The sequence below is a fragment of the Mirounga leonina genome, unplaced genomic scaffold (assembly GCF_011800145.1).
Source record: "Mirounga leonina isolate KUSES-001 unplaced genomic scaffold, KU_Mleo_1.0 Mir_197, whole genome shotgun sequence".
NCBI lineage: Eukaryota > Metazoa > Chordata > Mammalia > Carnivora > Phocidae > Mirounga > Mirounga leonina.
Window position 1 is genome coordinate 4530217 of NW_023270494.1, and position 70623 is coordinate 4600839.

The 70623-nt window shown below is 50.7% G+C and overlaps 1 protein-coding gene and 1 non-coding gene across 5 annotated transcripts; both read right to left on the bottom strand.

The window, feature by feature from the left end:
• Positions 1–6880: 6880 nt before the first annotated feature.
• LOC118024225 lies at positions 6881–28971 on the bottom strand. 4 transcript variants are annotated; one of them, XR_004683037.1, is made up of 4 exons: positions 28752–28960; positions 25445–26827; positions 7882–8116; positions 6881–7568 (listed from the first exon to the last, which is right to left on the bottom strand). XR_004683037.1 is itself a non-coding variant. In XM_035025917.1 (4 exons), exons 1-4 carry the CDS (start codon positions 12463–12465, stop codon positions 7547–7549), a joined length of 633 nt encoding a protein of 210 aa, XP_034881808.1. In that variant the 5' UTR covers positions 12466–12493; the 3' UTR covers positions 6881–7546. The 4 variants fall into 4 exon arrangements, 1 of the variants encoding a protein (XP_034881808.1); XM_035025917.1 differs by lacking the exons at positions 25445–26827; positions 28752–28960 and adding exons at positions 11932–12130; positions 12289–12493; XR_004683038.1 differs by lacking the exon at positions 25445–26827 and having other exon boundaries at positions 28752–28971.
• Positions 28529–28715, bottom strand: LOC118024469. The gene has a single exon (XR_004683118.1).
• Positions 28972–70623: the final 41652 nt, after the last annotated feature.

Sequence of the window (70623 nt, forward strand, 5' to 3'; positions counted from 1 at the left end):
GCTCTCTGCTCGGCCGGGAGCCTGCTTCTCCCTCTCCCACTCCCCCTGCTTGTGTCCCCTCTCTCACTGTGTCTCTGTCGGATAAATAAATAAAATCTTAAAAAAAAAAAAAAATGTTTGTGAAAACACTTTGTAAATGGTTAGGCTCTGTGTAAACGCTTCCCATAGCCAGGCATCCCACAGCTCTGCCTCCGGAACATTCTGTAACCATAGATTATTATTATCCTGCCTACCCCTTTGGTTGGTTAGTAGTATCATCCTCTATTTAGATAAGTCCTTCCCCATCTGAAATTTCCCCCAAACGGAAAAATAATACAAAGGGTGCTGATCAAAAGACCAGTCCTCACATGAACGACTGTAAGCACAGACCTTACCTCTTTCTTGGTAAACCACCTTCTATAATTTTTTTTACTTTTTTTTTTTTTAAGAGTATATTTTCTTTCTTTTTTTTTTTTTTTAGATTTTTATTTATTTATTTGAGAGAGAGAGAATGAGAGAGAGCAAGCACATGAGAGGGGGGAGGGTCAGAAGGAGAAGCAGACTCCCTGCAGAGCAGGGAGCTCGATGCGGGACTCGATCCAGGGACTCCAGGATCATGACCTGAGCCGAAGGCAGTCGCTTAACCAACTGAGCCACCCAGGCGCCCCTCTTTTTTTTTTTTTTTAAGATTTTATTTATTTGATAGAGAGAGACACAGTGAGAGAAGGAACACAAGCAGGGGGAGTGGGAGAGGGAGAAGCAGGCTTCCCGCCCAGCAGGGAGCCCGACGCGGGGCTCGATCCCAGGACTCCGGGATCATGACCTGAGCCGAAGGCAGACGCTTAACGACTGAGCCACCCAGGCGCCCCAAACCACCTTCTATAATTACAAGCTACATAGGACTTGAAGGTGTCAGGGAACACGGGCAGAGACAGTTGTCTTACTTAGCTGGGCACGAGAGCCCCTGCCACCCTCCAAGTTCAGAGAACCCACTCCACTCTAAAATGCTAACGTGTGAATGCATAACCGCCCCTAAAAGGGACCACGCCTCCCAGCCCTGCCTAGCGTGGTGGCCTCTGTCAGGGCACCATTGCTCTTGCCAAGGCATGATCTGTAGCTGCCTCCAGGACATTGGGGGCGGGGGTGGGTGTTCTACTGCTCCCCAGAAACCACGCTGGCGCAAAACCAAGAGCCCATGCAACCTTCCTCCATACCCCAGGGACACAGGGTACGCCCTTGAACTTTACACAGCAGGAGACTTTTTAACCACCAGGCTCAGGAAGCCCCTGCAGCCTGAGGACAAAGACGTCACTGTCCTTGTGACCAAGGCTGGCCTCTGTGTCCGGACTGGCCTTATTCAAAGGTTTGGCACGTGCACCTGTCACGGGCAGGCACGCAAAGGACTTCTCTGGGGACCAGCCTCTTGGCAGCTCAGGAGAGTCTTCCAGGAATCCCTGTGATGCTGGCAACCTGAGTTTATTCCATACTCAGGGAAACCGAGGCACAAGGAGGCCGGGTGGTTTAATCCCTACAGAGTATCCAGAACTTTGGAGCCAAGCGACTGTGCCTCTCCCCGCCCACGACATCTAAATATGGTGCCCTATTTAATTTAGTTAAATGAAGAGATCCAGCTGAAAACAAAAACAGCTCCTCTGCTGCCGACCAACTATACTGGGCTGGTGCTAGGCGCTTTCCACGCCTCATCACCGATCCTCAGAGGAGCCCATTTTACAGATGGGGCACCGAGGTACACCCAGGGTAAGTAACTTCCAGGGCAGAGAATCTGAACCCAACACTGACTCCAATGCTCCAATGGGGTATTTCCGTTGCATTAACTTCTCTCTGTTTCACTCAGTTTCTTTGCACTTTGGTCTTTCTTCCAGTTTCCCAGCTTCGAGCTGTGTATGCCCAGGTGTCATGGTGAAAAGCCCATCAGCCATAAGCACATAAGGCGTGGGGATGCCAGGTGCGCAAACACCTGATGGATGTGGGTGCCGGACGTCCTCGGACATTCTGCCAAGCAAGCGAACCAAGAACATCTCTGGCCTTCAAGACTTTCCATATGGGCCCTGAGTAGCAGTTCAAACTGTCTTGACTTAGAAATTCTTTAAATAACAAGTGGCAAGATCCTGTATGACTTTTTAATGTTCCATTTATTCTCCCAACCGTCTGTTGTTCTGAGATTTGTAATCGAGGGGCTCCTTGGGTGCCTAGCACATGACATGATGGAGGCAAGAAAAGCTCCACAGCTTTGCAAGCGAGGGATCATGCTGAGTTTTAGAATGCTGAGTGAAGTTAAAGGTACCCATAACTTGGCGAAAATAATAGGGAAGTTTCTTTCTTTTCCTTTTATCCCCCCCCCCTTTTTTTTTAGTAATCTCTACCCAGCGTGGGGCTCAAGCTCACAACCCTGAGATCAGAAGTCGCATGCTCTCCAAATTAAGTCAATCGGGCACCCCAAGAATAAGTGAATTTAAAGAAAAGGAAAAGCGGGGCGCCCGGCTGGCTCAGTCAGGAGAGCATGCGACTCTTGATCTCGGGGTTGTGAGTTCGAGGCCCATACTGGGTGTAGAGATTACTTTTAAAAATGTTTTTTTTTAACTTATAGAAAAATAAAAAAATAAGTCCACTTATTCTTATGTCCTAGAAGCAAAGACTTGGAGGACAATTCGAATCTCAATGTGGAGTAAAGCTTCTTGTCTGATGGAAGTCGTTGAACCCACTGGCTTAACTTATGCAATTCTCGCTTTAAACAGTTGAGCAACTCTGCAAGTTGAAAGGAAACAATGATTTCCCGGCAGTTGGTTCAGACTCAGTTGAAAACAAAAACAAAAACAAAAAAACAACGCTGAGGAAGTTTATGGACTCAGGAAAACCCGAGGGGCCTCCAAGTGGCTTCTGCTACCTCGACCCTCACGCTCAGATTTGCAACACTGGGACCTGGAGCACTTCCAAGACCCCTTCATTCATCTTGACCAAGCCTTTAACATTGAAGAAGCCTGCATCAAATAATGTTTTGTGAAAGCTTAGCAGTCTTCATGGCCAAGGACAAAACTTAATGTTGAGCCTTGACACCCTGAGTCAGGAACCTTCTTAGCCGAGCCTGGCAGCCCCCATCAGTGGTCTGGCTCACGTGACCCAAGTGACAGATGCACCTACAGCATTTCGGACCCCATGACTGCCAGGTGGGCCCTGTTCAGTTCCCGATGTTCCCAGAGATAAAACAATATCCTGGAGCAGAAACAGCACAGGGTTTTTGTTGCTGCTGAGGCCATGATTATCTTCCATTAGGAGCAGCCAGATTTCATAAACAGAGTAGATCCAGCAACACAGTTCCCACCAAAGCCCTCAACAGCAGGTCCAACCACACAAGGGTAATTTTAAATTTTTAAAAATTAATGTAATGTTTTAAATATTCAAATAAATATCTGCCCTAGGAGACTCTCCACATGGCACCCACATCCCCAAGTCTTCACTCCTAAAGGCCGCCTTTGTTCAGGCATTTGCTCTTGTCCATATTCTGGGGCTCCTGGGGAAGCTGGGTGCTGCCCCAGCTCCAGCAGGTGCACCAGGTGCGGCTAAGGCCTCCCTCCTGCCGGGGACTAATTTAGGAGTGAGCGTGTCACCCAGTTCTGACCAGTGACACCTGCAGGGGAGTCTGCCAGGAGGCTCTGGAAGGGTCCCAGCACTCTGAGAGAGGAGACACCTGAACAGAAATCCCCTATTTCTGTGTGCGGACACCGTTGTGCCAGGTCTCTCCTGGGACAGCTCCAGGGTACTGTGTGCAAGAGGGGAGCCAGCATTCGCTGGGGAGGATGCTGGGGCCACAGAGAAGAGAGGAGGAAGAAGCAGATGGAGTCTTTGGTGACATGCCCTTGTCACGCGTCTGCAAGACATCGAGGCCTGGGAACCCATCAGCGTCCTCATTGGGCAATCCAGTTTGACGAAGGGTTTTTTCTGTTCCTTGTGGCTAAAAGCAACCTGAGCACATCCTCATTTTAGAAATATGGTTAAATGCAGAAACACATAAAGAAGAAAATAAAAATCACCTATAATCCACCATGCCATAATAACCACAATTTATGTCTTGGTGCTTTTCCATCACTCTTCGGCAGTGCTAATTTTGATGTCTACATTACATAAGTAATACACTTGCTTCCTGTAAAAAAATTCCAACAGTGCAATTGTCTTATGCAGAAAGGAAAAAGCTGCTGGGGAACCCTCCCTGCCCCACCGTCACCTCAGTGATGGACCCTTTGCGGTGTTTTCTGAGGTATGCTCTGCTCCTGACTGATGAATGCCAGTACATACATAAACTGTAGTGTGCCTCAGATGGGGGTGGGAGAAGGGGAAGTCAAGAAGAGGAAACAGACAGGAGCTTCCACTCCCTTCTGCACGCAGGGCTGTCCTGGGCAGAGTAACAGAGTGGAGAGATCCTGGGCTTTGAGCAAAAGGATCTGGGTTCAATTTCCTGAGTCACAGTTGAAGGCTGTGTGGCCTTGGGCAGGTCCCTTAACCATTCTGAGACTATGTGCTCATCTGTAAAACAGGAATAATAATGCCTAACAGAGTTGTTGTAAAGGTTGGAGATAATGTGCAGGGTATGACCATTATTCAAAATACTTGTCAATTTCCTATATCTCTTTCTTGACTCTTCTACCATATGCTGAACATCCTTTTCCCTGCCCTCTACTGTCTTGCTCCCTCTGCATCAGCTGGGGGTTCTTAGTTGCAGACAACAGGATCTGCTATGGCTGATTCAAGCCTAAGGGATTTCTGAAGGGGTGGAAAGCTCACAGAACTGTTGAGACGGCCGGAGATGCAGGCACTGGGCAGGCTTCCAGGAACAACTGATGCCCCGAGTCACACCGAAGAACCAGCTCCCGGCTGCACCTCCCCGGGATTAGGAAACTGCCAAGTCAGGATGTTGCTGCCTTGGCTCCCGCCTCCAGAACCCGGCTGGCTCTGCCAACAATCCATGCCAACAAAACGATGCCCTGTCCCCTGCCTCCACACAAGCCGGTTCCGAATCAAAGTCTCCTGCCGGAGCACGTAATTAGTTGAATCTAAATCACACCTCTGAGCCCCAGCGGGGTTTACGTGTCTACCTTGGAAAGGGGATACCTACGATCTGGAAATCTGAGTACAGAGTGTGGAGAGAAGGTTCAAAACCCTTGGGGCAGCCTCAGAGTATGGCGGGGAGTAGATCAAGGATACACGCTTGGAAGTCTCGCACCTGTATCCTGGTCCATTGGAGATGGTATCAGGACGTGATCCAGTTCGACCCTAGCTGAGCTTGGATGCGAGAGGCAAAACAAGATCGATCAGGCCATTCCTAGGGGCACAGGTTTTGATGGGTCCTTCACCTTTCACACTTTTAAGAACATGCTCGGGATGGGGTTCAGGACATACTACCCCCAAATATGGCACCTTGGCACATTAAATAGTGCACACCGAAGGGATCTGAGAAAACAGCAGAAGCAGAAAGTCCACTCCCACCTTCCCTGGCTTCTCCCCTGATACAGGTCATAAAATTTTGCCATGAGAGGTGCCCTCCCTACACCCGGGGCAAAGGAGCATCCTTACCTCCAGTGACAGGGGGATGCCAGGAGGAATCCCAACCAACAGACCTTGCTGAGCTTACCCCAGTTTACCACCTCTTACCTCAGGTTCTTCGACCTATCACATTCCTCCACGACCGTCCACTCAGCATCAAACCCCATACAAAAATGTTTAGGTTTGCGGCGCCCGGCTGGCTCGATTGGTGGAGCGTGCAACTCTTGATCTGAGGGTCGTGAGTTCAAGCCCCACGTTGGGGATGGAGATTATTTAAAAATCAAATCTTAAAAAAACAACAACTCAGATCTAACTGTTTCTTCAACTCTTCACTTCCTTATGACAGCTCCCATGTCCCAGAAAATGTCTATTAAATAATCGTGTATGTTTTTCTCCTGTGACTGTCTTTGTCAGTTTCATTTTCAGACCTAGCCAGGGACCCTAAGGGAGTCCAGGGAGACTTCCCCCTCCCTGTGCTTGTCCATTCTAATCTCCAGTTGATGAACTCTCAGGCAGAGTAACAAATGAGCTGAAATTGTTTTTGGTGCAATAAAAGAAAATATTGTCAGTAAGGGGCAAATGTAGCCCGAGGGTCAGTGAGGCCTGGGAAAAGTCCCCACAGTCACGTTCCTGAAACTGTTCCTGTTTTTTCTAAGGCCTCTTCTCTGGCATGGGATCAGAACGTGTCTGTGCAGCCTCGAATTTGTCTAATAATCCTGCCTTTGCACCGGAGCAAGGGGGCCCAGCAGGTGTGAGCACAGTTGGCTGATGTCATCCAGGGATCACACACATAGCAGAAGGATGAACCACTACCGGGGAAGGGCCCCTCAGGACAAGCCAGACTGGCCCTCTTCTTACGGATGATGTCGTTAATGACCTGCACTTGTAGATGATATTCCAATCACTCAGCATGAATGATTTCATCAAATACTCCTTCATTCTGCAGGTGGATAAAAGAAGGGCTGCTTCCTGTCCTGCCAGGGAGCTGGCATCCCTGCCAACAGCCCAGTCTGCTCTCCCACAGGGTACGGGCTCTGTTGCGAGCTTTTCCTCCCGCTAATGCACTGACATGAGCCTCATCGTTTCACCTCCTGAAAGAAGCAGCTGTTTGGGGCGCCTAAGTGGCTCAGTCGGTTGAGCATCTGACTCTTGATTTCAGCTCAGGTCATGATCTTGGGGTTGTGAGATCGGGCTCCGCACTTGGCATAGAGTCTGCTTAAGATTCTCTCTCCCTCTGCCCCTCCCCGACTCTTGCACACACACACACACACACACACTCTCTCTCTCTCTCTCTCTCTCTCTCTCTCTCTCTCGATAAACAAATAATCTTAAAAAAACAACAACAAAAAAAGGAAGCTGTTTATTCCAGGGTAGGACAGAAGCCTGCAATTTACTCATAACCCCCAAGGAGAGGTGGCCAAGTGATCTTCTAGACTCTCTTTTCCTTCCTCCAACGCTGCAAGCAGAGGCTCATTTTCCTGCATGTTCATCTAGCTCTTGAGACTCCGCGGGGGAAGACGGCACTACCAGGGCTGCCTTCCTCTTATTGAAGGGGATGGGATGGTTACTGGAAGGTACTAGTTATTTCTTCCCTGTTCTAAACCGCCTGGGATTACCTTGCCCGTCAAAGCCTGTGTTCCCTGCGTGCTATGACAAAGGCAATGATGATGGCAGGAAGCAGGGACCGCGGCATCTAGACGCGCCGCCCCACGCGTGCCTGCACACACGTTAGAACAGTCAGGCTCCCGAGGCTGCACAAGTATAACCTTGACTTAGCAAAGATGACCTGCTCTGGCTGGGGCCAGGGCTCTCCTTAGGTTAAATGCCATTTCTGGAACAGCAGCTGGAAATACCCTGTCTTTTGTTACCTTTGGACCTAGTGGCACCTGGGATTGTCTTCCGTAACAGAGAAGTGTCCATTGTCACTTGGAATGTGTGGGGCTCAAAGGACAGCCTGACATGGGTGGAGACGAATGGGCCTCATTCACATTCCCTCCCTTCTTCTTCCCTTCTAATTAGGGTGATGGACGACCCTGTTGGAGACAATGTCCGTGTATGCCTGTTGACTCAAGGTAGTTATTCATAATGCCCCCTAGTCACTCTCAGAAGTGACCTGGTTGGACAGTAAATTTTAAAATCATTGATTTGTAATTGTCGTTGACAAAGAGGGAGACAAGACCTCTCTGTAGGGACGGACCCCCCTTGAGAGCCTGCCTGGGTCAGAGGCATTAGGTTGAAGAAAGGAGCAGCTTTTCCAAACCCTTCCAAAGAGCTGTCTGATGCGTCCACCCATTATGGTTCTAAGCAGCCACACACCCCAGCTCCCAAGGCACTGGGGAGCCCTACCTAAGCCAGGTGCCCTGTTGGCCTTCTCTGTACGCCCAGATTGGAAACATCGCATTGTCCCTGCCATCCAGTTGACCCTGCAGCTGACCAAGATGAAATGCTGGTCTTGCTCTTTGGCCTCCAAGCCTCAGGCCTTCTGGTCGTAGGTTCCAGAGAATGTCAGTGCCAGGCTGGTGCAGTGACTGGTCTTCTGGTCCTATCAAGGCCGATTCCACCATTCTATGTAGATTCTCACCTAGGGAGATAGGAATAAGAGGGAGGGGCTGGGCAGGGGTCTTCAGGGAGTCTCAAAGATCTGACACCCCCAAACTTAACCCTTTGCCTCCAGCTCCATGGTAATGAAGGCCTGTCTAACCCCTCAGCCCTACAATGTTTCTTCCCACAGGAGATGGCCTGGGCCAAACCCAGGGGATGGATTTTCCTGAGCAGTCACTGGGGACAGGCCAGCTCTATGGAGAACATTCTCATCTAGGGTTTGATCTGTGAAGTTACTCTACAATTCAGCAGCTCTGTCTAAAAGCTGTAGAACACATCGATCACCACTAGGCTGTCAAAACATTCATTCAGCTGATGAGAAGAGCTTATTAGGGCTTTTAAAAATACCAATCTTTTGCAAAGATGTTGCTGGTTTCTGCATACCCCCAAAAAATGTCTTTGCGCACAGATTAGTTCACTAGCATTTACTGCAAAGAAGAGAGAGAAGCTGGAAACAGAGGGGTAGGTGGTGCTCAACAGACCCAGAGATCGCCAATTATGGCATGAAAAGGATGCTGAACATTTAATTTTGTAAAGATGGGGTGTCAGCCTGAAATCACGGTCCCAAAACTCCCCCTACCCACAGCCTCACCCCCACTCACACCCACAATGTCCATGAAGAGGAGTGAATTCCTCAGTCGAAGACTGAGTATCCTGCCTGGTATCTCCTCAGAGGAACAAGAGGGGAGGTCTTGGAAAAGTCTGTGACATTCCACGGTTGTTCGAACATGCAGTCGCTGATAAAAATGTCTCTTTGAATTTCAAACAAAAAAACCCCTAACCTTGTAGCAAATTTATGTTCATGTTAGATCTCAGACTTGTAAAGCACAATACAGAAACAGCGATAAAAATACCAGATTTCGTTTACCTCTGCCCCAAGTGCCGAGGCCATCATGCTGCTTGCTGCTTGAGGACGCACCGCCCTGTGCCTCCCTCCCTGTTGCCCCCTCTGGAAATTTGAACCTCTCCCGCCTGGTAGGGCTTTTGTCCCCAGATCTGCTCTACGAAATCCCGCCCCGTCCCGCATGGCTCAGTTCCCCCACGAAACACCCAGACACAAAGGTCAGAATTCATTCCCCCTTCCTCCAGATTCTGGGTTGGGTTTTGCTCATACTATTACTCAAGTTCTCAGGAGATTCTGCCTTGGGGGGCAATCCCTCAAGCCCACCAATCCCCTCCAGCAGCACGCCCCCCCCCCCATGGGCTCTTTTGCATCTTTACAGCTCTGTGAATTTTTGTAGGGTTTATAAAGACTTAAGAGTCAAACTCTTTCATTTCTTTCTTTCAGTTTCCTTTCCAGCACAATGAACTGACTTCAAAACAGGCCCTGATGGAGAGGATTTTACATATAAGTGCTCCTGCTTTATTCTGCCAAGCACTCTCAGATACTTGGAAAACATCTCCCACGACCTCTCCCAGTGCTAATTTTGCTCCTTTTCATTTAGGAAACAGTGACTTGTTTTCTGGGTTTTGAAAAGCAAGAGAACACGCTGCTTTGGTGGCAACAACTCAGAGGGTAGTCAGAACTCACAACGTCCCTCTTTTGGGGAGGTGGGCAGCATCCCAGAAGGGCCGTAGCCACCGAGTGAAGACCCCAAGAACCGTTCCCACCCATACACCGTACACAGAGCAGAGAACGAGGGTCTGGTTCCCAAAAGGGTCTGAAACAGGTGGGGTCCTGGAAGAAACCTCCCCTGCCCAAACTTAGCTGCCAAAGGTGAACCCAGAGGGCTTGGGACTTTAGGCAGATAATACAACCACAGAAATGCTCTGCCCAACATTCCCCATGTGAAAAACCCACAATTGCATTTAGCAGTTTATTGGTAGCTGGTGGACATCAGACCCAGGAAAGAGCCAGAAGGGGATAGTTTTCTGGAGTGAACACTTACAGACAAAACAAGAAAACAACTCTGAAGTTAGGAACTGGGAAGAGCTTTGTTGCCGCGGTTTATGGCTGTGGGGCTCCAGAAAATGCGAGCCCACTGGGACTTACTTAATGGTTTGAATTTGTGCCTGACTCCTGAATCCGGAGGTGGGGTGGAGGGGAGCGGCTCCCAGGACCTCTACGATAATGTCATTTATCACAGACATCCAGGTGGGCCACACGGTTTTGTAAAGAAGGTCCCACATGGGACGCCTGGGCGGGTCAGTCCACTGGGCGTCTGCCTTCGGCTCAGATCATGGTCCCAGGGTCCTGGGATCGAGCCCCGCATCGGGTTCCCTGCTCAGTGGGGAGCCTGCTTCTCCCTCTCCCACTGCCTGCCACTCCCCCTGCTTGTGCGCTCTCTGTCAAACACATAAATAAAATCTCAAAAAAAAAAAAAAAGGTTCCACTTAAGGCAGGGATGGAACACAGACATTGGCACCTTCTTCCCACCCTGGGGAGTATTCCGGGCCTGTGCGTTAGGATAAGACGTTGTGTTCACAGCGCAGTCAGGAGCAGCTAAGGCATAAGGTGGGGACGGTAAGAACCACTGTCTCGTGCTGAACTGCGTCGCACTCACGGGAAGCACGGAGGCCTTCAGGATCTTCACTTTGGAACTGTGGTTTGTCCCCAAGACAGTGATACCCTCAGCCTGGCGGGATTCCAGGCAGGTGAGCAGAGAGACAGACTCCCCCTGGCTGGTATCTGCTCCTAACTATTTCTTTATCCTGTCTGTTGCTGCAGGTGCGTTTTGGGTGCGTTCAGCCTGTGACCCAGGAGGTACCCAAGAGCAGGTGTGTGGCAGGGAAGACAGGGGGTTGAGGCGGAAGAAACCCGTGGTCGCTGTGCACTCTGAGGTCCTGTGAGGAGGGGCAGCGCTGCCCCATCTCGGACACGCGGGAGAAGGAACATCTAGGGATTGTAATTTGTTTGTTTCACCTATTTAAAAAAAATCCATTGTGAAGCATCCTTTTATTTCAACGTTTGAACTTTAAAGTTGGATCAAGGGGCGCCTGGGTGGTTCAGTCGTTGGGCATCTGCCTCTGGCTCCGGTCATGGTCCCAGGGTCTGGGGATTGAGCCCTGCATCGGGCTCCCTGCTCAGGGGGGAGCCTGCTTCTCCCTCTCCCACTCCGCCTGCTTGTGTTCTCTCTCTCACTCTCTCTGTCAAATAAATAAATAAAATCTTCTGAAAAAAATAAAGTTGGATCAAAATTTTAAGCAGAAAAATCTGTTTTTCTGGATAAGAAGAAGATTGTTCTACAGGCCTGGAAAGAGCATGGGAGTTTCCAAGGGGAGTGACAACAGGTGGTGGTCCACTCAAGGCTTAAGTGGTTTTTATTTTTGTTTTTAAGATTTATTTATTTATTTGAGAGAAAGAGAGTGAGAGAGAGAGAGAGCATGGACAGGGGGAGGGGCAAAGGGAAAAGCAGACTCCCCTCTAAGCAGGGAGCCTGACCTGGGGTTCATTCCCAGGACCCTTAGATCATGACCTGAGCCCAAGGCAAACACCCAACCGACTGAGGCGCCCAGATGCCCCTTAAGTGCTTTTAATTATTCTTTTTGAACATTCACCATTAGGAGCTCAACACAGGGCTCAATCCCACAACCCTGAGATCATGACCTGAGCCAAAACCAAGAGTCTGAAGCTTAACCAACTAAGGTACCCAGGGGCCCCTGCACATATGTTTTCAATGGAGAAAACAGGACCATACTGTACATCATATTTTTAAGTAATCTTTTATTGAAGTATAGCATTCAAGCAAAATGACAGATCCTCAGCAAATGGGTGGATATCTCAAAGAGATGCACCTGTGTGACCACGGCCCCAGCCAAGAGCTCTCCCATGACCACCCCCCAGGGGCCCCTCACCCTCTTCCCGGTCGCCCACGTCCCAGAGGGAACCTCTTCTTCTACACCACAGCCTAGGGTTCCTGTCCATGACCTTCACAGATGAAATCACACCATTTGCACACAGTATGCTTCCTTTTCTACGGAGCGATCCTTCACACACAGCCAAGAGCCCAAACTCGAGGCGTGTTTTCACGTTTGCACACACTGATGAACTGTCCTGAGAAGGTAAAGATAAGGATCAGGTCCCGCAAGCGCCCTCCCTCCCCAGAATAACCGGTTTTCTGACCTCTTGTCACCGCAGAGTGACTTTTGTCTGATTTGGGACTTCGTGTCAATGGGATCCCACAGTTCTCGGAAACCTTTGTCCTCACTCACCACAATACCAGGAGCTCCTTTCCAACTGTACAGCCCTCCCACAATCTGCTTACTGGATCGCCCCTTTCTGTCTCTGGTTGCTTCCAATTTCTGATTAATTTTGAGATCAAAGTATCTGAGACACATCAGGCTTCTCTGAGTCACAGAGGCGGGCCTGCCAGTGGTCAAAATCGACATACTCACAGGGCCGGGTCCTCGCGCTGGGTTATCACACACCCCCCCCGCCCACCGCGCCCGCCCAGGCCAGAGCAAGGGGCAGGTCCAGCCACTTCCCCTTCTGGAACTGATAGGAAGGAGACTGTCCCCCGCCGAAACAATTGTTCTCTCAGGCTATTGCCTGTCCCTGCAGCCGGGCAACCCAGGAGGCCTTTCCTCCCAGAGCTCGGTCAGTCAATCTAATTACTCCAGGGGGTAAATCACGGTGCAGAGCTTCGTGTTCCAAGACCGGAACTTTTCTCATGGGTGCTCTGGAAGACAAAGAATGTTCCTGAATGCAAACCAAGTAAACAAGTCCACACCTCTCTTCTGGGTAACTGGACAAAAGTTAAAACCAAAGCAGTTTGCCTGCCATCGGTTCCACCTATTGTGTTTGCCTGCAAAGTACGGAATTAGGAAGCACAGGGGAGCCCGGCATATTCCAAGGAAAATGTTTGCAAGCTGACAAATCATGAAGTATGATACCACTTTCAAAAAATGTGCACATTGGGAGATGAGCATTTCATGCCTTCAGTGAACGTAGCGGGTAACGGTGGGCTACTGGGTGGTGAGACTGAGTGCCGGAAGCGGGTAGCTGCCGAGGACTTGCAGGTGATTTGGTCCTTGTACAGTATGTGAAGCGGTACCGACTTCTAGTGCGGGACATAGAGCGTAAACGCCACAGAAAGTAAATGGAAAGTACAGCTTTGAATAGTGAGTTTTAGGTCTTTCTCCTTCAGAGGGAAGCTGTTAAAAACTCTGCTCAAACAGCCTTTGTGACAGTGTCACAGAATTTTTTTCTTGGGATGACCACAGTTCTAACCAGAACTGGGATGACAACTCATTTGGTATAGGAGATGCCACGGTGCACACAATAATCTATAAAACCGGGGTCCCCTCCCTCCGGCCCCCATCATGTCCCGGGGGGAAGAGCGAGAGCCGCCTGGCACCAGGCCGCCCTCCCTGCCTGTGTCCAAGATGCACAGGTGACCCGGTTGCAGGCCTCGGGCTGTGCTGACACCTCGACTGGGCAGTCGGGGACTTGGGCTGAGGGTGCAGGGACAGCTGGGCCATGCAGGCTGTGTCACCACCAGATCCCACTGCATGCTGAGCCAACGGGCTGGAGGAAAACTGCAGAAGTGGGAGGACGTGTGGAAGGGTGTGGGGCCAGGGGGCTAAAAACAATGACATAAATCTCAACCCTAAATTGTCCCCTTCAGACACTGTGGAATGGAACCCATCAGCAAAGGCCCCTTGTCATGGGGACGTTCAGGGGTTGCTGACAGAGCTCAAACGCTCCAATACAGTCAAGTTCCAAAACCACTCCACCATTCGCTTGTGTAGAACCTTTAGAACTTCTAGAACTCGGGGTGCCTGGGTGGCTCAGTTGGTTGCGTCTGACTCTTGGTTTCAGCTCAGGTCATGGCCTCAGGGTTGCAGCATTGAGCCCTCAGTGAGGGGTCTGCTTGGGATTCTCTCCCTCTCCCTCTGCCCCTCCCCTCTCTCTCTCTCTGAAATAAATTAATGAATATTAAAATAAAAGGACTTCTATCTTTTTAAAAGATTTTATTTATTTGAGAGAGCGAGAACTAGTGGGGGTGGGGAGCAGCAGAGGGAGAGGGAGAAGCAGACTCCCCGCTGAGCAGGGAGCCCGATGTGGGGCTCAATCCCAGGACCCCGAGATCACAACCTGAGCCGAAAGCAGATGCCCAACCGACTGGGCCACTCAGGCACCCTAAAAAGGACTTCTAGGACCTTCTATAAGAGAAGTCTGTGTGCCATTGTTGCCAGAAGGTCAGGAAGAGCCCCTCTCACGGTGCTCAGTGCTGACGGGCCCCCCGGGCTGGGGTGCCCGCTGTGTGCGTCGCGACAGGCACTTCTGGGCTGCCCTGCAGGCTTCCCGCGTTCTCGCCCTCTCCCCCCTCCCATGTCCTCATTAACGGAGTCTAACCGAGAATGGAAGTACATAATAGATATTTTGTATTTCTCATACTTGTAATTATTTCTATTTCATTAGCTTAAAAGCAGCCAAGTGAGACTCTTCACTGCCTGGCACTGTGGGGGTCAGGCATGGCCCAGCCGTGGGCCTCTGGCAATGGCCGTCCCTCTGCCCCCGTCCCTCTACCTAGAAGGTAAAGAAAAGAACCATTCGGCCTCAGAAACCTGTTGTCGAAGGTGTAGTAAATGAGATGAAGGTGAAGCGCCAGGCCCGGCCCCTCGAGGGGTAAGGGGTCCTGAGGTGGAAGCCACTTTCTGCTTGTTCTGTCCCCTGGGGGTCTACAGGGTGCTGGGCCGAACGAAGACTCCTCACCACTACCCCAGAATCTGAAGGCACGGAGGCTCCACCGTGGGCAGCTGGTTTTCTCCAGGACAGAAGGGACTCCTTCCTGGTAAATCACAGCCCAGGGGGCATTAATGAGCGCCCGTAGCTGACAGGCGGACGCCTGCTCCCGGAGCGCCGTGGACGGGGTGGGCGGGTGCAGGTGTTCACGGGAAGTTAGCTGCGGGGTGAGGTGAGGGCACAGCAGGGGGAAGCTCCAGGGACTGGAGGCCGGGGGGCTTCGTCTGACTCTAGAGCAGACTCTGAGTAATTTCAACTTGCCCTCACTTGGGAGGAGGGAAGTGGAGAATTCCTTTGACTCCCAACGAAATTAGGTAAGAAGAAAGCCAGTGAACGGGCCCAGAATAAGAGGGGTTTTTTTTGTTTTTTTGGTGGGTTTTTTTGGGGTACTGTTTGATTTTCTGAACTCCCTTATCTGCCTAAACGCAGAGCCTCCTGAGTGTTCAAGTGTCAGGGCGCCTGGGTGGCTCAGAAGGCCAAGTGTCTGCCTTCGGCTCAGGTCATGATCTCAGGGTCCTGGGATGGAGCCCCATGTTGTGCTCCCTGCTCAGCGGGGAATCTGTTTCTCCCTCTCTCAAACAAATAAATAGAATCTTTAAAAAAAGAATTCAAGTGTCATAAATGCCCTTCCCAGGCTGGGATCGCAAGCCGAGAAGATGGACTCCTATCAGCAGAGGAGAGCAGTCTACATCCAGACGAGAAATCAGCCTTGTCATGGAACTATCACATCTACCACCTATTCTAAAGGCTCACTCACCTTTTCTAAAAGTCTTACCTTCCTGCACGTGTCATTCTCCTCTCCCCTCCCCTTCTTAAGATGGTAGATGAGCCCTCAATTCTTAAGTTTCCTCTAGGCACATGTTTCTGTGAACTCCACTACAAATCTCCCTTTTTCTTGCTAAACTGTCTTTGTCAGTTTAATTTGCAGGCCTCCAAACAAAGCACCTAAGAGGGTAGAGAAGTTCACACCTCTCTCCTACTAGTAAAGAAAAAAACATGCAAGGACACTTGTTAAGGATGGTGAGGCAGCTCCATCCAGGACCCTCACGATGGGCTGATGGGTGTAGGGACCATGCGCTGGGATTTACAGTGGGGGAGAGAGATTGGGCTCGACTCCGAGTGCAGCGGGGACAGGCAGGAATTTATAGCCAGGGAGCACGGGAGCGGAGCAGTGAATGGAAAATCACTAAGAGGAAACGTAGAGGGTAAGGGGGCTTCTGGCTAAACTGACCTAGTGGGATTCTCGCTGAAGGCCAGCCAGGGTGTCAGGCATCACCCGGGGGCCGGTGGAGGATGAGGAACCCGGTCAGACATCCGGGAAGCAGAGAGGGCTTCTGGTGAAGCTGACGTAGCAGGGTTCTTGCTAAAACTGGATTTTATAAGGAAGTGCATGGACGGGCCTAGGAGATGGTCTAGGAGCCTGACTGAAGTTTGGTCAACAGCCCTGGATAACAAAGCTCTCCACAAAGGTAAAAGAAAGCAATGTTAAGCGTTCAACCACAACGTGAGGAGCACCCCACGAAACCCACTGAAGGAACCAAAACACAGAAAACTCGATCTGTGAAAGAGCTAAGCAGCTGCAGTAAGACAATGGGTCCTCGTGTAGGTTTGCAATTAGTCAGGTGACAGTGGAGTGGGGCTGTCCCCTCCCAGGACACTGACAGCCTTATCCTTCTCACATTTCAAAGGGGAGGCTCTCTGGTCCTAGGGAAGACATTCCTGAGTTGTGAGATGGGCCAGAGACTAATTTAGCCACAAAACAGATTAGCATACTTGTGAGAAGGGCAGAGAAAGAAAGGCGGAGAGCAAAGGGAGAGAGGGCGGGGGAGGCTCTTCCGTTGTTTCTGTACTTTTAAACAATGGCTTATTTTTACAGGGTCTCAGATCCTTTTTTTTTAATTGAGATATAATTGGCATATAACATTACATGAGTTTCAGGTGTCCAGCACCATGATTCAATATTTGTATATATTGCAAAATGATCACCACACCCGTCACTCTTCCCTGGTTTTCAACAGGGAGAACGAGACCTCCAACTTTTTGTTTGTATTTGTCCTTTCACGCAGTACAGGATTACTGAAGCCAGACTCCGGAATACCAGGAATGTCCTGGAATTCTTCTTTTTCCAGCTGCTTTAATCACCCGTGTTCTCTGAGACCAAGGAACGAGGACCACCGACAGCAGCTGGGTGTATGGCTGCCCCTCCTCGCCTGAGATTCCCAGACCTCGCTGGTGTGCCTGGCCCGCCGCAAGTGACAGAACCACCCATATGGCTGCCACACGGGGCTCACACTTTTCCCGTGGGAAGTCGAGCTCCCAAATGTGGCACTTCTGGCATCACCTCTGGATTAGACATATCTAATCATACCCTGTAAGGAAGGAGGACAATTCACTGATGACGCACCTGGTTCCTTAGCTGGGAAGAGTAGGGGGACGTCACGAGGCATTACGGCACCGTTTGATCGCTGCCAGGAGGCGGCTGTGGACAAGGCCCATCTATCAATGTCAAACTTTTTGCAAACTGTGATGGACTCTGCCAACTCATATATGAAGGTCAAATCTTGGTTTCTGCTCCAGAATCAGGTGCGAGACCTTGAACAAGTTGCTGAATCTGAGCATCCGCTGCTGGGCTTCCCATCTATCTCCTGCCGTTACTGATTGCTAAATAAAACCAAACATGGATGACGCTCACCAAAAGGCATGGGGCGCTCGTGAAAGCACTCGGCTGTGTTCACTCCTTGAGCAGCAACTTGAAGCACTTCCACTGGAAGGAGGCGCCAGTCCACAGGCACGTGTCTGCCTCACGTGGCCTGTGGGCCCAGCCTCTGCTCAGAGAACGTGTGTTGACACGAGTCAAAATGGCTATGAAGGGGAGAACAGACCCCCAAATGTGTCTCTTTGGCATATTATCTTAAACTGGTTATTTTTAAGATACTGCAGTCACAGGAGGAGCTCTTGCCCTTTAGTAAGAGACATTTCGTTCTGAGGGAAGTCTCCATGTGTGGGGGTGTCTCCTGAGGTCTCTGGAAACTCATCAGTGGAGGTGTGAACTTAAACCCTAACAACACCCTCACCTTGTTCTTGGCGCTTTTCCCGATCACCTCCACAACTGACCCCCCCCACCCCAACATCTCCTATGTCTTTAGCTGGAGGTGGTATTTAAGGTGACGGCTTTGGCCATTTGGGGGAGTAACTGTTTTTCCTGCCATGTATATAGGAGGTATGCATGTTATTAAACTTCCGTTTTTCTCCCATTAATGTCTCATGTCAATTTAATTATCAGCCCAGCCGAAGAACCGCAAAGGGCAGAAGGAAACCTCTTCCACCCCCGCAGCCTCACAGGGTGACCTCAGCTAACACCTCTGGCCAACTCCCTCAAGCAGCCACCCTTCCGCCCCCTCCCCCACACCACTCCTCCCACGAAGGAAGTTTCCTTTTTGCCAAACTCTTCCAGGGCAGATCCCTGGTCAGAGTATCCTCCCTGGTGGGGTGGCCCCCCACCCCCACAATCATCCTTAACAAGATGGTCTGTTTCCTAAGCCTGGATCTGTTTCTTTATTTGACACTGGGCAGCAAAATGGCAGAGGCCTCAGTGGGGAGACCACTGACTTTGGAGTCAGGCAGCAGCAGGTTCAGGTCCCTGGCCCACTGCTAGTTGACTCCTGCCGTGTGGCCTTTGCACTTGCTGTTCCTGCCACCTGGAATGCCCTTCCCTCTTCATTCCTGGCCCACTGCTTCTTGTGATTCAGCTTTCAGTGCAGACACCACCAGTGAGGCCTTCCCTCTCCTCCAAGCCAAAGTAGGAGCCCCAACACACTCAAAGCAGGGACCTTCCCCAAAGGCCTCTTCTTTGTTCTATGTGATGGTTTGTTTTGTTTTTTTGGGAGGGGTTGTTCCTAAACTAGAAAGCCTGCTCCAGGGCTGTGGTGATGGTCTTGTTCCCCCTGTATCCCCAGTGCCTAGCATGGTGTCCAAGTGTGTGACCCACATTTGTGAATGAGAAAGTGGACACTAGCCTGTGACCCTAGGCAGTCACTGGCCCTCAATGAGCCCACTCCCCCCACATAAGAGATTCAAGGAGATCAGATTTGCAAATTTTTGGCATCTACTGGACGTGTCATAAATTTTGCTTACTATTCTCTCTCAATTATACAACATTCCTTTCCTCTCAAAGTTTAGAGAACATTCAAACTAACCTCAGAAGGACTAATCAAGGTTAGATTAGGAAAAAGATTCTATGTTAGACTCCTAGACCATCTCCTAGGCCTGTCTGCGCACTTCCTTATAAAATCTAGTTTTAGCAAGAACCCAGCTAAGTCAGTTTCATCAGAACCCGCCCCCACCCCTTGCCTTCCTGGATGTCTGATCAGGTTCCTCATCCTTCACTGGCCCTGGGGTGATACTGGACACCCTGGCTGGCCTTCAGCCAGAATCCGCTAGGTCAGTTTAGCCAGAAGCCCCCTTACCCTCGACATTTCCTCTTAGTGATTTTCCATTCGTTGCCCCGCTCCTGCTCCCTGTCCCTGCTCCATTTGGAACTGAACCCATTCTATACTGAGGTCTCTTTTCCTTTATTGCAATAGTTCTGAATAAAATCTGTTTTTACCACTTTAATCCAGCTCTGACTTTTGACAGCTGGGAGGTTTTTAAATTATCTTTCATGTGACTTTAGTTTTATTAGACCAACAGTAGAGATGTTCATCATTGCCTCTTGCTGTACCTATCTATGGAACAGGCCTCACTGAATCCAGCTTACGTATGAGAGAGGCCTTGGTGCACAGACTGTAAGAAATCATGACCACTACATGCTGTGTCAGGAAATTCTTCCTTAATACAGGAAACTGGCTCATAAATATGTATAGATACTGCTAGTAATCACAACTGGGCATGTGTCAGACAAATTAAACCTACATCCAAGTCTACCATCAATGGGAGATGCACCAAGCAACCAAAAATGCCCTCCCTTACTCCTCAAAGTGTGGTCCCCGGACCAGCAGCACCAGGGAACTGGTGAGAAATGCAGAGTCCCAGGCCCCACCTCAGCCCCACTGCACCAGAATCTGCATTTGACAAATCAGGGGATTTGTGCGCAGGTTGTTTGGGAAGCACTGAACTAGACACTTCCCTTTATGTTCTTAGAACCAAAACGCAACAAGATGCATTCTTAAGCAAGTCAGATATGATGTCTAGGTCAAAGAGAGGGTATAAAACACTGATCTAGGGGCACCTGGCTGGCTCAGTTGGTGGAGTGTGCAACTCTTGACCTTGGGGTTCTGAGTTTGAGCCCTACATTGGGTGTAGAGATTACTTAAAAATCAAATTAAAAAAAAAAAAATTGGTCTAAACCTAGCTTGGGACAGAGCCTTTTTCTGCCTGATTAAAATCATAGCCTCCTTCTGGGAAGATTGGCATCCCCTTGACATAATTTATAAGGAACTTCCTGGGAAACCAGTTACCTACCCACCCAACTGTCAGGTCTTCAGCCAGGATTCTTTTTGTATTTGCCCTGAGAATAATCCAACCTTTATATTTTCCTGTAAAATATAAAATTCCTAATGAAATCTGAACTTCTGAATTGGCCTAGTGGGGCCTCTCCCTTGCACGTGATTGTAACAAAACCATAACAACATTCTCCTAACTGCATTGTCTGAAAAGGCTTCTTTCACACATCTAAGAAACAAGTGGAATGGATACATGACGTCATGTGGTTGACCCTGTACAAAGTTAGAGGTAATGTGGTTGACCTTGTGTAAAGTTGGGCCGAGAAGCTACGGGCCATGTGGGAACAAGAATTAGCGACCAAAGAAAGCTCCACCAAAGAAAGAGCAAGACAACTAGGGAAGAACAAGAAGGAAATGAAAAGGGTCTTGCAAGGCGAGGCCGGGGGGCAGGTAAGCACTGTACCTGCAGGACAACACGGAATGCTGATCCGAACAGAATTCACACAGGATGATTGTACTGGAGGATGCGGAAGGGGAAGCGGAGGGGGTCTGAGTGCTCGGCCTGAATCCACCACAAAGGAAGTCGACAGGCAAGCCTTAAAATGAAGAGTCAAAAGGAAAAGCACAGGGGTGCCTGGGTGGCTCAGTTGTTAAGTGTCTGCCTTCAGCTCAGGTCATGACCCCAGGATCCTGGGATCGAGCCCCGCATCGGGCTGCCTGCTCAGCGGGAGGCCTGCTTCTCCCTCTCCCACTCCCCCTGCTTGTGTTCCTGCTCTCGCCATCTTTCTGTCAAATAAATAAATAAAATCTTAAAAAAAAAAAAAAAAGGAACAGCACATACATGATAGTCGGAAGTGGGGAGATGAGCGCACTTGGAAGACAGAGCAATGTGAAATGGTTGTCGAGGGCAGGCCCCCGGCAAGCGGGGTGCAGGGAGCTGCTGTTCAGTACCAGCCTTTTAATCCTCTGAGCTCTAAAACTTGTGCATTGTTGGGGCACCTGGATGGGGCAGTCGGTTAAGCATCCGACTCTTGGTTTCAGCTCAGGTCACGACCTCAGGGTTGTGAGATCGAGCCCCGCACTGGGCTCCACGCTGGGCACGGACCCTGCTTAAGGATTCTCTCTGCCCCTTCCCCACCTCTCTAAAAACAAACAAAAACTTGTGCATTGTTACTTTAGGAAAGAAATTAAAAATGAAAACAAACACTAAGCAGTGCTTACACATATGTAAAAAGCAACTGGAAGAAGTAACCCCTTTATTTCATTTAGACTTAATATTTCCTATCTCCTCCATTAACTTTCAAAGGGGTGCGGTGATTGGGAAGAGAGATGGCACAGGAGTTAAGGGGGTTTATAGGAGCTTTGCCCATACATCTCCGGGACGGATGACAACCGAGTCAAAGTTTCAAAGGGGCACGAAAGTCGGGAGTTTGACTTTAGGAAATGTGTTCCACGGGGACAGCCGCAGGAATGGAACATGGCTTACGGAGCCTCTAATGGAAGTCAGTATTAAAAGCCCAAGTCTGGTTTTAACAAAGAATGTGTTGTTCAAGGAAAGTAAGAGCCTTACTTTAATTCCATACGATAATCTGAAGGTTTTGCTGTTGGTGGCCGAAGGTCGAAAGCAGCGTTGCGTAACCGGGACAGAACCGCACAGCTGCCAGGCCCCAGACACGTGACCTCCCCCCGGGCTCACTCGGCTCCGTTTTTAATTACACTTGCAAGAAAAGAACTAGTTTTCTGCTGCAGTTGCATAACTGATCTGAAAAAAATATCGGCACGAAGAGTCGTTTTAAACACAGTCATTATGTGTGACCACGTAAAACCTAAACAGGCCTCGACCCTGTGAAGCTCAGAGGGGAATGTCCTTTTTGTTGTCTTCTTGGTAGTAATTTAAATGACACAGATCTACTCTTTGTTGCAAAAAACAAGAAGTACACGGTTCCTACGAGGTGGCAACAGGCTAGAAAACAGACGACAGGTGAGTTCCACGACGGAGGCGCGCGTGCGTGCCCGGGGCCCAGGGTCCTTGCCACGCTGACAAGGGTCGTCTGCGCGGTCTCTGGCTTCATCTACAAGGTGAAAGGCACCGGGCTGTCCCAGGAACTTATATCCGAATGTCTGTTCCCAGGTCGGTTCCCTGGGGAACACCAGGGTTACGGTTCAACAGAACCGAGAGGGAGCCTCCCACAGTCGCACAGTCCCTCTGCATAGATCAGGGATCCCCTCAACGGGCAAATCTGTTAGCCCAAGAACAGGAAATACTTCTAATGCCAATACTCTGTTAGCAGGGGGAAATGGTCCTTAAAAGAGGAGAGAAAAATATGAGCTACTGACTCCTACTTGGGAGTAAAAGTCAGACTTCCCACGAGGCTCTGCAAGACCAGGCGCCTAGGCGCCTCCAACTCTCCTCAGAAAGTCGCCTTGTTCACTCACCTTCGCCGCTCCCCCTGCCTTGGATGCGCTTCCAGACTTTCGAGTGACTTCCTCTCTTCCCTTAGGATGTGGGTCCTTTCCTGACCACCCTACCTGAAACTCACACCCCGCTCCAACCCAGCCCTGTTTTCCTTTCCTCCAGAGCACAGCCCACACTTCTCCCCTTGTCTCATGACTTCTGGAATGGGAGCTCTCCGGGGGCGGGGAGTTGCCCGTGCCTGGCTCCCCTGCCCAGTCTAACACGGCCCGCGGTCAGTGCTTAATTCAGCATGGTTTTTTTTTGTTTTCTTTTTAAGATTTTATCTATTTGACAGGGAGAGACACAGCGAGAGAGGGAACACAAGCAGGGGGAGTGGGAGAGGGAGAAGCAGGCTTCCCGCAGAGCAGGGAGCCCAATGCGGGGCTCGATCCCAGGACCCCGGGATCATGACCTGAGCCGAAGGCAGATGCTTAACGACTGAGCCACCCAGGCGCCCCTCAATTCAGCATGTTTAATTCATCAGAGAGCGGTCAACGAGGTTCCCTTAGTACTCTACTTAAAACGACACTTTGAGATCATAACTCTTTCCGATTCAACAGCACCTTTAGAATGGACGACAATCGGCAGTCTAAACCACACCGGCTCTGTACAGATCTTGTTCCGTGTTGGTGTGTACCTTTCAACAGCAAGTATGAGTGACGTTCTCCCGAGAGATGCTTCTAAACCTTTAACACACTGTCTGGGACCTCAAGTACTGGTACGTGTTGCACAGAAGTCCTTACCGAAGAAAATCTCTCATGCCGACTAGAACAACTTATCCGGGGAGTGTGGACGGCAAGTTGCATTAGAACATGCTCTTCTCCTCAAGTGCAGTGTCCTCTACCTGGGTGGGGTTCAGCTCGTCCACAACACGATGAACACTTCCCAGGAACTGTGTGCAACAGGGACCTCCTGACAGAGTCCTAACAAGGAGCCCAACCCTTCAGATTAACCTTCTGCAGAACTTTCTGGTGAAATAAAGGCTTGGCTAAATTAAAAAACTAAAACTGGACCAAGTTACAAATGAGAGCAGGGTGGCTCATCAGGATTGCGTCCTCTAGTGGACAAAGGGAGAAGTTCAAAACCGTGCCGTGCTGTAACTGTTTTAGTTCGAATTTCATTCTGTTTTCAGCAACAGGCCTTTTGTGTTCCACGGCCATTTTTTTTTTTTTTTAAGATTTTATTTATTTATTTGACAGAGGGAGAGACAGCGAGAGCAGGAACACAAGCAGGGGGAGTGGGAGAGGGAGAAGCAGGCTTCCTGCCGAGCAGGGAGCCCGATGTGGGACTCGATCCCAGGACCCTGGGATCATGACCTGAGCCGAAGGCAGACGCTTAATGACTGAGCCACTCAGGCGCCCTCCACGGCCATTTTTAACATTAAAAAAATTACTTCTTACAGACTGTGCATTTCACTATCCACTGCTATTATTAACAGGCCCAGGGCGCCTGGGTGGCTCAGTTGGTTGAGCGACTGCCTTCGGCTCGGGTCATGATCCTGGAGTCCCTGGATCGAGTCCCGCATCGGGCTCCCTGCTCGGCGAGGAGCCTGCTTCTCCCTCTAACCCTCCCCCCTCTCGTGTACTCTCTCTCTCTCTCTCTCTCGCAAATAAAAAAAAAAAGGCCCAGCTCTTTGAAAATACTGGGCTCCTGCCTACCTCAACCCTCTCTTACATAATCCAGAGGAACAAAACCCACAAATGCTGAAGCCCATCCATGTCATATCGCAGTCTATTTTAGATACATGTTCTTTCGGGGGAGCAAGCACACCATCGCCGCGCCCAGGCCAGCTGGAACCGAATGACTGAGGAGACAGCTGGGGAATATTCTCAGGTATGGCCTCAGCCAAATGCAATCCCGAGCCCTTCCTGTGGGTTCTGGGCTTCCCTCCCGTCACTGACAGCACCCAGCACACTGCATCAGGGTGCAGGATGGATGGAGGCTGTTGTCTTGGGGTGCGGCCCCAGAGGAAAGGGGCAGAGGTTCAAGGTTAAGCACCCACATTGGAGCAGCATCTGGAGGGGATAGGGGCTGCCAGGGAAGACTGCAGGATCTCAGCCCACGCCCCCCTCAGCATCAGAGCAGTCTCTCCCCATCCATCCTTCCCATTCTCGGCAGGCTCTCCCACCCTGAGAGGTCTCAGACCGAGCCGTGTGGATGCACCGGGGACACCCAGGCACCCTCCTCCATTGACGCCAATGCCAAATGAGAATGAGAAAGAGGTACCTGCACATCACAAACGACTCTATCAATATGAAGCACTCCCATGTCATCATGTTCCGTGCTAGAAACACGATGTTCCTGCTCAGGGGGGCCCAGGAGCTAATGCTTCTGGTTAATCTATCGAACCAAAGGCTGAATCAACTCACTGAGCGAAGTCTGCAGACACAGAGCCCCACCGCTGCTCCTTGACACACACCAAGGCCAGACAAGGCCCTGCCCACAGCCGCTGTGCCCAGATGGACGTTTACACTCAAGAGAAACACCGCAGAGAACAAAGCCCTGAGCGGGCTCCAACCTGTTTCTTCCAGAAATACCAATACGTACAATTTCCCCCAGTATCCGTATCCGGACACAACATGTTAATTTGGGCAATGATTACACTTTCTCTAAAGACAAGCACATAGAGGGCAGGGCCCACACTGAGACTTACGTGCTCTCATGAGAGGCCCAAACGTGAACATGGGACAGAGTGAAAAAGCCAAGAGCCTATAGCAAACCCACCTCAGCTCCCGGTAGCAGGCAGGACCCTCCTGTGGCCGACAGCACCTTGTACCCCAGGACCCGCCACACGGCAGCGTCCTGGAAACTCGCAGCCAGAGACACCATGAAGTGCCCTAAAAATCCAAGAATGGGCAGCAGCCAGCTCACGGGTCTGAAGTGCTCCCGAGCATGTCACATGATTTGCTGACTCCTCACAAGCGCCCACCTTTGGGAGTCACCGTCATCATGGTCCCCGTTTTCCTAAGAAATAGGGAAGTGGCCTGCCTGAGGTCACCCAGCAGGCCAGGGGTGGAGCTGGGATGTGAAAGCCCCACGCTAACCCCTCGGGTGCAGACAGTGTGGGTACGTCTGCCCTTCAGGGCTGACACGTGAGCCACCGTCTCCTGGGGTGGCCATGCCCGCCCTCCACAGCGGCAGTCTCTCGGACTGTGGGTCTGTTACAAAGCCCACCAACAGCCTCCCTGGCAAGGTTTGAAGTTACATTCTTGGCTCTGCAGGCACTCGAGGGCCAGACTCTCCTGGGAGTTGAGCTGGACAAGAGGAGGGTTGGGCCAGAGGATGTTAAGTCAAGAGATTCACTAAGTATGTGAAAAACACAGACACAAGCAAGGAGGTCAGGCAGGAACCCTGGGTGTGGCACGACTAGGTCTGAAGATCCGGATAACCTTTTTAGGCCATGTAAAAACATAAGTGTCATACCCTGTCACACGAAGACAGCGTGAAATAGAGGAACCACCACTGATGTGGTTTTTCCTTTTCTCACATCAATACGCGGCGAACATTCAAAAGATAGGAAGGCCTGGGAGAATTCTCTGGACAGCCCCCGCATGGGGCTAGAGACCCAGGTGAGGAAGCAGAGGTGGGCAGTGCCCGGCAGCTACTGGCAACCAGTTCTGAGGCCAGCAGCCACTTTCCGGGAAATTCTATTCAAAGGGAAGTCTGCACAAGGTGAACACCACCCTGAACGACACCAGCCACCCTCTTCCTCTTAGATCGCAGAGACAATGGTCACCTCCCTCCACGTGCCCCCACTGCTCACACTCCCTACAGAGAAGCGCCAGCGGCTCAGTCTCGTCAGCTGGGAACCGTGCTGCCAACCACACATCTCAGCAGCAGAGGTGACTCACCGCACACAGGTCCCTGGGGACGGAAACCATGAAGTGCATGAAAAAGTCTCCTTGGGGACGGACCCCTTTTATTTATATCCATACAAAACAGGGTCTTAAGCAGGTCAGCATTCAGAAGTTACATGGTTGAGTAAATGAAACCAAAGAAACCCGGAAAGTTCCAAGCCCCCAACAATTACACTTCGGGTACACGGAACCAGGCAGAAAAGAAACCAGCACGCATTCATCCCGCACGCAGATCTTCCCGTGAACTCACCTGCAAAGAAAGTACACCTTTATGTTTTCACTCTACCTTAGCAAGTCTGTTAGCAACATAAAATACCCTCCAAGATCTAGTAACTACCACCCAGAATACAACATGGAAGGTGCCCTGCAGTGACCCCACCTCTATCAGCCCCTCCTCCTTCCAGGTCCGCAGACTCCATGGAGGACTGGCCACCTTCTCCGTGGAGGCAACCACAGTGATCTCCTACCTACCCCGCCGCCCCGGGCTGTAATCCGCACACCGCCTGGGGCCTTCCTCAGAAACCTGCCTGCACGGAAGCCACAATGAAGCTAGCCCTGAAACCCCACACCAGCCTGTGTATTCCTACATCTTCTTCCCTGCTTCCAGCCACATGGTTCTCCAGTTTGGCCCCAACTCACGAGCTGCCCACACCCTCAGGCATTTCCACCCCTCCTGCCCTTTGCCACGTGTCACCAGCTGGAAACAGCCTTTATGTCCTCAGGGGGGTCACATTCCATTAGGTCCTACTGAGTATGTCCCTTCCTGTGGCTCCATAGCACTTACGATGCCCACCTCTCTAGATTCTACGCACCCCCCCCCCCCGCCTCAACACCAGCGACTGCTTTTCCTTCCCCTCCATCCCCCTCCCCAGCACAGAGAGCATGCTCTGACCACGGCAGGCGCTCTTCCATCTTCCATCGGTGTGCTGATGACGGGAGGGAGCCACATCACCAGGAGCAGGCTGCCCTCCAGCCAACAACATAAAGGCACTGCTATGTGTGAACTCCTCAGAAAATGGGAGGGTTCTCAAAAAGCAGACTTCCTCTCAGCCTTTACCTGGGAGGGGATGAGGTGCAAGAGTGTAAGAGTCTCCGGGTGGCGTGATTCCAATAAAGGTGCTCCTGGGCCTCCAATACACACTAGGCCTGTGCTCTCCAACACGGTGGCCACCGGCCACACGTGGTTATTTACATTTAAAGTAAAATGAAAAATCCACTTCCTCCGTAGCACCAGCCACACTGCCAAGTGCTCAACAGCCACGTGTGGACTGTGGAACTCTAACAAACAGTGCAGATATAGACAATTTCCAACACTGCTGGGAGTTCCACTGGAAGGCACTGTTCTGTACATACTGTTGTCTTGAAATTACAGATTTCAGCACATCGTCCTCTTGTTTAAAACCCAGAATGACCCCTGCATTCTTAGGGAAGACCAAAATGCTTGCGTGAGCCACAGGTCCTGTGCCTGTGCCGTCTGGCCCTTCTCCACCTTTTCAACTTCACCCCTTGCTTTTTGGGTTACAATGGTCTTCTTCCAAGTCCTCCACTGGCCACACTTGCTAGGTCGCTGGACCTTTAGCACAAGCCACCCCCCTGGCCTTCCACAGAACTCCCACTCATCCTTCAGAGTCCAGCTCAAGGATCCCATCCTCAGGAAAGCCTCCATCACGCTCCCCGCAATGTTGCTAACAGGAATGTGCTTTCCTTCAGAGTTTCAGCCTCAGCTTGAATTACACCCTCTTTAATGCAATCATTTGATCTCATCTCCTCAAGGGGCTTTAGCTCCCTGAGAACAAGGGCCTGGGCTGTCCTGTTCACCTCTGCACCCACTAGCATTCAGCACGGTGCACGGCCCAAGTATCAATCGATATTTACGAGGTCAACTGTTTCCAGGTTTTCGGAAGCCACTGCTCCCCGGTACTAACCCTGAGGGTTTCCTTTTCAGCGCGGGTCCTGTTTGCAGTATCATACATGATCATCAAACTGCTGCTAGAATGTTCACACCTGTTACTGCAAATTCAAACCCCAGGAAAAACTGCTCCCGGGAATTTACTCTAGGTCAGGGTCGGGCTGCCTGGTACAAGGCTGCACCCACAGCCGGGCAGGTTCAGCAACACAGGAGCCTTTCCCCAGACCATCGGCCTTAAGAGTCTGCGTCTCGGTGCCTGACGTACCTGGATCCCCCAAACTGAGCGCGCTCTGAGCGCTCTCACCGACCGGGAGGAAATGGCCAACCGCTGCCTGCCCGCTTCTAATCGCCGAGGGCTGGACAGTTCTCGATTCCTGAGGAAACCCTGGGGAAAGAGTCACACAACGTGCTCCGGAAGAGGAGTCTCATCCGCCATCTACGCGCTCCCCAGACCCTCGCGCCGGCCCCGGCCGCCCAGGCTCGTCGGGCAGCAGCCGCACCTGCCGCAGCCCCGCCCCGGCGTCGGAGCCTGAGTTCGGCCCAGGCCCCCTCCGCCTCCCCTGTCCGGGGCCCTGCTGCTGAGGCTGGAGCCGGTGACAGCGGAGACCCCCGCGTCACCCCGCAAGCCGGGGTCGACCACCAGTCCGAAGCGAGGAGCCCCCCGCTCTCAGACACGAAGAACCACGCGCCTCTCCTCACTCCCCGCCCCCTGCGCCGAAGCCGCGCTGCACACGCACTTCCGGCCGGAAATGACGACGCACCATCGAGGCGGCAGCCAGAGGGTCGCCCTGGGCTTTGAAACTGGGTCCTCCGAGGGCGTCTTAAAGGGGCCGCAGCCGGCGGGGGCTAGTCCGCGGCGATGGGGCACCTCTTTTCGACGCTAATCCGAGTTTTGGCATCTATCGGTGCTTCATTTCTGTTTGTGACTGAATAACATCCCACGCTAACAGGCAGGGCCTTTATGTTCCACTCACGAGGACTGCGGAAGTGCCAAATGCCCCACTCGGGGCAGATGGTGATTGCTCGAGCTGCCCTGCCTGCCCTCTGCTTTCTTTCCGGCCTCCCCAGCAGAGATGGCCTGAGCAGCCAGGGCAGGGGCTGCATGTCTCCCGAATCTCCTAGGCAGAGCTGGGGCCTGGCCCCCCCAGGCTCCTCGGTCCTCAGTGCCCAGTGCCGGCCTTCCGAGGGCGGAGCCCCCTCTGACCGCAGCCCCGGGGCTGCGGCGGGCTCGCAGGTAAAGGTGATGGAAACCCAACCCGACTTACATTAAAAAGTGGACTTGTTCGTTCATGTACCCGATGTGTCCAGGGATGGAGCAGCTGCAGGGGCTCAGGAACCCCACACGGATGGGGTCAGGCCTCTGGAACTCCAGCTCCCCTCCGTCCTCTCCTCTCTAGCTGGTGTAGGGTGGGTGGGGTGAGGAGCGGCACAGAGTGGACAGTTCCCAAAGGAAGTCATCTGCATGGGTGAGGCCAGAGGGACAGTGGTGTAGTGGGTCTGGGATGAAAAGCACAGTTGCTCCCATTGCTGTGCATGCCCTAGTCCCTGGACCCTGTGAATGTGTCTCCTCACAGGGCAGAAGGGACTTTGCAGATGAGATGAAGCTAGGAACCCTGGGATGGGGAGATTGTCCTGGATTGTCCAGGTGGGCCCAATGTCATCACAAGGGTCCTTGTAAGACGGAAGCAGGAGAGTGAGAGACAGAGAGGAGACTGGACCCTGGAAGCTGCTGAACTTGAAGGTGGGGAAAGGGGGCCATGAGCCAAGGAATGCAGTGCCCTCTAGAAGCTGGAAAGAGCAAGGAAAGTCTTCTCCCTGGAGCCTCCAGCAAGAGTCAGCCCTGCAGACACCTTGATTTGTCACATTTGGCTACAAGGGAGTTTGCAAAGTACAGCCTTTTAACTAGGTGCTCCTGTTGCTGGAGGGACAGGGGCGGGGACTCTGGTGTCTGCCTCCGGTGCTGTGCATGGTGTTTGGAGGCTCAAGGATGAAAGGGCCAGGTGACAGCTGGTGCTCAGGAAGCAATCCTTGGGGAAATGGCAGATGCGCTTCTCTGTGTCTTTCTTTTCAAAATGTCCCCTCCGAATGCCGGGCACATTTATACCTGTAACGGGAACTCTGCAGATTGGCAGGGATTCACTGATTTGCGAGACCCACCGTCACTTTGATGTGTAACAAACAACCTCTTCGCCCGTAGTGGCACATCTTACAAGAGTCCGATGGAGGGGTAGAAACAATGCCTGGGATTGGAGTGCTGCCTAGTAGTTCGCGGAGTGCCTCCCGCTCATCTTAATGAGGACTCTATTGCTCTTCAGTCTAGTGGCTCAGAGAGGCCAAGGAGGACCTGGCTAAGCCCTGTCACCACTCTGAGTGGCTCTCGGTGTCCTTGCTCAGAGGCCAAGGGACTGGAGCAAGCCCGGGGTTCAGCAGACAAGAGCTGTCTTCTGTACCCACTTTAGGATACTTCCCTTTGGGGCCCAGGGAGTCATGGGTATTGTTTGCCTTTGAACCTGACACCCCCCCTCCCCCGCACACCCCCTTTCTGAGGAGGTGGGCATCCTGCCCTGGCTTTGCAGCTCTTCTCAGGCTGAAAACATGTTCTGGAGGCTGAGAGCAGATTTGCTCTGTGAAAGGAGCCAGTGGGAGGTGGGGCCCCCCCTGTGTGCCCAGATTTATGCCCTTGCCTAGCAGATAAGGGCAGCCCCACAGCCCACCCATCTGGGGGTTACACGTTTTCCTGCAGCAGCTGGTGCATTAGTTTTAAACCTTTTTATTTAGCCGGGCACTCCAAGGGCTTCTGATTACTGTCGCTCTGCAAGGCTGCCGGAACCAACTTCCTGAGGGTGATAGATTTCTTCTCATTTGCTGCTCTCAAGCTGTGGGTTCCTTCTGGGTGTTGGAGGAAAACATTTGCAAAAGATACCATCTTCCTGGACCATCCCCCAGGGTGGGGATGGAAGGGGGTTGTCCTGGGCTGCCCCCACTTGGTGTTTTCTGCACAGAAGTAGGCAAGTTTCAGGACACCCCCTGCCCCCCCAGAGGCACCATGGAAACCAGGCTGGGCCTGGGAGGGAGAGGAGAGGAGAGGAGAGGAGAGGAGAGGAGAGTCCCCTGCCCAGAGGGAATGTCCCCTTGAAAATGGGAGAGGAGAGGAGGGGAGGGGAGGGGAGAGGAGAGGAGGGATGGGGAAGAGAGGAGAGGAGTGGAGAGGAGAGGAGGGGAGGGGAGGGGAGGAGAGGAGAGTCCCCTGCCCAGAGGGATTGTCCCCTTGAAAATGGGAGAGGAGAGGAGAGGAGGGGAGGGGAGAGGAGAGGAGAGGAGAGGAGAGGAGGGATGGGGAAGAGAGGAGCGGGAGGGGTAAGTGGAGAGTGGGAGGGGAGGAGAGTGGAGCCGGCCAACTGCTCTTGCTTGGATGTCTTCAGAGTAGCAGTTCTTAACTTTGGAAGCACATCAGAATCACCTAGGAGCTTTAAAGAGCCTGACACCAGGGACTTCCCCTGTATCCCCCCCCCCCCGAAATACTGATTTTATGGGTCTGGGGTGTGGCCTGGGAATCAAGATGTTTAAAAGCTCCCCTTTCACGGGGTTGCCTGGGTGGCTCAGTTGTTAAGCATCTGCCTTCAGCTCAAGTCATGATCACAGGGTCCTGGGATCGAGCCCCGCATCGGGCTCCCTGCTCCTCCCTCTCCCTCTGCGTGCCGCTCCCCCTGCTTGTGCTCGAACTCTCTCTCTCTGTCAAATAAATAAGTAAAATCTTAAAAAAATAAAAAGTAAAAGCTCTGGGTCATTCTACTGTGCTAAATTGAGGTGCTCTAAGGTGGTCTTGCAGGTGTGAACGGACCGACGTAGTCCCCTGCCCAGAGGGATTGTCCCCTTGGAAATGGGCAGAAGGATATGAGCACACTTTCAATAGGGTGTGGGCATAGCCCCCTCCCCAGGGCTCGCCTGGCTCTGGAGGAGGGTGTACACAAGGCTACTTTACAGCTTCGAATGGGGGGGGGGTGTTAAGTTGTAGAAAACCGAAATAATTTTTGTCCATAACAGCGCAAATGGATTTTGTCCCCCAAAGATACAACTGGTGTCTGTCCTCAGGAGAAAATGATGTCAAACATTCTGTGTTAGTGCTCCGTAGGACACTGAGCAGTGTGGCATCGATTAGCAAACCCGTTCTAGCATTCCTGACTGCCTGCATACGTGGCTGATTTTCCCATTCTCTTTTCAGCTGGTCTTAACGTCTTCTTGGTTCCTCATTAATTAGCAAGTTGGAAAAATTACTTCTACATAGTCATTTTATATGTGATACTCATGTTTTTAACTTTTTTTTTAAATTATAACTTAGCCCCCCTCAGAGAGAGTGGGGTACCCCTCCTTCCTCTCCCTCAGCACCTTACCCGCCACCCCACTATGGCTCCATCCTATTACATGGTCTGTTTCTACCTGCTTGTCTCCCCGACTGCATCGGGCCCACGAGGTCCTGCATTTTGCCCTGCTGGTCAGATCCTATGATATTTGTATACCCTGCACCTGGCACAGTGTCGAGTGAAAGGTGGGCATTATGTGCACTCAGTGTGTTCAGTACAAGGTTGAACAGAAGTGGGGCCATCTTTGTCTTCCCGAGGGCTTTTTTTTAAGATTTTTTTTTAGAAGTAATCTCTACACCCAACATGGGGCTCAAGCTCACAACCCCAAGATGAACAGTGCATGCTCCACCAAAGAGCGAGCCAGGTGCCCCTTCCCTAGGGCTTTATTACAATTCTTCGCAAAATGTCACTATTAAATATATTAATGGTAGGCTTTTGATGAATCCTGTTTATCAGGTAGGAAGGTTACTTTTTTTTTAGATTTTATTTATTTGAGAGAGAGAGAGCATAAAAGGGGGAGGGGCAGAGGGAGAGGAAGAAGCAGACCCCCCCTGACCCCCCCCCCCCAAGTAAGCAGGGAGCCCATTTACCGCAGGGTTCAATCCCAGGACCTTGGGATCATCACCTGATCCCAAGTCAGATGCTCAACCAACTAAATCACCCTGGTGCCCTGGAAAGTTATTTTTTTCTTAATTTTTTTAAAAGATTTTATTTATTTATTTGACAGAAAGAGACACAGTGAGAGAGGGAACACATGCAGGGGGAGTAGGAGAGGGAGAAGCAGGCTTCCTGTGGAGCAGGGAGCCCGATGCGGAGTTCGATGCGGAGTTCGATGCGGAGTTCGATGCGGAGTTCGATGCCGGGGCTCGATGCGGGGCTCGATGCGGGGCTCGATGCGGGGCTCGATCCCAGGACCCTGGGATCATGACCTGAGCCAAAGGCAGACGCTTAATGACTGAGCCACCCAGGTGCCCTGGAAAGTTACTTTTTAATTCTAGTTTGTTAGAGTGTTTTAAACTCAAGAGTGACTATGATTTGTATTGGGTGTTTTTTCTCAGACCATTAAGATGGTCACATAGTTTTTCTCTTTTAACCTGAAATGGCACTAAGAGAGTTTGTGATCTTACTGTTTTTACATGCCTGGAATAAAACACAACCAATTTTGTTTGATGTCCGCAAAGTTAAATTTGCCATTATTTAATTTCCGTATCTTGCACATACCTTCAGAAGGGAGCTGGGTCTTTATTTTTCCTTCTCCTGATGGCCTTTGTCTGGTTTTGGCTTTAGATTAGATTGGGTGGTGCTGCTCCTGTTCCCTCCCCCTTTTTCTTCTGAAACAAGTACTGTGTGTTCATTTTTTTTTAAAGTAAACTCTATGCCCAACGTGGGTCTTGAACCCAAAACTCAGAGTCGCATGCTCCACCAACAGAGCCAGCCAGGTGTCCCTGAAACAAGTATTTTTTTCCTTGGTGTTTGAGGAGTGGGAAGCAGAGAGACTGTGAATACAGATTCAATTTCTTTAATGTTAATTGTTTTATTCAAGTTTTCCTTAAGTCAATTTCGGTAGTTTACATTTCTTTAGAAAATTCTCCATTTCATCTACATTTTCAAATGTGTTGACATAGAGTTGTTCATAGCATTCATATATTATTTTAAAAATCTACTAAGTCTGGAGTTAGGTCCCCCTTTCTATTCCTGATGCTGTTTGTCTTTTTTCTTGCTTCAGTTGGCTACAGTTTTCTTTTTTTTTTTAAGATTTTATTTATTTATTGAGAGAGGGAGAGAGCGCATGGGGGCACGCACAAGCAGGGGAGCGGCAGAGGGACAGGGAGGGGGAGAAGCAGGCTCCCCGCTGAGCAAGGAACCCTAAGTGGGACTTGATCCCAGGACTCTGGGATCATGACCTGAGCCGAAGGCAGGCGCTTAACCGACTGAGCCACCCAGGTGCTCCTGAGATACCGGTTTTGAAGCAAAAAGAAAGTTTTGTCATCAGAAGGGCAGCTGGACAAAGAGGAGGCAGGGGATCATTCCCAAAGCTGCCTTGCCTTCTGAGTCTAGGGCAGCTTATATACATGAGAGATGGGTAATGGGGCTCTTGAAACCTTGAGGGAGGGGGTTCTAGAAACAATCTTCTGGACAATGAGGCACCATTTGGGACCTGGTATGATCAAATACGTCAAGACAAATGTCACCTTCTGGCCCCCATTAGGTTTCTACAACCAGTGGGTAAACAGGGAGTAGGGGTAAAAAGGCAAAGTTAATAATTGATCATGCATGAGGTTAAGAGGTTCATAAAATATAATTAAGTAGAGAACGTGGAGCTAAGTTAATAATGCAACTAATACCACTATAGTTCTGCTTATGTTTTCAAAACAGGTCTAGGAGCCAAGCGTCTGGCCTGAGGGATAGATATGAACAGACAAGGGAAGAGCAGTTAAGTGGTAAAGGTCGAATCTAGATGGTAGATCTGTGCATGTTCACTGTCAATGTTTTCAGCTCTGCTGTATATTTGAAAATGTTCATGACAGAATGTAGGGGGGAAAGGGTAGGAAATAGCTAAGGGGAAAGCCCCCTGGGTGTGGATCCCAAAGCCTCACTCTTACCCAGGGAGGCTCATCGTAGTAATAAATGGAGCGGGACAAACTGGGGGGTTGATTTGGCTGCTGCTGACATGTAGTGAGTGAGTCAGAGCTGCTGGGAGCTCATCATTGGGAGGACAGGCTTTTAATTTTGCAAAACAATTTTGCAGCAGGCATAAATTGCCTCAATCTCGTCCACTTGGAGGTAAAGTGTTTTAACCTAATGTTTTGGGAGGCTGTGTCATAAATGGAAAACGCTGGTCTGGACTCCGGCAAATCCAATTTTCAACCTTGGGCTCTATTACCCATGAGCAGGGCTGCCTCAGGCCAGTCACTGAGCCTTTCTGTTTCAGTCTGTTCTCTCGGGTGTCATGTGGGCATAGTTGGGTCTCCCTCACAACGTAGAGTTAATGGGAACCCTGATCGTAAACCTGCTGTGCTTGGCACAGATGAGTTCCCAATAAGTGGTAGTTTTTATTCCTCTACGTATGGAAGTAAAGACCTTGCCCCAGAGTATTTTATTTTATCGGGACCCCGATTCGGAAGGACAGCCTATGTAGGGATTTGAGCCCTGAAGACATGTCATCAAGCCCAGTATTTCTGACATGTGGCTATTCGCAGATGCTCTCCGTCCGCCGCTTCCTGGCGTCTTCGATTTTCAGTGGAGCTTGGCAAGAAAATCAGCTCTGTCTCCCAGGGTTCCACAACATGTCAGTGTCGCTCTATTAGTTGCTACATTTCTTTTCTCCCGGTGTCTTGAGCGAGTACAAGAGCGAGTAGCATGTACATGTTTTATAAATTCTTTCTGCCTCCTGTCGATCGCTTGGCGAGCGTCCGATTCCACGATGACACAGAGAACAAGCCGCGGGCCGCGGGGGTGCTCACCACGCGGGTGTAATGCCCGGGTGCCCGTTCATCATCCTCTCCCACGCTGCTGCCAGCCCCGCCGCTCAGCGCATCCAACACTTCATGGCTCCCGACTTCCGCCCAGCCTCATCTGTCACAACCAGCAGGCTCGGGACTCGGTCTGCTCCTTCCTGCTTTAGTGAAAAATGGGCAGGGGGACGGGGGTGGGGGTGGGGGGTCGTAGAGTTCCCTTCTCCTTTTTTTCCCCTTCTCCTGTGTAAGGGCTTCTAGACACACATGACTTATTTATATTCTGACTCTGAAAGCAGTTTGTTCTGGAGGATGCCTGCCGGGGAAGTGAAATGAATGGGTCTTTGGAATTTTTCGACCTCCCGTGGGCATGGCTATTCAGTTATCCACAATGGCATTCCTGAAGAATCGAGTGCTCTTGCCAGCTCCGGCCCAGGCTTTCCAGCGGCCCCAGAAGCCATTCTGCTGTCTCCAGGCGCTGGCCCGTTGTGTGGCTCCTTGAGATGGTGCCTAGTGGTGCTCAGGAATAACCCTTGCGGTGGAGAGCGATGGGAAAATTGTCCTGCATTCTTTTCCCCACTCTTTTTTTCTTTATTGCACCTATGACAGATTGCGCAGGATAAGAGTCAGTGAGGCAGGACGAACAAACAGGCTTTTGAGGCAGAGGGTCCTGAGTTCAAATCCTAGGTCCCCCCCTGTGGTCGATGAATGAGATCTTGGCTCCCAACTCTCCGCTCACTCCCTGTATCAGATTTAGGCCCTGCTGCCCTTTGGTGTGTGAGTCTGGAGTCCCTCCTGCTGGAATGGGCACCGGCATGTGGCTGTGGGGGAAGGGACCACGTGGCCCCAGGCAGGGCCTTCAGCGAGTCCTGTGTTTCTGATGTGGGAGACAAAGGTAGAAGGAAATGTAGATAAAATGAGATGTCCTTACAACCTGCAGCCCATTGACAAATACTTTTTTTTTTTTTTAAAGATTTTTTAATTTATTTGACAGAGACACAGCGAGAGAGGGAACACAAGCAGGGGGAGTGGGAGAGGGAGAAGCAGGCTTCCCGCGGGGCAGGGAGCCCGATGCGGGGCTCGATCCCAGGACCCTGGGATCACGACCTGAGCCGAAGGCAGACGCTTAATGACTGAGCCACCCAGGCGCCCCCCATTGACAAATACTTGAGGCCGGCAGAGTATAATGTTCCTCCAGGAAGCTCCCAACTGTTTTATTTTTTTAAAAGATTTTATTTATTTATTTGGCAGAGATAGAGAGAGCACAAGCTGGGGGAGCGACAGGCAGAGGGAGAAGGAGAAGCAGACTCCCTGCTCAGCAGGGAGCCCAATGCGGGGGCTCAATCCCAGGACCCTGAGCCAAGACAGAAGCTTAACTGACTGAGCCACCCGGGCGCCGCCCCCCCCCAAGTGTTTTAATATTAATGCCTTGCTAGAGGGAAAAACAACCTTAGCTTGACAGTAGCCAGACCTCCAGGATCCTGTGAGTCTTCTTTAGCAGATAAAAGTCCTTTTGAAACTTCCCTTTGTCTTGATTTCCCCCCAACCCCAAAGTATATATTCAGTGGCCCGTCACAATTCCGGGGCAGCATGCCCCAGTAGCTCGTTCTGCCCACAGATCCTGTCCACCTGCTTTAATAAAATCACCTTTTTTGCACCAAAGACATCTCAAGAATTCTTCCTTGGCTGTGGCTCCGGACCTCACCAACGTTCCAAAATATCATTTCCACTGTACTTCCTCCACCCACCATGAGACGGACACGTGCCCTGGGTCCTCCTGGCCCCAGGCAGGTGCAGATGGAGCTCCCCCCACAAACCCAGCCTGCAGCCCGGAAATAGCCCTCGCAGCCCCAGAGAACTGGGAGTGAGAAAAATCAATGTTGGCAGCGTTTGGCTAACTTCTTTAAAGGACCGGCTACTAATTATTTTAGGCTGTGAAGGCCAGATGGTCTCTGTTCCAACTCCTCAACTCCGACGGTGTAGGACAAAGCAGCCATAGACAATCCATACACAGATGAGCGTGGCTTTGTCTAATATTTTCTTTATGGACATCGACATTTGGAGTATACACAAATCTCTCATGTCACAAAATAGTCCTCTTGTGAAATTTTTTTTGACCATTTAAAATGTAAAAACCATTCTTGGCTAGTGGGCCTTAGGGAAATAGGTGTTGGACTGGATCTGGCTCACTGGCCATGGTTTGCCTACCCACCCCCTGCCCCCAGCAAGTCATTGAGATTCATAAGATTTCTTTGTTATACAGAGAAACAGATTAATACACCGTTCTGATCATGCAATCTTGGACAGAACACACTCCCTAAATCTCAACTTTTTCATTATAAGATGGAGGCAAAAGTAGAATATTTCTCTTAGAGTAAATGAAATAATGTATGGGAATTGCTTCATTATAAGTGTTTAATCTATTGTGATTTTATCCTATGTTCCAGTTGGTGGGCGGGGGGCGCCAAGTGAGGGAGTGTTTCCCTCCCCAGCAAACCACACAGTGGGGCTCCAGGGGATAATTCTCAGCATTGACGGGGTCTGTGAGGAGAGGCCATGGGGGATGGGCTTCTAGCTGGGGGCTTGCTGGGCTCTAATCTTCCCCGTTCTGCCCTCTGGACAGACCCCGGCTTGAAGAAGGCGTCCCCGGGAGAGCCCGGCCTGGGTCCTTTGGAGTGTGGTGTGCATGCAAACATAGGAATTGCTGTCCACTTCCCACCTGGAGCATTCCCAGGACAGGACTCTGGCTGGAGCAGCTGATGATGACTGGGCAGGTAGGGACTGGGATGCCTTTGCCAGAAAGAAAGGACAGGGGGTCCCGCAACCCACATCTTCCCAGGACACAGGAAGCATTGCGGAGCGCCTCACTGACTCCTGTAAGTCCTTGTGAATGATCGTGACACTGAGGACAGGCAGCAATTGTGAATCGCCCAGGGATGCCCCACAAAGGGTTAAGGGCCCAGACCATTGGCACGGCCTGGGGGACATAGGCGTCTTTTTGGAGGGTGTTCTCAGCCATGGGGCTGTCTAGCTTGAGTCTGAACATCACCCTAGGGAAGTCGGAGGGGGATGGGCCTGCCACCTCCATGGAGACCACCTCCAGGGCAGGAGCTCCCTGGGGGGCAGATGGAACCGGACCAAGTCAGAGAGAGCCAAGCCTCCAGCCCTTCCCACACCTGCCTCAGGCCACAGCTGCGCTTGGGTGGGGGATGGGACCAAGGACTCAGAACTAAACTGAGGTCATGGTTTGGAACCAGAGGGAATTTCTAATAACTGAAAGGGACCAGAAAGCAGGGGGTGAAATGTCAGCAGGAGATGGAAGGTGGAATTTGACAGAGTATGGCTGATGGCATTGATTAGAGAACATGTAAAACCATTTTATGTTTTTATGTTTATATCCCCGAGGCTGAGGCCGCTCCATAAACCAGTTACACATTTGATTACAATCCTCATGGTTTCCCTCCACCCCATCTCCCCACTCCCTGCCAGTGGGGAAAATGTTGCACACTGGTTTCTGCTTCTTGTTGGAGGAGGGAAGGAGAGGGAGAGAAGGGAGAGAGAAGCAAAGTGGGGTGGCTATTTGCCAGGACACACCTGGGCCCAGCACGTGCTACTTATTACCATCTCCCCTGAGCTGGTGAGTGCGGTTCCCTGACCACCCACGGGATTTTACTCCAGGTTATGACCTACGTGGGTGATAAAAACGTGGAAACACAGCTCAAAAGACAGTTTACACTTCTGAGCCCAAATGAACCAAACGTTTGTTTTCTCTCTGGGTCCCTTTCCCTGCTTGTCCCCTTAAAAATTCCCATGCATGATCTGAGACCCAGTTTCAACCACGTCTTTGTGTTAATTGTATTCCTCAATTTGTTGACTTGGATTTACGCCCTACACACTTGGAAAACTTTTGCAACTTCCAAAACCTAAAAACATCCATGTAGGTATTTTTCTTGTACTTTGATGGTTTCCTTTTCCTCATTGAGATTGATGATCCAGCGGGAATTAACCTGGTTATAAGGATGGAGACAAGAAGCAAGATTCTTTTTTTTTTTTTAAGATTTTATTTATTTGACAGAGAGAAAGACAGCCAGAGAGGGAACACAAGCAGGGGGAGTGGGAGAGGGAGAAGCAGGCTTCCCGTGGAGCAGGGAGCCTGATGCAGGGCTCGATCCCAGGACCCTGGGATCATGACCTGAGCCGTAGGCAGACGCTTAACGACTGAGCCACCCAGGTGCCCCAAGAAGCAAGATTCTGAGACAAATCTGTGTTCCCCAGAATCACCTAATGTGGCCGTTCTCCTGTCTCATGCGACAGGTCCTATTTGCACGGCTGACATGCCCCTGGGAGCCTGTGGAGGGCTAACAAGATGCAGGACATGCAGGAGAGAGGCCAGGACAGAATGGGCGGGAGGGCTGCGTTCTCCAAGGCAAGTGGCAGAAAGAGAAGAGCAGGTGTAAAGACATGACCCAAGGGGCACTGCCAAGGCTAGGAAGTGGCAGCAGGAAGGACGGCCCTCACGACAGACAGGTTGGAGAGCTAACGGAAAAAGGGAGAAGGTTAGTGTCATTGGCAGAGTCTGGCCAAAAATCATGCAGGACAGCCTGACTGTTGGAACTGTTTCTGCTGCAGCCAGGAGCAGTGTTTTGGGGGCAGCTTGTTGCAGAAGCAGGAGCGTGGGCTTTGGGGTCTGACATCCTGCCTCGGGCTTAGTCTAGCTGAGTCACCTTGACCTGGTTAACTACCCTCCTGCAGAAGCCTTCATTTCCTCCTTTATGAACTGGAAACAAGGCCTGTCCCTGGGGTTGTTCCAAGGATTAGATGAGAATTCTGTGAGCTCCCAGGACGGTGCCCGGTGCCAGGGAGAGGACAACATGCTAGTTCATTTTTCTTCCCTCCCTTTTCCTTTGAATTCCACAAGAGAGAAGCTGGGGCTGGGAACCCAAGGATACATTATCTCTTCAGGTAAAAAAGGTTAAAAGGCATTGTGGGTGGGTTGCTTTGGGGGCCAGAGATGGTATGGCAAGATTGTGGGTGTGGGTGTTATAAAGCAGGGATTCTCCATCACGCCCACCCCGGAGGGGAACAGAGCCCCAATGGCACCTGTGTGGCCCTTCCCAGGGTGCCGTGTCTAGCCTGTGTGTCTGTCTGCCTGGAGGAAAGAATAATGGGGTCCGGACCGTGGGGACGTTAGGAACCAACTTGGCACCAGTTGGTTGGAACAAAATAATTTCCACGTGGACCCATCTCCTGATTGTAAAATAGACACACGGCAGGGGCGGGGGGCAGCACCTGCCTGGCTCAGTCCGAGGAGCATGCAACTCCTGATCTCGGGTCCTGAGTTCGAGCCCCACGTTGGGTGTAGAGATTACTAAAAATAAATTAAAATTAAAATAAAAAAATGGGGTTCCTGGGTGGCACAGTCAGTTGAGTGTCTGACTCTTGGTTTTGGCTCAGGTCATGATCTCAGGGTTGTGAGATCTAGCCCCATGTTTGGCTCCACGCTCGGCGGGGAGTCTGCTTGAGGTTCTCTCTCTCCCTCTGTCCTCTGCCCACCTCCCCACTCAAATAAATAAATCTTTAAAATAAAATAAAATAAAATAGACACACCAACAAAGCCGATTTGTGAAGGTTTATGAGCGAGCTGGGTTTACTGGAGCATCTCCTCAGCTCTCGAGAGTGTCGCTTTCTATAAACTATGAATCTGAATCACCAAGAGCATATATGAATGGCCCCGTAGGTGTCGAAGAGCCAGGTCTTGAAATCATCTCGGAAAGCTATAAGAACATTAGTCGCCTCTCATGTTTCGAGGTTACGGCCAGAGAGACAGAGACGGAGAGAGACAGAGAGGGAGGAAAAGAGAGACTGACAGATGGGGGGGGGCGAGGGGAGAGAGAGAATGCGTGCCCTAAGGAAGGACTCTCAAGATAATAAAGTCCAATTCTTGTCCCCCTAGGGTTCTCATTTCTCAAGCTGCCACGGATGTCAGGGGATGTCGGCGCTCACGTGCAAACACAGTAATCCTGCGGTGCCTGTGCCCAGTGCCAGCCTGAGTATGGTCACGTGTCACCCATTTGTGCTGACCGGCTTCCTGCCACACGCTGTCTTCAGTCACGGTTGGAGGGAGCAGCATGTTCAAACCCACACCCCCGTACATGGATCTCTCTCCTTCCTGCTGGAAATGCCCCTGCAGACAGAAGGCGGTGGGACCAGGGAGCGGAGAGTAAGTCCAGATATGGTCTCTCTGCATAAGTGCCCTGACGGAAGGTTCTTCGAGCAATGATGCTGGGCGATCATGTGATGCGGGTGGACCGAGGGATCACCTGCTGGAGGCAGAGGGAAGAGGTGTCGGCCGCGGAGACCTCATGCGCTGCCGTGGTTCCACAGTGGCCACTCGAGACACACTTCTAATCCACCGGTGACGCCTTGCTGATGGGTCACCAAGTGTCATCAGTGTAAATGTTTTGGTCTACTGTCGGTTCACCCCACAGAGCTTGGGTTCCACGAGTGTGGGGGAGGATTTGTTTTAAATTATTATATCCTCAGTAATTAGAGCGGGGCACCGAGTGGTACCGAAGATATTTTGGGGAATGAATGAAGAAAGGAATCGGCAGGGAAGAGAGTGAATACTCCTGAAGTTATCACAAGACAGTGTTACCGGGACACGTTTACTCCACAGGCGCCAGAGTTTGAGAATCACGCCCCCATGGACCATGGCCCATTTGGGCACCTTTCCTTAATCAGCCCCAGCGGCTTGGGTGGTCTCCGAGGTCCCCCCAGGCTCAGACCGTCCCAAGGCTGCCTGCCTCCTCCATCAACCCTCAAGTTGTTTTGGAAATCTCCTTTATTTCGTTTTCGGGGCAGAGATGAAGACGGACAGGAAAGCTTAGCCTCCAGGCCCTCTGATTTGCTTAACCGGGTTCAAAGGAAAAGGCACTTCTCCAGTGGAGTGCTAAGGCTGGCTTGCAATTGCGTTGGTGACGGGTAAATGAAAACACTAAAGCAGCCCTTGGTGTTGAGAAAGCCCATGGGATCTGAGGGGGGAGTGGGATACACACTTGTGGATAAAACACACTTCCCCACCCCTCGGCCCCTCGGCTTTCGGAGGCGGGAGGCGCGGGGACAGGGTGGCAGTCCCCGTGCTGCCCACCCGCTTCCTGCCCAGCCGCATGGATCCCCCGCCCCAGCTCGGCCTGGTGGGCTGGGAGGGGGGTTTATCAGGGCAAAACACTCCAGCCGTTGGCGTGTTTTATGGGCTCCCAAACCGTAGCAAGTGGAAGAATGTTCTTCCCCGACGCTTCCCTCAGGAGAGAGAGAGAAAGGCTTTTTTTTTTTTCTTCCAAAATTGGAACCTCACTTCAGATGAAAATAATGCATCTTGAAGGTGGTGATAAGATAGAGGTGAAAATTGCCCTGATGTGTTTAAGACAACACCTCCCGCTTCTCTCCTGGCGCCCCTGTCGAGTGGAGTGGAGACGGTGTGCTCTGCTGATTGAGAAAACCCTGAGTCGGCAACATAAGCTGTCTTTAAAACATGGTCTCTGAGAATATTAGCCTATTTTTCTAAAGTGTCTAATTTCAAGGTTTCAACACGTTCTTTTTCTTTTCTTTCTTTTCTTTTTTTTTTTTTACAATTCCATGAGGCAATTGTGGGGAGCAAACCAAGTACGGCTGCCAATTAGTGCTGCGTCTTGCTCGCTTGTCTAACTGCTCCATCTTTTGTTAAACCGTAAATGAGGTTTTCCAAGCCACTTGGCTTCTTGGATGCTGTATATTTAATTTGCCTGGAACATTCCTGCAGTCCAGGAGCTTTTAAACCAGCATTTCATTAGAGCCCCCTGTGATGGCTCAGGGAGCCGGTGCACGGGGCGGGGGAGGGGTGAGGGCAGTCTGCTGTCTGGCTCCCCACCAGATCCACCCGGCCGTCCTAGAGGGGCTGGAGGTCTCAGCCACCTCCCCCTGGTCAGCAGAGCCCTGACCACCCGCCTTTCATCTTCCCCGAGGCTCTTGGGCAAAATGTGTCTTTAGCATACAAATGTGGCTGACCGCTTGACTCAGAAAAGCCTGACTTTCTAGAACATTCCTTCACACTCAGAACAACTGTTTGGACACTTGGCCCTCCAAGGCCGGCCTGGATGAATCAGACAGTGCGGACATCTGAGCCCTGCTGAGCATGAGGAGTTTCCCCTCAGCTGAGGGGCTTGAGCTCTGTTGTACCACCCCTCGTGATGACAGCTGGTGCCTGGCGACCCGCAGTGCCTGGGGGCTCGCGAGAGAGGGTGGGGCCTGGGGCCTGATCTGGGGACACTTCATGGGGTAGGGACATCTCCCCAGCCTTTTAAAGATGGGGAGCAATGGAGCTGAATGTGGGAGGCGAATGAGCCAGACGGGGCTGACATTTTGCGGTGGGAGCAGGCAAACCCAGCGCGGAGGGCCCGAGGCATGAGTGCAAAGACTGGGACATCAGACACACGTGGAGCTTGTTCTTGACCCCAGGGTAAGAGGGGAACCCAATAATGCGCGATCTACTGCGGACTGAATGATGTCCCCCCGCAAAAGACAGGTTTAAGCCCTAAGCCCCGGTGAATGTGATTTTATATTTAGAAATAGGGTCATTGCAAATGTGATCAAAGCAAGATGAAGATGCACTTGATGAGCGTGGGTTAGAGCTCTAATCCAGTGTGACTGGTGTCCTTGTAAGAAGAGGACACACACGCACACACACACAGGCATGCAGGCACGCACGCGTCCACAGGGGCAATGCCGCACGGACTGCCAGCAACTCTCAGGAGCCAGGAGAGAGGAGGCGTGGACCAGTCTCTCTCAGGGCCTCCAGACAGAAGCAAGCCCGCTGACTCCTTGGTTTTGGACATGTGGCCTCCAGAACGGGGAGAGAATAATTTCTGTTGCTTTAAGCCACCCCATTGAGTCATTTGTTACGGCAGCCGCAGGAAACTGATACAGCAGGGCTTCTAGCGTCTAACGACAGCCAGGAGGTGGATGGTGGCTCTTTTTCCGAGAGGCTCCGAGCGAGCAGCAGGGTCAGGATGGGAACACTGGCCACCCGGCTCCCCAGAGGGCCAGCCCAGGGCTCTGCGCCTCTCCTCTCCTGCGGGGACACAGACCCACACCAGCCCCTCTTCCTCTGCAACACCTTCCTCCCCCGGACGGGGCCGACCTCTCCCTTCCTCATCCCTCTTGGCCTCTGGCGGGCAGAGGGGTGGAGCCCTCCATCCAAGGTTGGAAAAACCTCCCGCAGATGAGATGGGTCAGGACCTCAGCAGGATGAGCAGGTGCAGCCGCCTGCTCCTCACGCAGGCCTCCGGGGCCACACCAAGCCTGTTGCTTTCCAGAGAGCTGGCCCTGGGTTTGCCCAGTGGAGACTCTGAGCTGGATCAAGCTCAACCATGGTATCGTTTTAAAGGTGCCTAGAATTCTGGTCTCTGCGCTGGAACACCCCTCCCTGCGGTGAGCCTGGGAGCCACTAGATGGCAGTAAAGACCGAGCCTGGACTAGTCTCACCGACAGGGGATGGTGGAGGTGGGGGGGCCTGAGGAGACCCAGAAAACCCCTTGCAGGAGAAGGGAGGGCACTCGAGCCACCTGTGTTCGCGAAGGACCCAGGAAGGGGGATCAAAGGATCAACGTGTGGTGAGGACGAGCTGGGAGCCTGATGATTCGGAAGGAGGTCCTTTGGGGAGTCCACCTGGTTCCTCCATTCTGAAGCAGGTGGTTTTCCAGAGCCCCAGGTGTTCTTCGCAGGAATTACGGAGCCCGAGGCTGCTTGCCAGACTGTGCACATCTGTGTCAGGCCAAGGAGACCCAGGGAGGTGGGGGCGGCACCACAGCAGGGCAGAGCGGAGGCCGCTGGGGCACACGGGCCTGGGGGAGAAGCCCGGCACCACTACCTACCAGTGGTGACCCCAAACATGTTACTTACCCTTTCCTCACCCGTGAATCGGGGTAGCCATGGCAGGGTCACACGAGACGGTGTAAGGGAAAGACACACAGTACTTGGGGCCCAATGTAGCTCAGAGCATGCGCTATGAGCAGCATCACCAACTTCATGATGCTTGTTCTTCTTTAAGTTTTTATTTATTTATTATTTATTTTTTTTAGTAGTCTCTACCCCCAATGTGGGGCTCGACCTCACAACCCTAGAGATCAAGAGTCACATGCTCCCCCAACTGAGCCAGCCAGGTGCCCTCATGCTCATTTTTCTTAATGGCATAGGGTCATCTTAGAAGATGAGTCAGGTGTTAAAAAAGCAAACCAAACTAAACCTGACTCATTCGCGGCATGGTCCACACATAGGAAGTCCACCTTTGAATTGTGGTGTGGTCAACCGGGCCTCTTCCTAGGTCCCTTCCCAGGGTGGCCCCTTCCCATGGATGGCTCAGCATTGTCTGCAGACGTACTCAAGCTCTCTCCCTGACTGTCAAGGAGGACCCTAGGTGCTGGGGCACCAGGGGAAGGGTCTCCACCTGCCTTTACCTGATGTGATGACTGAAAGTGATACAGGCGGTGTGTCTTGAAGAGGCCCCAAGGTCAAAACCAAGAGAACAAGCCTCAAACCAGTCATTGGCCTAAGGGCCAGGCTGAGAGTGGGAGCCATAGCGTGAAGCCATGTGGGAAAAGAACGAGGCTGGGCAGAAGGTCTGGAAGGCCACAGGGCTTGGAGCTCAGAGGGCTGACTGGCTGGGGAGAAACCCTGGAGAGAAAACATGGGGAGTGGCCACCTTGGGGGTCATTCTGCCGCTGGTTTGGATGGCTGGTTAATGAGGCTGAGCAGTGCCACGCAGGCTCGAGGGGGAGTATTGTTTATTCTCTGGGAGGATGTGGGGGCTGGGGGGCTCAGGGGTTAGGTTAGAGGCCTGTGAGTCCCTTCCAAGAGCAGGTCCACACAGAGCGTTCACTTTCAATAAATGCTGTATGAGAGAAAGTGCCAGCGAGTAAAAGTGCGAGGCCTCCTGGCCTTCATTCACTGCACGCACATTAGACAGGATTCCTCCAGGTTAGCTAGTTCATCCGATCTTTGGGAACCTGGAGAGGAGAATCACTTACGTTTGCCAGCATGTTTCCCTGGGCCCAAATCATGACCACCCTGTAAGATGCTTCGTGGGCTCTTTGGACCTGGCGTTGACAGTGATGAAGAAACAACAGGGAAGGTTAGTAAAGACATTTTAGTTCCTAAAAATAAATACGACAATACTAGTTACCATCTGTCAGATGTATATGATGAACCAAGCATTTTGTGTGCGTTACCTAATTTAATTCACGATAACCTACTCAGATAGGAAATGAAACAATAACTCTCATCCTGCAGATGAAGAAACTGGGTCCAGAGGGTTGGTGGAAAGGCTTTAGGTTGCAAAGATTGCTTAAGGCACAGTTCCACTTTCCCCAAATATCTTGGGTCGAACCTTACACGGAAGATCACGTGAGGACAGCTCCATAGATAAGACAGTCTGGGCAACGCTGGGTTAAGTGCAGTACAGTGGGGCCCTTTGCGGCAAGATTTTCCCTTCCACTGAAGCCCAAGTGGGTCTCTGAGAAAGGAGGGTATGGAGGGACAACGGTTCCAAAAGCTATTCGGCCACAGAGCCTTCCTGGGAACGTCTGGTGGGACTTGGGTTCTAAAGCACACACTTTGGGAAACACTGCTCCCTTTGAATCTGGAAGACTGACGCTCACTGGGGGGTTAGCCGAATAATGGCTCCCTAGAGACGTCCTCCCGATCCTGGAACCCATGGAAATGTTAGTTTCATGGTGTGCAGGAAGAGATTGACCTTGCCCAAAGAGAGATTTGGCCTTTGGCTTTTGCCCTCAGCTCCTGGGACGTTACCTCTGAGCTCCTGGAAGGTCCTGTCTGATAAGAGTATCCTTGTTTACCTGGGGACCTTGGGCCAGCCAGATAGTCTTTGATAACAATGAGTTTTAGGGTTGGGACTTTGGCCACATGGTACCAGCCTGACCTCTAGAGAGGCTGCAGACTGAGGTCAGCCCTGTGGACAGTCAGCTAGCTATATTGACATGACTGAGACCCAGTGAAAACTCTGGACACAAGGCTCAGGTGGGTGTCCCTGGCTGGCAATACTCCATGTATGTTGGGAGAGTGAAGAACTGTCCGAATGGTCCTACTGGAAGGACACCAGGAAGCTCACACCTAGCTTCTCCTGGGCCCGTCCCCACCAGCCTCTTCCCAGGGCTGATTTTAATCTGTGTCTTCTCACTGTAAAAAACCATAACCATGAGTATAACAGATTTTTTTTTTCTCTAAGTTCTGTGTGTCTTTCTAGTGAATTATCAAACCAGAAGGTGGCCCTGGGGACTCCCAAACTTTGGACATGGCAAAGGGACTTTGCACATGGCAAAGGGACTTTGCAGGTATAATCAAAATTGGTAATCTTGGGCACCTGTGTGGCTCAGTTGATTAAGCGACTGCCTTCGGCTCAGGTCATGATCCTGGAGTCCCGGGATCGAGTCCCGCATTGGGCTACCTGCTCAGCAGGGAGTCTGCTTCTCCCTCTCCCGCTCCCCCCTCTTGTGCTCTTTCTCTCTCTCACTCTCTCTCTCAAATAAATAAATAAAATCTTTTTAAAAAAATTGGTAATCTTAACATAGGGAGATCAGTTTGGATTATTGGTAGGGGGTGGGGGATCTAATCACACGAGCCCTTCAAAGTGGAGAACTCTTTTCCAGCAGAAGTCAGAAGAGGAAGCAGAGAGATTTCATGGGTGGCAGGGACTCAACCTGCCATGGCTGGGGGAGGGGGCAAAAGAGGAGAGTGAGCATCCCCTAGGAGCCAAGACTGGCCCCAGCTGACAGCCCGCAAAGAAGGGGGATCCTTCCTTGTCCTACACATCACAGAACTGAACTTGGCAATTACCCGAATGACCTTGGAAATGATTCTTCCCAGAACTTCCTGATCAGAGCCCAGCCTGGCTGACACCTTGATTTGCCCTTGTAAGACCTAGAGCGGAGAAACCAGGGGAGCCTGGACATCTGACCTGTGACCTACTAAATTTCTGTTGTTTTAAGCTGCTGAATTTGTGGCGATTTGTTGCAGTAGCAACAGGAAATTAACACACTCACCCAACATGGATTCTTGCCGTTTCTGTTTTCTGGACCTAATTGCATGATCTTTGGCTCCCCCTGCAGTCATGCCCCATCTGTAGTGTCCCCAGGGTCTGTCTCACTGGGCCCTCGCTCCAAGGGTGAGGCCTGAGAGCCAAAGCTCAGAGGGCCTTTTGAAGTTGTCTGTATAAAATAGGGTCTTTGAAGCCTGGAAGGAGAGGCAGGGAGGCAGGGAAGATGTGCGTGGCCCCACAAAAGCTATTTTGGATTCCAACACAAAGATTCCAAATCTAGAAGCCTTCTCCAGCACACAGACTGCATGGAAAATTAAAGTTGCTTAAATATAATTATCTGGCTTTATGCTGAGTTAAAGAAGCCAGACACAAAAGAGCTCATTCTGTGTGATTCCACTTCTGTGAGGTTCTAGAAGAGGCACAACTAATCTTTGGTGACAGAAATCAGAACAGTGGTTGCCTTGGGGGTAGGGGGGGTGGGGTGGGGCATTGGGAGGGGGGTGGCGATTGACTGGCACAGGGCAGGAGGGAACTTTCTGGAGGAGAGAAATGTTCTGTATTTTGGTAAGACTGTGGGATACACTGAGATATGTATTTGTCAAAAGTTACCCAGTTGTATACTTAAGATACATACATTTCAATGTATGTAAATTCTACTTGGATTAGAAATTGGGAAAAAATTAAAATAATTGCTTAGGGAAAAAAATTGAATCTTGTGAACAAGCCTCTGTTCATTTAGAGGAGAGGCACTACGGCCTTACAGATGAAGAAAACACATTTCTCTCCAGCATCCAAATAACACACTTCAACGGGCAGGATTGGCTCTGGGGTCCAAGGGCGACAGACAGATGGTCTACTTCTGCTGCTCCGTCCCTGGTGGGTCTGACTGGATGGGAAGTTCATCGATGCATCATGGGCTGAGAGAGAATGGGAAATTCTGGTATGTGGTTTAGGTCTTCCCAAAGCGGGGCCTGGAGCACAGGATGTTCTGAGGTGCCTGTCAGGTGGGCTTGGGGACCCCTCCACCACCCAGCTGCCATTTGTGTGCAGGAGAGACTGGGAGGGTGTTTGGTGTCCAGAGGGGTTCCCTGGTGTTGAGAAAACACTTCCTCAAGCACTGGGGTGTTATAGTGTTGGGTGATCCCTGCTGACATTAAAGTTTGGGTTTGAGCTGGCTATGCCTGCTTACCTTGGGGGGGGGCAGTGTCCTTTGGAGGGGGTAGGTGGGGGTAGAGAGCTTGGGTGGCCCTGCCTGCAGGTCCTTGGAGCATGAGTTCTAACTGCATGAAGGGGAAGGGATATATCAGACCTCCCTTGCCAGGCAGCAGGGACCTGGGCTCTGGCAGGGCTGAGAAGGGCTTGACAGGGTTGGTGTGTGGATGCCAGGAAGGTCTGGGTCAAGGCTGCAGGGTGTGTGCCTAGGGGAAGCCCAACCCCCAGGGGCAAACCTGGGGAACAGGACCATTCCCATCATCAGTCCTAAGGGATGGATGGGCAGAACGCAAGAGGGGGATTCAAAGTGGAGGGTTGTGCTGAAAATGAGCAAGAAGGAGGCAGGGAGGCAGAGTCTGGACAAGTCCTGAGACCACAAAGCCTTTTAGAGGTGCTGGCAGCAACCACGGGTGTATGGGGCCTGGTAAGGGTGCTTGAATCTTTCCAAATGTGTTTCCTACGGAGAGCAATTGGTTTCAACATAAACTCGAGGAAACCCAGGGCTGGCATTCCGCTTTCTTTTTTTAACCTTTAGATCTAGGGGTGCATTGGTAAATTTTAATTACTGACTCTCTGGACCAAAAGTAAGAAAAGCCATGATTTATAGTATTTACCAATTTCTGTGTTGTAAATACTCCCACTGTGGTTGATTTCAATCTATCAGCATGAAAACAGAGTTACCAGATACCATTTACTTAGTATTTCCACCGTATAGATACAACAGACGTAAATAACCTCAGGAGCACAGAGAACAGTAAAATGGAGTGGTTAAGAAGGTGATGAGCTTGAGGGTTCATGATCTTTTTATAGAATCCATGTCACTGTAAGTTTGTGTAATTTATTTTATTTTTTTAAATAATGACTGCATTTAACAAATGCTTTGCCAGAGTCCTGAAATTTTCACAATCTTGTGAGCAAGTAGGAGCTGGCTCCAGGACTGCACTGTTAGACCAAATCCCAGAGATATAAAAGCCAGAGCAGCTCCAAGCTGGGAGCCTGGGCAGGAGCCAAGCCATTGAGAAGTGTGATCTGAAGAATGGGGTTTTTTAGCAATGCTCTCCACTGAGATCACACAGCCCCTGGGAGAGGCAGGAACGGAATAGGCAGCCCCTCAGCAGACATTGGTCCAGGAAATGGGAGCTTACCTTTCCCTCAGCACCCTCCCACTCATTCTTTGTGCATGATTTAATACGTTGTATCTTTGGGTCCTGACTTAAATTTTCTGGTCCGCTTCCACAGCCTCCATGGGGATCTCAGTGGTGGGTGAATGTTAGTTGGAGGGTTTAAGCTCCTGGATGTCCGGTTAGTGATCCTGGACCTCAGCTGGATGCTGAGATCATCTGGGAGGCTTTTAAAAATTCTGAGGCCTGGGTTACATGCTACCCCTACATTCAGAATTATTGGCTCTTGGGTGCATCCAACAATGGGTGGTTTAAAAACTCATCAGGTGGTTTAATGTGCAATGGAGCTGGAGATGTGATTCACGTTAGTTAATTCACTCAAACATTCATTCATCAAACACAGATCTCCTCCTGTGTACCAAGTCCCTGGTATGACCCAGACGTTGGGGAAATAGGTGAAGAAGCCATCGTCCCAGCCCTGAGGAACTTATAGTGCAAGTCCCATGGGGAAAACAGGCCACCGAGTAGAACAGTCCCGGTGTCTATTCCCCAACACCCACTGTGTCTGCAGTAAATTTGAAAAATTGGCCACAAGTTCCTTTCATCCCTGCATGAGTGTCCCTTTGCAATGTGACTTTGCCAACCCTTCTATCCAGAGGCGAGTCTACTGTACATTGCCTTGACTTGGTCTAACCTTGTGATTTGCTTTGACCAACAGAATGTTCCAGAAGCAGTGTGTGTTGGAGTTTAAGCAAACCATGTGGTTTGCAGGCACTGTCTTCCACATGACTGTCCTCAATTCAGACACCAGCCACAAGTTCAGGGGCTGGCTATGAATTTGGGGCTCCCCACAAGCACCCTCCTGTTAGACAATTCCCTTAGAATGACTCACAGAGCTCAAGAAAGTGTTATACCTAGGATTACAGTTTTATAATAGCAAAAGGATACAAATTAGAACCAGCCAAAGGACAAGGTGAATGGCAGGTAGGTGTCCAAACATGAAGCTTCCAGTCACCCTCCCTGTGGAGTCCTGGGCGGTGTAACATCCTCCTGGTTATGATTTATGAGCACACACAAGAGTATTGCCATGGGGGAAGCTCACCGAGCCTTGGCGTCGAGTCTCTCTGGAGCTTGACCTCACACCGCCACGTGCTGACCTTCGCTCACCAGCTCCTCTGGACGTTGCAAGTGCTATGGCCTGTCCCAAAGCCCACCATGAATCACACTGTCGGAATTCCTAGGGGCCAAAACCCCATCAGGCAAGGCACTGCAGGGTCCTAGAGATCACCTCCCAGTAGCTGAGGGTGGACACCAGACCTCTTTCCGGGTGAGGTTATTCTGAGCCTAGACCTCAAGAGGCCTTGCAATTTCCACTTGCGCCCTCTTGGAATGTTCCTGTCACCAGGCTGGCCTCCCTGAGGGTGAGAGACCACATGGCAGGAGATGCCACCTGACCGCCTGTACCAATTGCCAGATGGGATGAGCGAGGTCATCAGACTGTCCAGGCTCTGCTGACCACCCGATGACCACAGCTGCGAAAGTGACCCTAGGCTAGGTTGCCAAAGAAGATATAGGGTGCCTGGTTAGATTTGGATTTTATGTAAACAATGAATAATTTTTTAGCATTAATTATACTTATCCTAAAAAAAAATTATTTGTTGTTTCTTTGAAATTAAACTTTAACGCGGCATCGTGCATTTTTATTTGCTAAGTCTGGCAATCCTATCAGAGGTGAGACTATAGAAGATCCAGCCAGTGGAGCCCAGCCTGAACTGTTAACCTATGGAGTCACGAGCAAATAAAATGGTTACTGTTTAGGATGCTAAGTTTTGGGGTGGTTTGTTCTACAGAAATAGATAATGATGCCAAATTGTTAGTCTCAACCAGGGATTCTCAAACTTTACCATGTGTTAGAATCTCCTGGAAAGCCTATTAAGATGCCACTTGAAAAAATTAGTAGCATTTTCAGGTCTCACCTAGATAAAATGTTTTTGTATAAAATCACGTGCTTCTCACATATACAATCGTAGGGATTTGTATTTAGGAGATCTTTATTTCCTTAGGAAATTAGAAGTTCATCTTGCATTGAACAGTGGTTAAACCATGGTAATTATACTAATTATAGCTAATGAAGTATAGTTTAAAAAGTGCAGTCTGCGGAGGCCCACCCCCACGGCTTCTGATTCAGTGGCTCTGGGATGGGGTCCAAGAATCTGCATTTCTAACAAGTTCTCCCTCAGTACTGAGGCTGCTGGGCTGGGTACCACACTTGGACGACCGCTGGTCAGTTTGATCCAGGCAATCCTGTTTCCGTGGCCAGTGATGTGACTCCATCCTGACCAATGAGTGCTGAGGAAGTCTGCGGAAGCGCTTCTAGGAAAGAGTCTCATGCCTCTTTTTCTTCCTTTGGATGCTCTTCTCTGGACTTGATGCCTGGAGCTACCTCAGCCATCTCGTAGCCCAGGGGGGGACCAACCTGGGGCCTTGGCCAGCACCCCGGGGGAGAGAGCTGGGAGAGAAAGAGGCCGAGTCCTTGTGACATTGTTGATCAGCTGACACTAGCTTGCTCCCTGCCCTTCCCCCACTTCTCTTGCTCTGGAGATAGCAAGGCCCCTCATGAAGAAAGCCAAATGGATTCAGGGCCTCTGTGACTGCTGCTAAAAACACCTAAGCTGACCTACCTACAAGCAATTGCCAAACGGCGAGACAGATGCTAGAATGGAGCTATACCCAGTACTTGGCACAGCTCACTTAGGTGCTTCACGAAGATTCTCATGGACAGAGCTGGTGATGATGTGGGGATCAGAGGTTGTCATGGGAGGTGGGAGAGAATGCTAATCTTTCTCCCTGTGCCCAAGTCTCAAGGTCAGAACGGCAGGGACCACCTGGTAGCCAGTGTTAGGAGTGCTGTGTGCACCTGCATTGTGCAACAATTGGATCAAACAAAGGGTTCAGTCTGTCCAATAACGGATGCCCCGGGGCTAGCAAGAGAGTTGAGGGGAGGGGCGGATGCCAAGGGGGCTCTCCAAGCTCTTTTAAGCTCCCATGGAGTGGGGTAGGGGAAGTGGGGCAGCTTCCTCACTAATTTCATGTGGGGGGACTGCTCTACAGAATTTGAGGAGAATCCAAAGGGATTTGCTCTCCTGGGTATGGCTTAAGGAGACAAATATTGTCTCCCTCGGTTATTGGATTAGCATCGCTGGGGCAGTGGCTGATCCAACTTTGCTTTGGGTGCTGGTGAGCAGGACGGTAGAATCGCAAAAGTGCTTGGCCACTGTCCAAACCCTGCCTCGGGGCTGCAAGGTTTTTCGTTTCTTTTGGACATGGTCTAAAAATAAAAAAGTCAGGTCCAAAGTCCTCAGCAAAGGCCATTCAGATGCCACAGCTTAACTGAAGTATTTTCTCTGACAAACACGGGTCCTGGAACAAAGCGAGGGAAGGGGAGAGAAGAGGATGATGGAACTGGGTGCCTGGGTCACGCAAGGTCAGAGCGTCTGCTGCTGGGCTCTGGGAAGCGGGCGGCGAAACAGGAAGAAGTAATTTGACCGTAAAGCGGTAATTTGTGTGAAAGCCAGGCTTGAAGTCATTACTCATCAGTGAATCAGGAGTCATGTGTGTGACTCTGTTTTTTTTGTATAAAAATTGCGATAAAACTCACATAATATCAAATAATCAACTTAAAAGTGAACAATTCAGTGGCATTTAGTACATTCACAAGGTTGTGCGACCACCACCTCTAACTAGTTCCAAGACATGTAGTCACCCCAGAAGGACACTCCAGACCCACTAAGCAAGTCACTCTCCCTTCCTTCCTCACCCCAGCAACCACCAATCTTCTGTCTCTATGGATTTACCTATTCTGGATATTTCATATAAATGGGATCATATGATATGTGACCTTTAGTTCTGGTTGCTTTCACTTAGAATCATGTTTTCAAGGTTAATCTGTATATGGTGTATCAGTATTTCACTCCTGAATACTATTACACCTGAATAATATTCCGTTGTATGGATATACCACATTTTGGGGTTTTTTGTTTGTTTGTTTTGATTATACCACATTTTTAATTTTTTAATTTTTTTATTATTTATTATTTTTTTAAAGATTTTATTTATTTATTTGACAGAGACAGAGATAGTGAGATCAGGAACACAAGCAGCGGGAGGCGGGGAGGGAGAAGCAGGCTTCCCCCCGAGGAGGGAGCCCGATGTGGGACTCGATCCCAGGACCCTGGGATCATGACCTGAGCCGAAGGCAGACGCTTAACGACTGAGCCACCCAGGCGCCCCTATACCACATTTTTAAAAAAGATTTTATTTATTTATTTAACAGAGAGAGCCCCAAAGCAGGGGGAAGGGCAGAGGGAGAGGGAGAAGCAGACTCCCCACTGAGCAGGGAGCTGGACACAGGGCTCGATCCCAGGACCCAGGGATCATGACCTGAGCCAAAGGCAGACACTCAACTGACTGAGCCACCCAGGTGCCCCTGGATATACAACATTTTGATTATCCACTCACCTGTTGATGGACATTTGGGTTGTTTCCACCTTTGGGCTCTTATGAATAATACTGCTGGAACATTCACATACATGGATTTGTTTGAATCCCTGTTTTTAATTCTTTGGGACATGTTTTATTTTATTTATTTTAGGACATGTTTCTAGGAAGTTCTTCGAGGGTAAGTCTGAGCGTACAGTCACACACACACGCTCACACATGTGCCTGCTCATGCTTGTGCCCACACACACATCTGCGAAACCAGAATGTTACCGCACTCACACCCCCAAGTTGGTATACAAGCAGTTTAGGGACTGGAATGAGATGAACCCTATGCGTTGGCATCATGCAGGCTCCATACTTAGTAAAAACAGAATTTCCTCCCTGAGAATGGCCAAATAAGTGATAGCACATTCAGAATATGGAATATGATGCAGCCATTAAGACCATTCTCCAAGACTGATGCCTCTGGGTCATGAGATTATGTTCAGTAGAACAGGCAGAAAGCCAGGGTCTAATACACGATGTGATCATTATTTGGTTGAAAAATCCCTGTGCACAGATGAAGAGCTGTAAGAAAATGCATGATGGGACTATGAGCTTTATTTCCCTTCCTTGTAATTTTGTATTTTACAAATTTTCTGCATTGAAAACGTTAGGAGGATTAAATGAGTAAATGCATCTAAAAGACTTAGAATCGGGCTTGCTGCAGAGTGACTGCAATAGAACTCTTTGCTCTCGTTATAATGATTTCTGCTTAGAAACAGACCATTTTTAAAGAAAAAATACTTCTTTCCACCCTTCCTGAGGATTGGAGTGTGCACCTCAGAGAGGGCAGGGAGGGTCTGTGGGGAGTCCTGGGGGGCGGGCGGCGGCTGGCCCCACGGATGTGGGAAGAAAGGCAGCCCTTCCTGTCCTCGGCAATTGTCCCAGGACGGGGTGAGCGTACCGCGGGTGTGCGTGTGTGCATGTCTGTGAGCGTGCCCGTGTACGCGCGTCCCCTCATTCCATGTCACCTCTAAGATCCCCTATCCATTCTAGAAATTCAGAGGGCTTCAGAGTGCTCTCAGCTGATTGTTGCTATGAGAGGTCTACAATTGCATCGGGCTGGAGTCCAGGGTGACACCTGAGGGTGGCTTTCCTCCTAGGTGAGTATCGTTTCCAGGCATCCATGGGACTCTGCCCCTGAAAAGCACCCCAATACAGGTTTCATCCTCTAATACCTAGGATTCTGGGAGGAGGTGGGGGGCCAGCAGGGGACAGGAGAGGGTGTGCTTGCACCCCTTGCCTCCCACCCCACCCCCTTCAATGTCAGGAAAGTTCTTCAACCCCAGGTGTCCAGCCGCTGTGCCTGCACGGCTTTGCCACAAGGGGGAGCTCCGGAGCTTGGATGCGCCTCCCGTAAAAGAAGACGGAACATCATCTTCCGAAGGCGAGGGGCGATGCTTTAGCCGCCACGGATCCTCCCTAACACCGGGTGGTGCAAGCGGGGCTGAGGAGCGGCTGAGGGGTGGCTAGGAGTGGGTTTGGAATAATTTCTCTGCCTGGCCTCGGGACAGGGCCTGGAGGTGGAAGGCCATCCGCAGAGGATGTGTGCTCTTCCCCAAAAGAGCAGCGGCTTGTGAAGGAGGCTGGGAGGCAGAGGCTTCGGGTGCCCAGTGGGGCCAGAGGGCCGAGGGGTTCAGAGCTGGCCCCCCCCAGCCCATCTGTCGGGCAGCCTGGAGGGTCCCTGAGGGCGGCAGCCCCTGGGGTGAACAGCGGGGCTTGGGCCCCGGGAAAAACATCAGCTCAAAGTTAAGGCCCGGCTGCTGGGGCTCTCCAGAGCCTCCGCCACGCAGCAGCAGAATACCCAAGTGTGTGTGGGAATGTGTGAGAGAGGGTGTGCACGAGTGTGGCCATGCGCGTGTGACTGCACATCGCCTGTCCTGATGACCGGCGGGGTGCCTGGCTGGTGCTGGCGGGATGCTTCCGCCCCGGGCTTGCTGAGATGAGACTTGATCTCATCCGGGCCAGCAGAGAACCGGAGGACGGCCCAGAGCTGGTCCACACACGTGCGCACACGCGCGTGCATCCACGGGCACGCACAGACACACAGACATGCACACCACACACCCGCGGTACGCTCACAGACACGCGCACACACAGGCCCACAGATACGCACACGCCGCTCTCCCAGTTGGAGATAATGACAAGACACTCCAGAATGAAGAAAAAAATGTAGAGGCTGGTACAAGCCAAACCTGCAGGCTCCTGGTTCCACATAATCAGCCCCACGGAGCCAAGTCGTGACTGAGGCGGAAATCCAGTGATTTGCCTGCTGACAGGCCACTGAAGGGCCCCTAAAGTCAATTGCCCTGGTGGCTGGCTTTTCCTCACCGAGCTGGGGAGCCGGGTCCCTGGGAGGAAAGGAGCAGACCTGGGCTTGGCCAGGCTGATGGCATAGCTGGCTGAACGCCCCCCCCTGCCGCCCCCGCCCCCCACCCAGGGCAAGTGACAGAGAGGCAGGGTGATGTCCCCCTCCTGCTGGCCTGCAGAGCTGTCACCTCGCCCTGGCTCTGCTCAGTGACCTGTGAAACCTTGAAAACAGAGCTGGGAGTTGTCTGTTTCCACCGTGGATGCTGGGGGGCACTCCCGCCCCATCCCCCGGGGCCCGGAGGCTACTGCCTTCACCAGCTTCTCGGCTGTCAGAGAATGGCCTCCTCTGGCTTTGGCCGAGGCCTCTCCCACCCAGGCTCTACCTTCCTCTCTCCTCAAATTCTGCTCTCTGGCCCCGGCACACAGGCTGCACCACCCCCTCTCGGGCCCCCCACCCCCAAAGTCCCTCTTCTCTGGTCCTTCAAAGACCTGCTGCCTCCTTGCACACTTTTTTTTTTTATGACCTTTTTTTTTCTCATGAGATTTGCCCTTCTTCTGTTCCCACCCACCTTATCCTGGGAGGGGCCTTTCTACAAGAAGGAGTAAGGAGAGCTTCCTTTGCATCATTCCAGCCAGAGTCGGTCTGGAAGAGGATGAACATCTAGCCTGCAGAGGTTCGTAGGAATGAGGTGTCCCGCGGGGTCTGACTCCAGGACGGAGCTGGGACCCTGGGGTGGAGAAGGGGCGTGGAGGCAGAGAAGCAAGGGAACTAGAAAGAGACAGGAGGGTGTGGGGGGAGAGAAGGAGGAGGCCAGGGAGAGCAGGGCCTCCCAGTCAGATATTACCCGAGGTTGACAGCAGGCGACCCACAGGGGAGAGCAGGAGTATTTGTACTGGGCCGCCTTTGGACACCGCGAGCCCACAATGCACCAACACTGAGACCTTCTCTCCTTAAGAGTGTCTTCACACCACCTGGGCCCCGATGCGATAAGAGAGCCTGCAGGTGACATGCAGGCAACAGACATGCTGCTTGACCCAGCCGGAGGCTCTGAGGCCCCAATCCCAGACCACCTTCCAGATGACCTAGGTTCCCTCTGGCCCAGGGTGAGGGGCGAGGGTGTGGACGGCAGCACCAGGTCAGTGACAAAGACCAGAATGGGCAGAAAGGGAGAGATGGACAGGTCCACACAGGGGCATGGAGAGGACAGGACAGCCCAGCCTCCAATATATCCGCTCCAGGCAGCCCACTGGAGGATGAGAAGGGGCTCTGGGCATCCAGCAAGAGGCCTTGTACTCGCCGGAAGGGGCGGCCTGGACCTGCCCCGCAGACTGCCCAAGCCCTCCTCACTAGGTTTCTCCTCAGCACTCAAGATGAAGCCTGACCTTCTTGAAGCCTGAACTCCAAGTGCTTGGTCCTGAGGCTGTCCTCCCTCGAGATGCTGTTGCCTGGGCAGGCCGTGTGGTCAGGCCTGCAGCCCAGGTTCCCCAAACCAGAAAGAGCAGAGTCAGGATTTGAATGCAGGCCTCTCTGACTCTGGAGCGCGGTGATCATGACCACGTGGAGGGCGGTGGTAGCTGAGGGCTAGGGGGTGCCTACCTGTGCCAGACTCTCCAAATGCTCCCTCTGCCTTGCTCCTCCAGCCCTCACACAGCCAGTGAGCCCAGTGCTATCTGAACCACTGTTTGGGTTTTTTTTAAGATTTTATTTATCTATTTGATAGAGAGAGGGAGCGTGTGCGCACAAGCAGGGGGAGCAGCAGACTCCCCACTGAGCAGGGAGCCCGATGCGGGACTCGATCCCAGGACCCTGGGATCATGACTTGAGCCGAAGGCAGATGCTTAATGACTGAACCACCCAGGCGCCCCTGAACCACTGTTTTATGGACAAGGAAATGGAATTATAGTTCCAGATGAGGACTGGACAGTGAGTATTTCAGGGAGAGGGAAGAACATGAGAAGCCATGAAGGTATTCCTTTGGGAGACGTTTCCCAAGCACCAGCGTGCCAGGAGCAATACCAGGCATGGCTCTACAAAGACTGAAGACGCAGCGGTCCCTCACCCCAAGGAACTCCTGACACGGAAGGGCACAGGGTAGCTGGTGCTCTGTAAAGGTGGTGGGGGTGGGAGCTGCCAGTGGGGAGGACTCACGTGTCATGCTGAAGAGTTTGGACATTTGCCAGAAGCCCTGGGATCCATCGAAACAGGGGAAAGACGATCAGCAGATGGACACGTTCTCCCATGCCCCTCCCACCCCAGCATGCTGGGGATAGCATGTCCTTTCTGTAATAGGAAGAACAAAATTGGCATTTAAGACGACACTAAATGAAACCCAAGTGCACCCATTTCTGTCCATCCCTGGGGAAGGTTCTGGTATGAGGTCTAAAATTAAAGCCCAGGTCAGTCCCCTAGCCAAACAACTGTTCTTATTGAGGTGACCAAGCATAATTCCTGCTTATCCCAAGTTGTGGGCTTTAGCTTTCTACCGGTCCATGGAATTATGCAAACAAACCAATCACATGCTACTGGGGAAACAGAGGTCACCCCAGCCTTTTGATACTACAGAGTCTGTCTCCCACAGCCCATAGCCATGCTCACTCTGTTCCTGAGCACAACCCCTGAGTGGCCCTGCATGGCGTGCAGGATCCTCCCCCCAGGCTGTGAGTACACGGGACTAAAAAACCATGGATAATCTCATCTGTCCAGGGCTGGGTGCTACGTGCTTAGTCCTCTCTCACCAACAGAGCCAGGAGGAGGTAATTCAACATGTGTGTTTGGTTTTGCAAAGAAGATGCCTTGATGGGCCTTTGTGGTGAAGACAGCAGGCGGGGGCTCTGAATGAAGCGGGGCTGCACAGTGAGAGGAGAGAGAATGTCCCTGGGAATCTGGCCTGAGCAAATGGCAGAGAGTCCTGGGGAAGCAGAGCTGTGGGTGAAGGGTCCCGATGGGACCTGAGTACTGCTGGGGGTGGGGCTGGAAGAAGGAGGGTGGAGGGGGGGCAGTGTAGAAATTTTCCTTGACTTGTTTCTCCAAGGAATTCAAGAAGAATAGGGGATATTCACTAACAGTAATAATCAGAGCTTTTCTAGTGCATGGCTTGTGTCAGGTGCTTTTTGCAGGAAGAATTGCATCTAATTTTCAACTTTGCCCTCAGAGTCAAGTGTTTTTCCCATGTTGTGGATGAGGAAAACAGGCTGGAGAGACCAGTCCTTCATCCACAGACACAGACTAGTGGATGGTGGAGTCTGTCTCTAAACCCATGTCTGTCTGGCTGCCAAGGCTCCACACCTCACCACCGGCTGTGCTGTCTCCAGCAAGTGATGGGAAGACAGTGCCATGTGGCCAAGGCTGACCCAGGGTCTCAGCTGGCCCACTCCCAGGATCTCCTCTGGCTCTTCGTTCTTCATTTTCATAGACTGGGGAGTAGCCCTGGGGAGAAGCTCCTCATCGGGGATCCTGAAGTGGAGCCTCCTGGAGAGGAGGCCCTGCCTTGAGCAGCTGGGGTACAGTTTGGGATGGGCATCATGCTTGGGTCCCTGGGCCCCTGGACTGCCTGCCTGGCTCCTTTTCAGGGACAGCAGGTAGTATTCAAAGTGACAGTTCTTTTTGTTTTGTTTTGTTTTTTAAGATTGTATTTATTTATTTGACAGAGAGAGACAGTGAGAGAGGGAACACAAGCGGGGGAAGTGGGAGAGGGAGAAGCAGGCTTCCCACGGAGCAGGGAGCCCGATGCGGGGCTCAACCCCAGGACTCTGGGATCATGACCTGAACTGAAGGCAGATGCTTAATGACTGAACCACCCAGGTGCCCCTCAAAGTGACAGTTTAAACCAATAGGCCTGGCAGGGCAGGGAGGCAGCCTGCAGCTCTGCCTACAAGGCTGCAACTTCTGTTCAGCTCACAGGGTATGTGGGGAGGTGAAGGAGGCTGGAATTCAGCTTCTGTAACTGCTTTTTGGATAAACTTGGCCTTGATGTGGCTGACATCACAGTGCAACTGAGGGAGTTTTCTATTCGCACAGTTTTCGATTTATCTTCTGCTATTTTTTTCCTAGTGCTTTGAAGAGGTTTTAAGTGCCCATCAATAATACTTTCCAAATGTTCGCAGATGTTAGGTAATTGATTGGGGCTGGCATCAGAGCGTGAACGAGGGAGGAAGGAGGGTGCCTGTGAGGCATCCTTAGCATAGTCAAGCATGCTCTAACTCCTTCTCCATCGCACTAATGGGTTAATGGGGTTAACCAGGGCCAAAGTTGGGGTCCCTGGTGGAGTAGACTAAGCACCTACTTGTCTGTTCTTGGTTGCATTTTCGAAAATGTTCTCTTTCCCACTTTACTTTTAAGTGAAATCCAATGTTGATGTTAATATGCCTATAGTTTAAAAGATCAAATAATAACAAAAAATTGCAGCCCCACCCTTACCCTGCCCCAACCCTTAGTTCTGGGAAAGCCAATTACAGCATTTTCATCTTTTACTTCTGCATTTTGTCTCCATGATTCTAAATGCTATGCTCACACTGTTATTTTCTTGATTTATTAAGTTAGATATTGTCTATTTCCTGTTCAAGTAGGTGAGGATTTAGCTCTCTTATACTCCAATACCACCCCCCTTTTTTCCCCACAATCCTCCCAATATGGTTATATTACCTTTTTATTATTATTAGTCAGTGTTTGCCTTGTTATGCCTATGTAAATATTGCTGTTTTCTTTCTTCTACAGCTTTTTGTTTTTCCTGGTGTTAATCATTGCCTCATTTTTTATTTGTATAGTTTTCAATTTGGCTTTGATAATATTTTTCCACATGCTTTGAAAAGGTTTCAGATGGGGGCGCCTGGGTGGCTCAGTCATTAAGCGTCTGCCTTTGGCTCAGGTCATGATCCCAGGGTCCTAGGATCGAGCTCCGCATTGGGCTGCCTGCTCGGCGGGAAGCCTGCTTCTCCCTCTCCCACTCCCCATGCTTGTGTTTCCTCTCTCACTGTGTCTCTCTCTGTCAAATAAATAAAATCTTAAAAAAAAAAAAAAGAAAAGGTTTCAGATGCCTATCAATAATATCTTCCAAATGTTCACAGGCATAGATAATATATCCGTTCCATTGTTTTCTTAGAGACCTCTCTTTTTGCTCTGATCTGGAGCCATCCTTTCCATCATTTTTTCCCTTTCCGTCATTCTGAGACTTCCTCTCACTATTTTCCTGTGCTGAGTCTCCTGTTACTTGGATCCTATGTTTTTGTCTAACTTGATTTATGTCCTCATTTTGCTGGAGCACATTCTCTGAAGCTTTCATAGAAGGGGTAAGTGGGGATAAGTGTCCTGGTGACTCTGAAATCCTTCTATATAGAAGGTCCTACTCTGCTCAGTCCTCCCACCAACTCCCTCCATAATCCAAAGAGACAAAATCATTTAGAACTAAATGTCAGGCCAGAGTGAGGTGAGTTCCAGGTGTCACAAGAGGAGGACAAGCTGTGGGTCCTCAGCCTCCAGAGGCATCTGTCTCCTGCATCTGCCCAGGGTTCACCCCAGCTGGTCTGGCCTTGCAGATATATCCCTGTCTTCCCAACCAGCCTGTTCAAGTGCTAACCTGATCACATGATTTATATCCTCTGTAAGATCACATGGAATGAGCTCTTGCCTTGGATACCAGCCTGGGGGGCCAGCCTTGGGTGAGCCTTACATACTCAGTGACCACAGGTTTTTCCCCATACCCTGATGTTCTTTTTCTGCAGAAAAGAACACTCCCTCCTGCCCCTACACAGCCTACTTCCCTTCCTAGGCCTGTATTTACTGTGTGTCATAAGGCAGTTCAGGTGGAAAGGCCCTGAGCTCAGAGTCAGAGGCCTGTAAACCCAACAATCATGAATAAGTCACTCAGCTTCATTTTACAGATGGGGAAATAAAAGTTCAAAGAGTCATACTTTCCCATGGTCAAATGAGAACATATACAAAGGGGTTTATATGGTGTTTAAACATGACACAGAGTTTGGATTATTATTACTCTTGAAAGAAATCAAGTCATTCCTGGGGGGGGGGGTCCAGTCTATCAGTTAATTTGCCAAGTCACCAAGATTTTCAAGGTCAGTTTTACCTGTGGGCAGATGCTATGCAGAATTGAGTGACTTTCTTAGAGCCAGAGGGACCCAGAGTTTCTAGGAGCTCATTTTGAAACACAAGGGTAAGTGTTTAGAGCAGTAGCACAACCTCAGCTGAGCATTAGGCTTAACTGGGGAGCATTAAAAACGCTGCTTCCGGGAGCATGGGTGGCTCAGTCGTTGGGCATCTGCCTTCAGCTCGGGTCGGGATCCCAGGGTCCTGGGATCGAGCCCCACATTGGGGTCCCTGCTCTGTGGGAGGCCTGCTTCTCCCTCTCCCACTCCCCCTGCTTGTGTTCCCTCTCTCACTGTGTCTTTCTCTGTCAAATAAATGAAATCTTTAGGAAAAAAATGCTGCTTCCCAGGCTGTGCCCCAGGCCCATTAAGTCAGAGTCTCTGGAGCAGGGTCCTGACATCAGTGTTATTTAAAGCTTCCTGGGCGCCTGGGTGGCTCAGTTGGTTGGGCGACTGCCTTCGGCTCAGGTCATGATCCTGGAGTCCCGGGATCGAGTACCGCATCAGGCTCCCTGCTCGGCGGGGAGTCTGCTTCTCCCTCTCCCGCTCCCCCTTCTCGTGCTCACTCTCTCTCTCTCTCAAATAAATAAATAAAATCTTTAAAATAAATAAATAAATAAAGCTTCCTGAGAGGGGCACCTGGGTAGCTCAGTCGTTAAGCGTCTGCCTTTGGCTCAGGTCATGATCCCAGGGTCCTGGGATCTCATAAAATCCTGTTAAGTAGAACAGTTATTACCCCATTTGACAGGGGAGAAAACACATCTCTCGCTGTGTCTCTCTCTGTCAAATAAATAAATAAAATCTTAAAAAAAAAAAAAAAAAGCTTCCTGAGAGTTCCAGGGCACCTGGGTGGCTCAGTTTGTTAAGCGTCTGACTCTTGATCTCAGCTCAGGTCTTGATCTCAGGGTCGTGAGTTCAAGCCCCACATTGGGCTCCATGCTGGGTGTGGAGCCTACTTAAAAAAAAAGAAAAGAAAAGAAAGAAAAAGAAAAGCTTCCAGAGAGTTCCAAATGCAGTCAGAGTTAAGAAACCCTTGCATCAAAGGTTCCCTTAAGGTAGTGATTCTCAACTCTGGCTGGACATTCAAATCCCCCTCATAAGGGGACATTAGAAACACTGATGCCAGAACCTCACCCCAGAGAGTGATTGACTTGTTTGGGGGCAAAAGCAGCCCAGGTGATTCAAATGTGCAGGCAGAGGAACTTCGCTCTAAGGTGGTTATCACCCTTCCCTTCTCTGAGACCCCCAGGAATTAGAGAGCAGAGGCTGAGTGTGGGTGTCTTGTGATCCACAGAGCTTTAGGATGTAAAATTTGCTTTGCCTGGAGGAGCCGCGGGGAGCTGATGCTGCCTCTCTATTGCTTGTTCTGCCTCCACAGCTGCCACTGGTGTTTCTTTCCAAACCATTTCCTCCACTGTAGTCCCTGCCAGTGCACCAGACCTTACAAACCTAGGAGTGATAGAGTGCAGCCTTCCAGCTCAGCTGGAAAATGCTCGGTCTGCAAAATGGGAAGGACCAGGGCTGGAGGGTACGCTTCCCAAAGGTGTGCCTGCAAAAGAATCTTGGGTTGGTTCCTTGGTTCCTTCGCCCACTGTAGTGGAGAGGTCAGCCTGGGATCTGAGGACACTCAGAGATCACACGCAGAACATCTCACCCCTATGCGCATAGTATGATGGGGCGGGGGAGGGGGGTGGTTATTGAGAGTGGAAGACACCGTTTCTCCCTGGGGAGAGATTAAGGAATCTGGCTTTGTCTTCCTGGAGAGAAATTTCTCATTGTCTGAGCCATGGCTTGCTTATTGCCTCCAGGTATATGGAGCACTCACAAAGAGGATGTAAATCTATTCATCTCCTGGTCCACAGAGGACTGAAGCCTGCTGCAAATCAAGAGGATTTGGGTTCCACTTCCTGGTCATCAAGACAACAATACCCTTGGGTGGTTCTTATGAATTGTTGGATTCACCCTCCCCAAATTAATGGCTAAGTGCCAGGCACTGTTGAGGTGCAGGAATTCCTGGACCAAAAGTACAGTCCTTGTCTTTAGGACCTTCCCCTGATGCCATGCTGGCTGGAGCCTGGGCCCAGCTCAGCACAGAGGCAGGTGGGTTCTCTGTTAGCTTTTTCACTCACTCACTGTTGACCTCAGACTGGACAGCGGTTTTCTCCCCTGTCAAATGGGGTAATAACTGTTCTACTTAACAGGATTTTATGAGGCTCAAACATGATAGTGGGAGCGATTGGCTTTGAAAAGCCTTTCCAAGGTATATAAACACAAGGGATTATAGGGCGAGGTCCCTTTGGCTCAGTGGTGCTGTGAAGCTGTGTGCACAGCCCACGATCCCCCATGGAATTGGAAACTGTAGAATTCATTGCCTTTGGAGGTTCACTTTGTTGTGTGTGCACAGAGAAGAGGAACAGAGGTGGGGGGGCTGGCCTTTGCCTTTTATGGCAGTCTGGGAATTTGAAATACTCAAATCCATCATTCTTAAAAAGCTTTTTATAGTCCTTCAGAAGCTTATGTCTCTGCAGATCCACACATCACAGGTACACAGCTAGACAGGGCTCATTAAATCATGAGCTAACGCAGAGGCTAATTAAATGTTTCTGACACTTGTTACCATCTGCCGAGCTGGAGTGAAGTCTGAAAGTTCTGTGTGTTTTATTAAAGCCTCAAGTCACCACCACCCTGTGGGGCTGAGCTCTCATGGTTTGAGCCCAAGAACTAGGGAAACAATATCAGAAGATGGATTCGATCCTTAACTGATTTCCATTTTAAGACACAAGCTGTGGGGATTATTACAAAATTACTTCAGTTAATTAAAAAAGAGAAAAGCTTTGAAGTAATTTACTAGTGTTTATATATTTTGTCCCAGAGTGGTCTCTGCAGATATACTAAGTTCCGGGACTGTGTGGCTTTCTCTTATCACTGACTGCAACAGAAGAATCTGTGAAATTAATTATTGACATTGATTTTCTTGATCCTTCAGTAACTTGGAAGAATCCTGGTTAGTCGGGCTTAATAAATTGATCGACTGGTTTCTACAAAGTAGCCCCTCTACTCCTCCTCCTGTAAACACGCAAAATGTTCATTTCCATGGATGAAGGGAGGAGGATGGGCTGTCATCACGTCCCCCCAACCCGCCATGCTCCCTCTCTCCCCAAGCCTTTTTTGTTCATTGGCTTTCTGGTTTAGATTCAGTTCTAGGAGAAAGGAATAAGAAGCCTTTTACTCAAAAAGAGTGGGGTGTCTACTTTTTCCTTAATGATTTGTAAGGGTTCTTGATATATTCCAGACACAACTCCTTTGTCAAATATATGTGTTGCACATCTCTCCCTCCGCTCTGTGGGTTGTTAGTCCTTAATAAGCAATCAGTGCCTGCCAACCTCAGGAAAAAGAGAGAGAACCACGCATTATAGGGTATTGATAAAGGCTACTTATAAAGTAGTCTTACCAACACATCAAACCTGAGTCTGACCAAGCTGCTGATCTAACTACTAATCCACAGGAAACATGGGGGATGGGGGGAGCTGGCAAGCCACACCACAGACAGGATGTAAGATTCAGCTCCTGGGAATTTCTACAAGACAGGTGATCCTCCTTTTCAACTAATAAACAAAATGGGTGGATTACAAGAAACTGAAGAACCATACCAACCAATTACAATGTTTGGAATTTATTTGGATCCTGATTACAATAAACCCGTAAAAAAAAAATCAAGACACTTGGAGACATTTGAACACTGGATATTTGATACTGTGAAGAAATGAAGGTTATTTCTTAGAAGTGTTATAATGAGGCAGTGGTTTTTGTCTTTGTTTTTAGGAGTCCTTGCCTTTCAGAGATGCCTCCTGAGGTACCTATGGGTGAGGTTGAGGATTTGTTTAAATAGAATCTGATGGGGGAGGTACTGGGTGGGGGATGGGATGAAAGTGAATTCACCAAGGGTTGATCACTGTTGAAGCTGGGTAACAGGTCCATGGATATTCACTGTAGTGTCTCTGTGTGTGAATATTTGGAATTTTCTACAATAAAAAGGATTTTTGCTTCGAACCAGGGTGTCCAGTGATACATCACTAAAGTCTCGAGAGCAGTGAGTCCCTCCTCATGCTGTGCTGTGATTCTCTGGCTTCACCTGCTGCTGATCCTTAAGAGCCAGCCCTGTGTGCTGCCCCACTTTTGGCAGCTCCCTTCATTCCATGAGGATGGTGTGAAGGCTTCCAGTTGCCTAGCAATAGCTGGCAGCGAATCGATCCCCTGTTCTGCAGCACAACAGTCGAATATTGATTATCTGGGTGATTTGGAGATTTGACTCTCTGGATGAACAAATTTTTTTCCTGGGTAATTGATCAGGGCCATGACAGGGGCTGGGCAAGAGACATTGAAGAGAGGGGCTGCAATCAGGTGGAGAGACTGGCAAGGAAAAAGGGAGTATTTAGGGCAGAGGGTGGAGAGCAGCTGACTGATATCCCCAAAGTCAGTGATGTCCCTGAGTACTCCACCCTTGAGCTCTGCTCTCCAAGACCTTCCAGAAGGAACTGCCCCTGATTCAGCACCTCCACTGCTGGACAGAGCCTCAGGGATGCCAGGTTTCTGAAGGTCAGCCTCAACACTGCACATTCCCTGAATGTTGAGATGACCCTGTTACAGCCGGCTAGCTCAGCTGGTTAGCACACGATGTTCTGGAGGCCAAGGCCTCAGCCTGGAGCCTGGCATTGACCAATTGGCTCGAGCAGTTGAGCTAGCTTTGCTCTGCTTATAGCCATATTGATAAGCAATAGGGGGTGGCTGTTTGCTGGAAAGCCTGGTAAGATAATGGGCCTGACACCATGTAATGGGACCCTCATTCCTGGCAAAGCTACTGCAAGTTTATGCTCTTCTTTGGGGATGATCAGCAATGCCAATTGCTGCCAATTTCATATTCAAAAGAACAGCTGGGGAGAATGTGGAAGGAAAGGAAGCCTGCCCCCTTGAATTAGCTGACTATTCTTGTCTAACAACCAATTGCAAAACTCAATGGCATACAACAATAAGCATTTATTTCCCCCCATTTGTCTGTAGGTCAGTGGGGATTTGGCTGATCTCGTTCAGGCTCAGCTGGTCTCAGCTCCAGGATTTGACTGGGGTCAAGACCTGCTCTGTGCGCTCCTGTCCTCAATGGACCTGGAGTCACTCAGGGCACATCCTAGTCATAGGAGAAGGCAGGTGAGCCAGAGGGCAAGCCCTTACTCACGAGTTTACTTCTACCCTTTGCTCATACTACATCTGCTAACATTTCATTGGTCAGAGCAAGTCCCAAGGTCAAGCTCAATATCAGTGAGACAGGGAAGTATGCTCTGCCCATAGTGTACACAATGAACACTTGCTGAACAGTAATTTAATTTACCTGAAAAGTGGTCTGTCTTATAGCTAGAGCAGCCCTGAGAGAGACAGTGATGGGAAAGGGAAATCAACAGTGTATATGCCAGTTAGCAATGGCAAGGCAGGGTCTGTCTCTGGCCTTCCTGCCCTCGGTGGGTCCCTGAAGGAGGTAGAAGCAGGTAACTAATATAGGAACACAGCAGCTGCTGGCTGCCCTCATGGGGGGCCCAGGGAATCTTGGAGGCTAGGAAAATGTGTCTGCAGCTTTTCTGAGCTAAGCAGTCTTGCAGCATTAAAAGTTGTGTGTGTGTATGTGTGTGTGTGTATCTCTATTTATAGACTCCTAAGGCGGGCAGGGATAAGGAAGGCCTCCATTAACACCAGACAAAGAAAGCAAAGGGATTGTCAAGTCTGCCAAAGATGTATCAAAGACGCAGTGGTGTTTGCACAGAAATCTCTGGCATGTAATAAAGGCTGGGAAGAGCAAAGAGACTGAAATTAAAACATAGGCTGGCTAGTTACTAAACACAGTGTTTCTTGGGAGGTGTTAGCAGCTGTTCAAATTCCAGAGCATGGAAGAGCACGTCATTCTGTC

Coding starts and splice junctions, on each gene's coding strand:
- LOC118024225 (XM_035025917.1), bottom strand. CDS start 12,465: ATGTCGATTTTGACCACTGGCAGGCCCGCCTCTGTGACTCAGAGAAGC. Junction 8,117..11,931: donor CGTGGGCGACCGGGAAGAGG/GTGAGGGGCCCC, acceptor CTATCTCCCTAG/GTGAGAATCTACATAGAATG. Junction 7,569..7,881: donor CAACAGGGCACCTGGCTTAG/GTAGGGCTCCCC, acceptor TGTCTCCAACAG/GGTCGTCCATCACCCTAATT.